The sequence below is a fragment of the Amaranthus tricolor genome, chromosome 11, assembly GCF_026212465.1.
Source record: "Amaranthus tricolor cultivar Red isolate AtriRed21 chromosome 11, ASM2621246v1, whole genome shotgun sequence".
In the NCBI taxonomy this organism is placed as follows: Eukaryota; Viridiplantae; Streptophyta; class Magnoliopsida; order Caryophyllales; family Amaranthaceae; genus Amaranthus; species Amaranthus tricolor.
Window position 1 is genome coordinate 16,636,108 of NC_080057.1, and position 72,089 is coordinate 16,708,196.

Below are 72,089 nucleotides of genomic sequence, written 5' to 3' on the forward strand. Positions count from 1 at the left end.
TCATTTGAATTTAAGCCCTTCAAACTCAAAATTAACGCAAAATAAGCATAAAGATAAGCCTTTAAACATAAGTTATAAAAAACTTTAAACATCCAAAAGAAAAAATTCCCTCGACAATTTATACAACCTTAGTTTTAAGAGTGGTGGGCATCCAACCCAAGTCGACTTTTGTTTAGTACGCAAGGGGGACCGGACCTCGTGCTTGAACTGTAAGGTGGTGCTGGGTACAGAGATGCCCACCCAACATAGGTTATTAGTACTAGTGTTTTAAATGAGGAAGAAAATTGTCGAGAAGATAGAGTTCAAGGGAAGGATCATGTGGGGGAGACTTAAAGGATATGTGGTCACAACCCTGTCAAGCAAGATAAATTCCTTGAACTACCCAAGACAGTCTAACTATGCAAATCAAATTGGGTGACAATGGCTAAAACCATACGGGAAATGGCAAAAGAGACCTTGGGGGTGGCAACATATTAAATAAAAATAAAATTACATTTAACAAAGTTTTATTTATTCTAATTATCCATGCCGAGCTTTCATTTTTTATTCCAAACGGCATATAATGTTATAATTTGACAAATTTTAAAATAAATCACTCTCAAAATAAGTTACAACATCATTTGAATTTAAGCCCTTCTAACTCAAAATTAAGACTAAATAAGCATAAAGATAAGCCTAAAAGACCCTTAGATTGACATTCTTTGCAAAACACTCTATCCTACTATCTCAAAGACCCTAAGTAATTGAACTCAACCCAAAAAGGGGAGCAACACTCTAAGATTCACAACTAGCCAAAACAGCTAGCAACGATCAAAGGCTTAACTTAAGAAAAAAAAGAGTATAAAAAGAAATAAAATAAAAATAAAAATAACACTAAAAACAATTAAAAAACAAATAACACAATATGATTCGTTTAGCACCAAATATATCAAAATCCTTCACTTATACATTTCATCGAACACTTGGTGCGCACCAATAGCACTGTTCAACCCTAACACAATATCTTCAAAGCAAACAAACTAATTACAACAATTATACAGATGACACACTTAAATCCCAAAATGATGATAAACCCAATCACAATTCCACGTAAAGCACACTATAACCACCTATGACATGTCCAACAGCTTAATGAATGAAATTCAAAACAACAAAAATAATAATAAAACTCGATCAAGATCAAAACTTGCAAACAATTAATTAAAAAAATAAAATTTCTATTCCAATTATAACCATATAATCCACATTCAACCCCCGAAAATATGGAATTCACAATTTTCAACACAAAATCAATCAACTCAGATCCACACACACCTCAAAAAAAAACACCAAACTCTCTTGAAAAGGCTTAATGCATGAAAAGCAAAGTAAACAAGACACAATAAACAATCAAAATTTACAGTTAAATGAAACCCTAGGTTGACGAAATGCAGCATTTAACAATGAAATTAACCGAAAATGACACAAAATTGTAGGAAAAAAAAAACAGGATAGAAAATCAATTACTTGAATGAAAACAATTAGAAAATTTGAATCTTACAGTGAAATGAGTAGAAAACTTCAGCTCCGAAGAAACAAAACCCTAACGACAAAATCTGAATAAAATGAAATCTCCATCAAAATCAAAAACTGAAATCAATAACAAAAACAAGAATATGAAACCAAGTATGAAAACAAGAATAAGAAATCAAAAATCAAAATAAAAAGTAACCAAAATAAAACCGAATGAAAGTCAAAAAAAAAAAAAAAAAGCACAAAAACGCTAATAAAAAGTAACAAGAACAAGAATGAAGAATGAAGAACTAAATTAAAACAAAAACGAAGAATGAAAGCCAGAAAGAAAGCACAAAAACAAGACAAGAATGAAGAACGAAGAACTAAATGAAAGTCAAAAAAAATCACAAGAACGCAAATAAAATCAAATGAAGAATGAAGAACAACAACTAACAACAAATCTAGAACAAAGAATGAAAAAAATAAAACGAATAAGATGAACAAAAAATCGATGAACTAAACACAGAAAAAAAAAAAAAAAAAAAAAGCACAGTGAAAATGAATAACAAGAAGAATGAAGAATATAAACCTGAGGAGATGACCGGAGATGAGTGCGATAAGAAGATGAAGTTAGGAAGGGAAGGAGAGAATGAGAATGAAATATGAAGAAAAATGAAAGTGAAAATGGAAGTTTTAAACTGCCTTTAGAAAACCCTAAAAACATATTGTTTCTTTTCTATGGGTCACCGCCTCACCGGATACCAACTTAATTTTAATTACGGCACATGACCCAACCTGGTTATAGCGATTTGGGTATCCGACTCGTATGTTATTATTTGTGGTTCTCATTTTATTGTAACCAGGAGGCATGTAATCAGGAATATTATTTGGGTTGTCAGATTTTCTTTTCTTGGCATATGAAGTTGGTGAAAGAGAAGTTTCAGAAGACAAAGATTGACTAGGAAGTGATGGTCTTTTTGGTTGTCTAGATTCTTTATATTGCTCAACTTGTCTTTCTAAATTTCTCATTTGCATTTTATCCTCATTTGTTACATTAGTACATTGACTAATTCCACCTTTTGCAACACCCATCAAATGTGCTCTAACTCTAGTATATGAACCACTCTTTATTTGTTTGCAAAAGTTGCATTGCCAAGTATAATTACCCCCACCTCCACTCATTTTGTCCCCTAAACAATATATTTCCACAAAGGATAAGAACCGAAATCACCCTCTTCATTTGTAGCATCACCACTAACATTGCATGAATCAGAGCCACTAGCCCCACTACTAGACATGACTGAACTCTTCAAATTCAAACAACCACAATTAAAGATTTAAAAATCAAGATTAACAAATAACACATTAACAATTTAACATTAACAAACACATTAAAAAAATGCTAAAAATGAAGATGCATATGAACAAACAATTGCTATGCATTTTTAGCTGCATAATCAGCAAGTACTAAATTCCAGATGCATATGATCAAAATCATAATATTGAATACAATCCTAAATTCCAGATTTCATGAGTGATAGAACAAAGCAAACCACATGATTTTTTCAACAAAGTCAAGTAACTTTTTGAATTGAAATCAAATATAGTGAATAATTTCTTGAATGCACAGATTTACAATCCAAGACTATCATTTATTGAATGCGTTTTCTTTGTACAGTTTCAAATTCAACCGTTTTGTTTGTTCATTGTAAGACATGAATATTGAATACAGTGCAGCAACCAGCAAACCACAAAAACTATACTTGAAAATCAAAAAGAACCCACAATCAAGATTTAAAAATAAATGTTAAAACAACAACTCAACAAGATTAAGAATTTAAGATTAACACTAAGATTAAAGATTAGAACAAGATTAATATTAGGATTAAGGATAAAGAGTGAAAATACCTTAAACAAAATCAAAAATTTCGATTTTTAGGGATTCTTTGATTGGATTCGAACAACCCAAAGCCCACAGGTAAGCAGCAGCCAGCAGTTGCAGCACCGAGTTCGAGTTCGAGCAGTTGCAGCGGTGGCGATGGCGTGGTAGAGGTGCAGGAAGAGGTGAGTTCGAGTTTTTAGGGTTAGAGGAGTGAGAGGTTGAGAGCAAGAGAGGGAATTGTGAGGGATATGGAAACATGGAATTCGAGTGTTCGACTAATCGCCTGCACTAACTCTGTTTTCAAATTTATTGTTTTTTTTTAATAAAAACAACACACGTGTCCTTGCCGTGTCCGTCGCGTGTCCTTGCCGTGTCCATGTGTCCGGAAAAATATTAAAATATTGGACACTTCATTTGGTGTGTCGGACACGGATTTTCGCGTGTCCGTGTCCAACACGCGACACGCCAGTTTAGTGCCGTGTCCGTGTTTCCTAGACATGATCCGACCTGGTTATAGCGGTTTGGGTATCCGACTCGTATGTTATTATTTTTTAAAAAATTGACTCGCCATTTATGTTGCGGGTTTGCGGATCAGATTTTTTAAACAACTCTAGTATCCGTGCAGTGCATATGGTGAGTTAGTCCACGGATTATATAATTTACATTTTAATTTTATTGATTGATACATTTAGTTGTTTATCAAATGCATTGTAGTATATTCATTGTCTAAACCTCTAGTTCCTTAGGTGTCTATTTTATGATTATACAGTACAATTTATTAGAATAATCTTCATGTGCAATAATATTATATTTATATTTATTAATTGATTGCACAAATTATAATAGTATAAACTTAATTACCATTTATATACTCATACAAAAAGATATTTATTGTTTAAGCAAAGCATATAAATATTTCTTTATCTTTTTAAATTCTTATTTATGTAAAAAATTAATGGAAATTTCAAGTGGTAATCCTAAAATATTAGATTTTCCACGTGATAGACATATTTCTCTAAAATCCACATAGTGACCTTAAGGCTCACCAAAACTTCGTAACCTTTTTTAATGAACAACGATTGGAAAACGTTAGTTCCTTCTATTGGGCTCTAGAGAACCCTAACTCACCCCTTTAATTTACTGGCAAGTACTCTTTAAAAAAATCACATCTTTCCCCCAAAACAAAAACTCTAATTTCCTCTTCTCGTTTTCTACTATCAAATTCGAATTGTTTTTTTTTAAATTCCTTCTGCTAGAGTTGGATTTTTTTTATCAGATTTATTCTTCAAATTCAATTGGAAGCAATAATGAAGTGGTATGGATTAGAGCAAGGGTTGGGAAAACTAGGGAAAATTAGGAAAATTATGGTTAAGGAAATTAAGTATTGTGAAATTTGAGAAATGTTCTTTTGGATTTTTCTTCAGCATTCAAACTCCCAAAAAAAAAAAAAAAAACTTGACTTCTTTACTTATTAACGGTTACCAACGTTTTTTTTACCAAAAATTATCTCGGAATTTAAATATGGAAAACCTCAGAGTTAGCATATGAATTTTCAGAAAAATTATTTTTATAAAATTTTTTAAGTACATAACCTAATCTAGCTTTAAATTAATTTAAGAAAATAATATGTCCTTTATTATATTGTATGATGATTGGCAAAAGTTTAACCTTTTGCCTTTTATTAATTTTTAATTCTTTTATTGTATTGTATGATTCTAACCTTAACTATTAAATTAATCTATCAGCAGGTCTCTTAAGAGACTGTCTCTTTAAGAGAAGGCTCCCAAAGCCGAGCTCAATTCACAAAAACACCTACAAAAACCACATACTTTAATTCCTCCTCAAACTTGGGTGTACTCACTGACATGTTTACAACACGACATTAGATCATACGATAATTCCTCCTCAAATAAAACTTCAACTTGATGACCTATATGATCTTAGTATGATTGTTTGGCACAAAACCCTTATAGGTCACTTTCTGGCCCTTAGGCCCTCGTATAAACACTTTCTTCAACCAATAATCGATGATCGCTTTATACTTTCTCAACCAATCCATACCCAAAATAACATCAACATTATCCAACGGAAACTCTATCCAATCTACAGGTAAGTTGATCCCCAAAACTTCTAGTGGTATATCCTTAAACACTCGTTGGCATAAAATCCTCTCACCTGACGGTTGTGCAAACTCATTATGAATCTCAAGCGAATCAGACAAAAACAACTTTGATATACATGCATATGCAACGAAAGGATGGAATGCTCCGGAATCAAACAAAACATGTGCAGGAATGGTGTTGACTATGAACGTACCAGTCACGACTCCCGGTGTAGCCTCAACTTCTTCTCTTTTAAGAACCAAATGTTTCCTTGTAGCCTTTGTGTCGCTAGCTAGTGTATTGACGGATGGTTTCAAAGAACCTCCCAAAGCGAAACCCAAACTCTACTGGATCTGCCCGAATGATGATTATGGTCGACTTAGCCATCTATCTTGAGCAACACTAGCTTGACTCATGGTCGGTCTTTGAGCTGAACCCTGAGGTGTCCCTATCAACCCTTGCTCTTGTAGATACTGAAAGCAGTTGGCCTTTTTGTGTCCCTTCTTTCCACAATAAAAACACTATGTGATCCTGCTGCCTTGAGGAGTGCTCAACGATGGTTTCTTAAAGCTGAATTTATGCTCTCGATGTCACTGAGTAAAAGCTGAAAACCTACGACCCCCTATGCTCTATGATAACTCATGAGAGTCTCCTCTTCATCGTTTTTGCCCCTTGGTAGCCTTCCGCTCATCCCATAAATGCTCAGCCTCATAAGCATTGTGGTACACTTCTCTAACATGCTCATGTCCCAAATTCCTCATACGCTCACGAATGTCAAGGTTCAACCCCGAAAAGAATCTTTAAGCCCTAAACCTCTCCCCTATCTTCATCCACGTACTTAACCAACTCCAAAAATCTTACATAATACTGAAGAACAATCTAATTACCCTGAGTAAGCCTAGAGTACTCATCAAACATCTTTGCTGAAGATGCACATGAAAGAACTTATCCCGAAGCGCTGATACAAAAGGACTCTATGAAGGAGAAAGAATTATAGTGGGATGTTCTAATGATAAAGCGGGGAGACTGGCAGAAGAGGATCTCTATAGGTGACCCACCAAGTATCGGCATCACCGGTCAAGTAGTGCAATGCTTAATCTACCCTCATAGCATCCTTAGGTGTCTTTATTATCGCAAATACTTTCTTCATCTCCCGAATCCAATCATCAAGTCTAGTGGGGTAACCTTTACCATCATACTTCTTAGGTGCTAACCTTGGAATACCCTCTGCATGTGATGCCCTTATGTCGTGCCCTGAACCACCCCTCGAAGTATTGGTGTTATGTGATTGGAGAACCCGCTGTTGCAGAAGTAAGTTTTGCTATTGCTGTGTGTAAAACATAGTCAACATGGTCTAAAACTTCTAACTAGATTTCACCTCCATTTCAACAAATTAACCATTATTAATTTATAAAAATTATTTTCAATTTGTTTGTAGTGGTTGATTTCACATTCTTTCGCAGAGGGATGCAAACTTTTCACCGAAAATATGGTATGATATTTTCTTTCAATCTATTTTTTCGAAGTTTTTATTGTCCAATTCCTTGCTACTTTTAGCATTTCACAAATATTTTGAAACATTGTTATTGTTGTTGGAGATTGATCATTCACAATTAATATTCACCAAAAATAAATTATGAGACAATTTAGTGTTTTGCCTATAAATTGGAACCAAAAAATCAAACTAAAATGCTCTTATTCTTTATTCGTTTTATCGAAAAAATTAAAATTAAATTGATTTGACGAAATTTTTTTCTCACTGACAATTTGCATCGAAATATATTAAAGACTCCAGTAATATTCGGTCCTTAAGCCCGTTCTACTAACTCCTATCAAAACATTAATCACAACAAACTTTATCTCAATAATTGTTCTATTTAAAAGATGTTTGATAAAACTATTTTCAACAAATGTAATCTAGACAAACCTTTTCTAAGGGGTTGCAACTGCTCAACTCTAATGTGGCTTCAAAGAGTCAGATATATTTATTGATGATTATTCTAATTATTTTATCCTAATTATTAATTTCATAATATAGAGGTAAAATGTGATTTGATTTTTTATATGGTGGGCACCCCACGACCTACTTTAATATAAAATGAATAGTGAGTTCATTATACAATTATTTTATTTTTCATTGATAGAAATCATCCTTTCATCTCATATTGTCAACTGCAAATGAGGAGCAGAAAATCAAGTTTATCCTCTTTTCTCTACCCAAATTCAAGAACACCGTGCTACCTCCTCTTGTATTTTGTCCGGGCTAAAGAGAATCAAAAGCTTTTGAAGACTCAACCTTCTTCATGTTGAGAAAGCGCTCAATAATCTTTCAATATTTCTAATTCTGTCTTTTAATTGCTCTTTTTATTTTTGTAATTTTGTGTAACAAAAAGATCAACTTTCTTCCATAATTAGGCAAACCAGAAAATAAACGTATCTGAAATCTAAAATTGGTTATACATATCCATGATAAATAGACAATGATAGACAATGATAGCAACTCGAGTCTCGTTGCAGGGCTTCTTTTTATGGCTCATTTATTTTAGGAAACTAAAAGGGATTGAGTTTTCTACGTGGTAATCAAAGTTTTCTAATAATGCACGTGATAATCCTAAAGTTTACCCAATTCATCCTTCGTAACCTTTATACCCATAAAACGTTTGAAAATATTAGTTTTGTAAGATTAAAGCATGCACATAGCTGAAGCAATCGAAAACTCCTTATTTCCCCATTTAACTCTCCAAACATCACATTTCCCCCATTTCACCCTAATCCCCCTAAATTCCTAATCCTAAATCTCCAAATTTCAAACACAAATTCAATGAAACCCTTCTCTAAAGATCACAAAATTGAGCTCTCAACTGATGGTGCATGAAAGTCGACATTTTCTGCCCCAATTTCGTGTCGTTTACCCTAGGTCATTAAAGGTGAGTAATTTTAATTCACAAGAATTTCAATAACTCTTGTTGTTTAATATTCGTGTTTTGTTTTTTCGGAATGTTTGAAGAAGTTCTTTTAAGGTTTTAATATTGGGTTAGAGATTTAGGGGAATTAGGGTGAAATAGGGGAAATGTAATGTTTGAAGAGTTCTTATAGATTGCTTTAGCTGTGTGCATGCTTCAATCTTACTAAACTAACATTAAGTTTTTTTTGGGTAAAAAGGTCACAGAGGATGAATTAGGTAAATTTCAGAGTTGCCACGTTGATTTTTGAAAAATTGGTTATCACGTGAAAAACCTAATACCTCGGGATTATCACGTGAAATTTTCCTTTATTTTATCTACCTCACACCTATCGCCATATTATCTCATAACTCTTAGTTTTCTAATTGGTTGTTTGTTTTAATTTTGTGAAAGCCTATGCTTTGGAATTATTTGACATCATTCTAGTCATGCTTATGTTGTATGATTACCTGGCAACATTCTACTATTCCAATGCTATTAAGTGGATAGGTTTGGTGGTCAGGTCTAAACTATATCTTTGTTAGTGATAGTCCTAACAAAGAGGTAGTTTTTCGTTGACCCTTGATAGCAAATATCATACGCAACTTCACATAAATAAAAAGTATATACGATTTAATATGCCATTTTACTATAATAGTCCATTATAATCCGAAACCAAATAACTATATTTCTTTGGCACCATCGAAACAAAAGACATAATGATTGTGCACATAAAATGCCCGTTATCAAGAGTTTGACAGAAACATTTGAATTAAGTTGAGCTCTCAGGAGCTGTAGAAAGAGCAAATAAATAGCCATATATTATTATAATGGAAAAGAGTCTTTCAGGAGGGGTTTATAAACAACCTTACTGAGCTTCAATATCTATTGAAAAGCTTATTTGGTACAATATATGTCACATATGTCTTAAGTGCAAGCAGGGGACACAGAGGACTGAAAAAAAGCTAGGCCATCAATGAGCAAGCAAAAACAAATCTCCAATATTTACATATTGTCTTAGGTCATACAGGCAGAATCAGTCAGTGTAATCACACACAGTAATCTGCATGTGTTGATCTTGATCTGGTGTATACTGCCTTATAAAAGCCCTTCTCCACCAAATCTCAAATGCCTTCTGAATATTGGGACAATCGTCTCCTTTAGCGAGAAACCTATCGAACCAATTCATTAAGATGTACTGCTGCTGAGAGATCGGCAGCGTAAGAATGGTTTGGCCAAGACCATCTTCAACAACTTTTTTGTCCACATATCTACTCGCGCTCTTCATCCATCTGAAGTCCTCGTATAGATGTTCCAACCATGTGGATAGAAGGCAATAACGGGTTTCTTTCGGCACCAAGATATGCCCCCTTCCAATGGCAATACATAGTCGGGCTGTTACCTTGCTAATTTCATGCCTGTACATAGTCGGGATCTTTGAATGAAGAGCAGCGAGTTCCTTTTGATCTGCCCACAACTTTACAAACTCGTCTCCTATCTTCTTGTCGATCAAGATATCTACAATCCATTGTATATTGTCAGCTTCACGAGCTATCTCCCTCATTATTGCACTGCGATCATGTTTATTTTCATCCATGCATGTTGCTTCAGACAGGCTAAGTATAAGTGCACTGAGACACCTTTGGCAGAGACTGTAAAGAGTATCTTTGGAAACATCAATTTTAGGTCCGTAGTTGCTGTAGTCTACAACATCTTCCCGAAGCAACCGAGAAATAAGAGACTTCATCTCTTTACGAGCTTTGTCGTCTTTAGCTTGGAGGACACCGGTGAGCATTTTCATGAACATATCATCGGCATGTGTAGATGTGGATGGTTCGGTTGATACTCTCTGAAGAACATCTTCACTAACTGAGTCGTGAAGCTGAAGTTGACTAAGACAGGAAATGATTTTCTGTTCTTCGTCTTCAGACCATGGAACAGCTTCCAAATACTCTAAGCACGACAAAATCCCTGCTTCAAACAAAATGGCAGCAGATACCTGATAGCCAACATCAAGAATACTATGAATGCATACCGATGATTGCAAGTTTAAGTCAAATTCCAAAGATTTACACAGTTTGATACCCTCGGAAATAGAACGAAAATTGAAGGTTACAATCACAACTTTGAGTAGAACCAGCAACAGTTCATACTGGACTGTCTTATGTTTAACAGAAGAAAGATCATTATGGAAAGTTAGTTTCAATCTAAAGGGCTATTTGGTTTAGTGATTTTGGCTCCTGCAAAAGGATACAAGAAGGTCGCATGCCTAAGTTGATATTAATAAGTGAATCCGTAACGGGAACACAAGGCTTTCCTTTTCATTTATAACATTAAAGGGAAATAATATCACACATTGCAAATCTATATCAGCACTCAATTTTGATATCCATACATTAAGATTTCCACTTGTTTGAAAAATGGCAGAGTATGGTGCTAATTGAAAATCTACATCAAACTCACTTTGATTTCCATGGAAGTAGAATTCCACTATAACATGTTCCAAAAATGGTCGACTATTGGCATCAATGAATATGCAAGTATAATGACGGCGAAGGAATCCAAACAGCTAGTCTCTTGAGGGACCGTCTCTTTGTGAGACGTATCTCAAGCCCAATCCATCAAAGATTAATGTCTATCTACCGTATTCTTAATGCCTACTTACATTATCTTTAATGCCTACTTACCGTATCCTTAATGCCTATTTTCAATATCTTAAATGTCTACTTATATTATTTTTAATGCCTACATACAACATTTTAAAAAACATATAATGAACCGGCCCAATTAGAAATGGTCTCTCACAAGAATTTGTGGAATTCAAATCAAAACTCACTTCTAATTTTCATGGAATAAAACTCCCACCAAAACTTGTTTCATAGATGGTAGATTACTAGCAACAAGGCCAACAATAATGATGATGAATTACTAAAATTGGGTTTGCACAAAGAAAGTTTTTAAAATTAGTCCTTCCGAGAATCTCTTAAACCAATTTCTATAAATTGGTTTGCTGAAAACCAATAATACTCATCCTCTCTTAAACCAAACAAGTGATAATCCTAAAACGAGTCATTACCATTTCCATTCAATTTTGTTTACATCTTTCATACCGAACAAACCCTAAGTTTATTTATTTTACGAGGACGCACCTAGAAACATTCATGCAAATACTTGCAAGTCCCAAACTGGCCATTTTCTGAAACTCAGCCATTTTTTTGCCAAATCTTAAATGTCTAATGCTCTACAACAGGCCACACCCAAGTATATAAGCATTACAGCGATTGATATAGGTATTTAAAAGTGAAATGATATATAATTGTTAATGCTTGCATGATCTCTGTTGAACAGGCACATTCAAATTTTGGTAAATCTTTGATCATTTTACCCAACAGATGGAAATTTCAATAGAGCAATTGATATCATTCCCAAAGCTATCGCTTTTTTCTTAAGTTTCCTTCTAGTGTCAATTCATCAAACATATTCAAGGATAATTAAAGTATAATTATCAACTTCAAATTCCCTATAATTTAACCTAAGCAAGCAGATTAACAAATAAAACAATTTAAATTTACCCAAATAAGAACAAGGAAAAGTCAAAAAGTGCAAGAATTGAAAGAGAAAATGAAAAAACAAGACAAACCTTAAGCAAGCCCAAAACTGTGGAAACATCTTCACCCATCAATTTCTTCTTCAAATCATCAGAATACATCAAAACAAGAGTTTCAACATAAATCTCAACATCATCACAATCACAGATTTCTACTGAATGAGTAATGTTACCATCACTCAATTTTTCAGCAAAGAACCTACTTTTTTCAGCTAGAACTTTCCTGTGAACATCCATTGAAATCTTAAATCCATCTCTTCCACTAATAGTAAGTTTTACATCACCATTACCAAAACCCCCCAAATTATTACTACTACTATCATTACTATCGATAAAATTAGGGTTCTTCGACAAAACCCTAGACAATTTACCCTGTAATCTTCTATAATTATTATCTTTTGACTGTTTAGACTCTCTAAGTTGTTCTTCAGACATCATTTCAAAAAGGGTAGGTCTAGAAAATGAAGGAGGAGGAGAAAAAGAAATGGGTTTAGAAGGGGAAGAAGAAATGGAATTTTCCGAGTTTGAAGTGGGTTTATTAATGGGGGAAAGAGAGATTGATGGGTCTGAAATAATACCATGTCTTATCATGGTAGAAACTTCTTTAGAAGAAGCCATTAAAAAGGGAGATTGAAGCTTAAAGTTCGGTGGGTTTTAATGAGGGGGAATCCAAAGAAGGAGAAAAGTAGCAGAATTGAGAGAAGGCAAAGATTAGTTTAGATCTAAGTGTATTGTGTGTGTGAATCTCTTTAAATTATGTGTAGTAGTACTGATTACAATTGAGATTTGAGTGACACTGTGACAGTGAAAGTGGGCTAACAGCAGAGTCAGTGAGCAGATAGTAAGGTTCTTAATTGTTTATTAATGGTGGAATTTGGTCATTTAATTTAACTCCCCCCATCCACTTAAAGTTCTCCCCATTGCTAATGAGAAAATATTATCCGTTCAGAAATACAGACTATACTAGAGATATTGATCCTATTTATTTTCCAATCTTATTTTGTATATTGCACTTAATAAAAAAAATTTACTATGTTGTCTGAATCGTCTAATTAAATACTTTTTCAAAAATCAAATTTTTATAATTTTGAATTAGGTATTGTTAGAGGTGTTCATTTAGGTGATCGGGTCGGTTTCAGAAGGTTTTCATTCGGTTCGGTTGTATTTCGGAACGGTTATATTCAGATGCGTGTTACGACGGGTCACCTAGGTTGCACTAAAACGGACACGAACACGGACACGACACGGGTACGGGAAAACGCTAACTTAAAAATGGCGGACACGGGGACACGAAAATGGTAATATAATAAATATATCAAATTAAAGATAATTTTACAATCTTTCATTTGATATATGTAAATAAACACTTTAAAAACATAAAACTCATATAAAATGCAAATAAGTACCAAATAAACAACATGAGTATTTAAAAATAGTCATACAAACCAAATCAAAGAAAACCAAATAAATAGGTAAATTTAAGATTTAAAAATCAAGATTAACAAATAACACATTAACAATTTAATATTAACAAATAACAATTAACAAATATTCAAAGAGGATATACAAAAAAATCAAGAACAACATTTCAACTTTTCAAAATTCTAATTACAAACACATTAACAATTTAACATTAACAAATAACAATTAATAAATATTCAAAGAGGATATACAAAAAAATCAAAAACAACATTTCAACTTTTCAAAATTCAAATTACAAACACTAAGATTAAGAATTTAAGATTAACAAATAACGCATTAACAATTTAACATTAACAAATAACAATTAATAATTATTCAAAGAGGATATAAAAAAAATCAAGAACGACATTTCAACTTTTATTTTTATTTTATTTTTTTTTAAAAAAACGTGTCCTTGACTGCTTGCCGTGTCCTTGCTGTGTCCGCGTGTCCGGAAAAATATTAAAATATTGGACACTTCATTTGGCGTGTCAGACACAGATTTTCGCGTGTCCGTCGCTTGTCCGTGTCCGACACGGGACACGCCAGTCCAGAGACGTGTCCGTGTATTCGAGCGGGTCACACTCGGGTCGGGTCGGTTAGTTACGGTTCGGTTGAAGATCGGTTATTTGAGCTATTGAGTTAGCATCAGTTCGGTGTCGGTTGAAGTTCGTATCGAGTTTCAATCGGTCTCGGGTTGTCATCGGTTAATAATTGGTTCGATTTTACCGAGTACAGATCGGATTCGGGTATTTTTCAAGTAGAATTCGGTTACGAATTACTAATTACTAATTACTATCGATCGAGTCAGTATCAGATTAAGTTGTTAGTCATTTTTTAATTGAAGATAAGGTTACCTTTTCTTAAAGCAAAATAGTTAAAATGCAAATCAATTAGTGATCATTATTACATTGTTACTTTTATTTGTTTGACCGAAAATTAAAATTATAAAGTTCTATCAACTTTCATCTAATTTGATCAAAAGTAGTTAAATAAACATTGATCATTGATTATTAACTCCAAATATATGAAACCATGTATTTATAAAATTTATTTTATTAAAATATTTTTTACTTTATTAGAATAACTAATAAGATGATTGAATATGAGTCGATCATATTTCTATGTAAAAATTTGGTTCAGGTTTACAGCAATTCGATCTAAACTTTGTTCGGGTTAAGTCGGTTTTAGTCGGATCGAGTTCGGTTTCGAGCATGATTCGGATATGACTCGGATCGGTGATTATTAGGTTCGGGTAATCTCAGTTAACGGTTACAAAAATCGGCTAGCTCAGGTTCAGTTTTTCCCATTTTCGGTTGTCAATCGGTTCGGGTATAACTTTGGGTCGGGTAATGTCGGTTCGATAAACGTAAAAAAGGAACACATTTTCGGGTCGGTTTACTTTCGGTTTCGGTTCGGGTTTTTGGGTCGGGTCAATTTTGAACACCTCTAGGCTTAGTTTAAGATATAAATGATCAAAATTGCGCATCATATTGCGTAAAAAAAATAAAACCTAGCAATTATATATATTTTTTAAGCATCCAAAAACCTTTCATTTCTACTTCATATATACCCACTTATGCTTCAATAAGACCATATATAGCCATATATCATATAGAGATTATGAGACACATTCCAACACTCATTCTAAAGAAAAAAAGCAGTGCTCATTTCAACTCTCTTTTTTTCGAAAGAAAGAGTGTAGACTATTTTCTTCACAATTTATCTCAAAAAAACAATTCGAGCATTCCACACAAAGCAGAGTTTAGGTGAGGGGTTTTCTTTTACCTAAAAGATGCGGAATAAAAAGAGATAGGCGCAGTCAACTTGTCCAAAAAATGTGACTACTATTTCGATGGATTGGGATGGTTCTAATGTAAGGCTTTGTCTCAAAGTTAAATTTCAATTCAATAAAATCAATTCAATTTAATTCACTTCAACTTCTATTAAATTTAATTAGTTTAGTTCACCATATTGCCTTTGATCTTAACATTTTTCAAGTTATGTTTATTTGATTTAGTTAAACTTAACTAGACTACATTCAATCTAAATTAATTTAACAACATTTAAATAAGCTTTAGCTCAACACATTTAGAATTAGAATAGTATATTACCAATTACAATTAAGTCATATGCATATACTACTATACAATAGAAACCCCTTTTGTCTTAGGACATATTGTTCATAGAAATCCTAAAGTCATGGCAATGGTGTGCTTACCTGTCACTTTCTAATTTATCCTTTTCATATTTGTGTCACAAATCTACAATAATTTGTTTTCCTATATTTACTATTTGGACCAAGTTTGCAGCGGAAGATGTCGTTTGATATTTTGATTACACGCACAATTGTACGGACAATCAAGAACAGACGTTTTCTTGATTAGATTGTCTGTTTGGGTTTGATTTCTAGTATTCTTGAATGACTACTTATCCTGGAAGAAGACACTGATTCCCCTAAGGAATACAAGGCCTTAATCCTCACAATTCTCTCAATGATCAACGTGATCTTGGAGAAGTATGAATCTCTCACGGATTGAATACACTCAACCTTTGCAAGACAGAAATAACAAAACAGAAACAAAACTTGTTCTTTGAATGCTCAATTAACTTTGATGAAAGTTCATGATTGATTAAAAAACTGAAAACTCTAATTACAAAGTGGAGGAGAGCCTTATTCATAGAATTGGCTTCCATTTCTAATGGCTATACAATCAAGAAAAGGGCGTCTATATTCTAACGGTCATAACAGACGCTTTAAAATAGAACGCGCTAGTTCTTCTGTCAGGATTTGGGAATACCAAGCTGTTCCTTATTACTATGTATGCGTATTTGAGAACACCAAGCTGTTCCTTATTATTTGGGAACACCGAGCTGTTCCTCATTCTTCCTCTTCCAGATATAGAACTAATATAGAACTATGCACGCTGAAGACCTGGTGGCTGTTCCCATAACTGTTCCACTATTTAATACAAATGTTAATACTTTATACAATCTATGTGGCAAATTTTTATTGGCTGTTAAGTTTATGCACCCAACCTATTATATGGATTGTCATTGTTACTTATATAGGTTATCTATTCACAATAATATTACATCCCTTTCACCTTATTCATTTCTGAGATTAGCTAATAGAAGTGCTGTAAGATACAAATAAAAGCATTAGATTAATTGCAAATTTTGAAATACATCAAAACTATTACAAATATATAACATAAATTGAATGAAAATATACAATTATAAAGAACATTTAAAATAGTCACCGACTCAAACATAAACCTGAACATAAATAAATAAACAAATCATACTTTAATTTCTTCCTAAAAGTAACTTATTTAACATAAAGAACATGACTTAAATGAGCATATCTCATCTCAATTTCTCCTTTTTTGATTCCTAAAAGTAAAATATTTAACATAAAGAACATGACTTAAATGAGCTCTTGTGATAAAGCTTCCTTGTCTTAGAAGACATTTGTTTGGAGATCTAGCATTCCAGGGTCAGTAATTTTGGCTTCCTTCTCTGGGTCAGTAGAGAATGGAACTTCAAGCTCAGGAGGATTCTAGAAAATTCCACACAAGATAAAAAGTTATACAACTAATACATGTCACAACAGCAATCTTTGTTGAACATCATGAATCATGAATATCCCAAGACTTTGTAAAACACAAAAGAACTCGATACATCATAAAAAAAAGTTAGATATAGTGAAATCGTGTTAAATAAAAGTGACGTGCTGAACCAAAATGAATTAAAATAATCGATCTGAACTGAACTAAACTGAGCTAATTTATAGTTAGGCATAACAGACCCTTAATGTATGCAGGCTTGTAGAGTTAATAGTAATTACCATGCAGCGAATCAGAGCCCAATTGACTCCACGAAAGAAAGGGTGTCGTTTAATTTCGTTGGCACCTTCATTCGCTCCCAATCTATTCTTCGGGTCTTTCTGTAACAATTGGTACATCAGCTGTTTCGCGTGCAGACTCACCTGAAACAAAATCAGCAATATTAGTCCAAATCTAATTCAATGTAACTCTTCCAAATTCTAATATATGCTATGTTCTGCAGAGTGCAGTGTGTAAAGGTATTTAAGGAAAGAGACACTATGCTTACTTGTTTACTAGATGGAAATTTGAGATTCTTTTGAAGTACATTGGTGAAAGTTCTTTGCCTAGTTTTACCACGAAAAGGCGTATATCCATAGAGCATCTCATACAAGAGAATTCCTGGGGAAAGAGATAAAACACCAAGGGTGTGATTTACACTAAACTGAAACACACAAATCAGAATGCTGACTGATAAAACGGAAATTTACCTAATGCCCACCAATCGACTGCGCTCGTATGGCCAGTCCCACCAATAATTTCCTGCAATCAACCAATTCACGAATAAAAGCTTAGGCACTCTTCACATTGACAAGGTTCAAAAACAATGAAACAGATTACCATTAATAATTTATATGTATTCTTAACATCTAAAAAGTTCGGTTTGATACAGTTCAACTCTAATCGGTTTGAGTTTAGTTCAACACATCGGTTTTAACTGTCACATGTCATCATTCATTCAGTTCAAGTCATCAGTGCGTTTCCATAAAAAGATACGAACACACATACAAATTTTATCTGATCAGAAAAGGATGCAAATCCGAGAGAAGAATTCAATGGCATCTTATGCCTGCTACTTTTTTAATTATGACAAGCTAGTTAGAGTCCACTTAACATTGTTTGAAATTGATGATTCAAGCAGTACAAGCGATAATTTGGTATCAGGAAATGACTTTGAATAAGATAAAATTAAAAAAAAGAGTAAGAACATGTACCGGAGCTATATATTCCTCTGTCCCAACAAAGGAATTTGACGCTCGCATAGGTTCAGCCAAAAATATTGGAGCTTTTTGAGACTTGTGTTGCCTTCTCTTTTCACGGATCTCTGGAACGAGCAGCTATATCCAAATGAATGTATCATCCTCAGTAAGTAAACCAACATATTAAGTAGTAATACAGCAAAAAACTTCATAAAACTTCACATATATACATATTTATGAGGATTTATACCTGAGGCATGCAAGATGTTAGACAAGATAGATCAAAATCTGTCAAAGTGATATGGCCATTGCTCTGAATTAGAATGTTCTCAGGCTTTAAGTCCCGATAGATTATACCTAAAACACAACAGATAAGATCACTATTATTTCTTACCAACCAATCAGTGACAGGATAATCAAAAAACATATAAATGTTCGTTCATAAATGAAAACTTGAAAATTTTAGGATTTTAATGTTATCAATACCACTGCAGCACCATCCGACATCCATAAACAAAAAACTAATGCATAACTAATCAACTATTTTGTCAATCAGAGAGAAACGTAACTCTACCTTGGCAATGAAGGTATTCCAATGCAACGATCACCTCCGCGGCATAAAATCTACAAACGTTGAACATAAAGCTTAGGGGGTGTTTGGCAAATTAGCTTATTGAGCAATTTTAGCTTATTCTGATACAAATCGAGGGTTGGGTGGTCAAACCAGCTAATGCTAGTGTTTGGTGAATTAACTGGTTGAAGCAGCTTATTGATACGAATAAATTGTTTTTAAACAAGCTGCTTATAGCAGTGGGTTCAAAACCAACCGGTCAAACCAGTTAATAAAATCAGCTAGTCAAATCAGCCACTATAATCAACTATCAGCTACCAGCTATCAACCATTTCCAAACACCTTAGTATAAAAATCTGACAAACTAGTGAGAAGCACTGCTGATCATCATTCTCTTTTGATACTACATCAGAGAATAATGAATTCAATAGACCTCTATTACTGTTTTTGGTATCATTGGTCGAAGCTTACACTATTGAAGAACTTATATTTGCCAAGATGAAATCTAGCTGTGCTTTAGTAAAATATTCCATTACCTCAGGTTCCCGCCTAGACTTTCACCTGGACAAGTTTAGTGAGTCGGATGTACAAACTTTATTCTTGTAGCAACAAAGAGGTTGTTTGCGATTAAGAACCAATGTTTTTGTGACAACTGATGGTATAAAGAAACAGAAGTTAAGAGCTGTACAGCCCCTCCATCCTACTATAATTGCAGCAGTTTTTCTCAAAATCTCTAACATTAGAATATTTAGTGTATTAATCTCAATGGGGCAGACAAAGTAAATAGGAAAATAGAGGATTTCTAAGATATTAGTTACTGTCCACCATAAAAATACAGAAGAAAGATCACTAGAAAATTACCTTGCCGCGTCTTCTTTCAAGACCTTAGTTGGTTGTCCATCCAAAAGTAGAAATAGCTCCCCACCAGGGCAGTAGTCAGTTATCAGACAAATATGAGTGGGTGTCTGAAAAAACCAACAAATATTAATGCCAAAAAGATCATTGGTTGATCATATATGTACCAAGTATAGGATTTTTGGAGCAATGTTGTGAAATCTTGCTTTGTCCGACCTGAAATGAAGCATATAATGCAGGGAGAAAAGGATGATCCAACATATCCAGAATTTCTCTTTCTGCACAAGCTCTATGGACCTACAATGAGTTTTCCAAATAAAATGGGTCAGGTTGAAGAATCCAACCACCTGGTTCTAATTCAGAATGCCAGGTTCCTTAAAGCGTCAGGGACAATAGCTGGCTTGGGAAAGTTCTTAAAGTAACATAATAAGCATCGTAAAAATAAGTACTGATCTATGACTGATATGATATGCAAATGAAAAAAGTAAGATTTAAGGTTTTTCATGTTTATCAGATGTCAATGGCTAATGGATACAGAAAAAAGTTTTTCTAGTACCTTGTTTCGGTTAAGCATAGCATTTTTATCCATTGCCTTCATGGCAAAATTTTCACCAGTTCCGATCAATTCCACCAGATGCACACTGCAATAGTGAACTGTCATGTAGAGCTATAAAGGTGCAAGATTCATAGTTTAAGTGTCAAAACCCAAGAAGCAAAAAGAGACCTTCCAGTGTCACCAGCTCCTAGAGGCCTTACTGGTTTAAAATGTTTAAGCCCTATTTGCTCTCCACTTTCCGTCAACTGCTTGGTGAAAAAATATGAAAATTTGTTTAGATTCGTACAATCAATCAATTTCGGAAACATATTACATATGAAATAAGTGCTCTTCACAAAAGTCCGTGTATACCATACTGCAGGAAGAGACACCCATATAAAAAGAAAAAAGCAAGACACAGAAAACAGATTGTTTTACGACAGACTATAGTTGTGTGTAGAAAGTTAGAAACACTGTCATCCCACCTTTCGAATAGCTTTCCATGTGGCACTGTCTTTCCTGTGGGGCTTTGGTTGTACAATTTTTGAATGATTAGCCCACAAGTCCTCGGGTTTCTGCAGATGCCATAGAAAACACCAACATGATATAGTCAAATTTACAGAGGTAGATGATCTATCTGATCATACACTATTTTCACTCACCTTGTTGGCATCTGGGAGTTCTCTAACTGCGACATCAACGTTTTGTGCAGTTTCTTTCACCTGATTTGCACAATGAAATGTCAGTCTATGATGATATATGTCAGTCAAAAAGGCACGAGTATGCATACACACACTACTCAAGTGGTAACAAATGGAAAACATTCCGTAAACAAAACTTAAACGAGGGCAAGAACGAAGGCCTTGATTGATTTGGATCAATCTTACCAGTTTCTCACTCTCTTCAACAGCAGCTACTGGAATGCTGTTTTGAAGTGGTTCAACATGTTGACTTCCATCTAACTGTACCCCAATGAAGTACTGAACTTCTCCCTACTCATAGATAAACACAAACATATGAAAGAACAGTCAAGGAGAAACCAAAGAATTATAATATTGGATTAGGTTTTAAAACTTTGTAATCAACAAGAGATGTTCACAAACCAACTCTTGGGTAGTAAACAATGTTATACCTTTTGGTCGCGCATGGGCTGTAGATGGAACACATTCCAGAATTTCTTCCCTGGATTAAAATATCAAAAAATTCTTTACCATAGATATTAAAAGTGAAGCATGTTTCATGGTTGATACATGTCAGATTGTGATCTCAATCCTTCTGAGTGACAGAAAAACAATGGAAGCTTGCATAATGGATTTTAGGCAATGACTTCATTACTATATATCTCCAGTTATCTTTTATAAAAGGAAGTCAGCCTTTTTCTCAAGGTATACTCTCTTTTTCCTCATATATTTCCTATTCATTATAATAAAGCAATCATTAAATAGTAAGGCTTTCACTGAGTAGCAGCATTTACCACAAAGTAATTAGCTATTTGAGGTCAATTTACATAAGATTACTGAATACCGTATCTATTGGAAAAAAACCACATGTATTCCCACATCGAAGAATTAGAGAGGTTGACTAACATATATACTTGATGGGCTACTCTTCCTAATCCCAACTGGTTTTAGGATGGAACCTTATTGGGTTTGTGTGCAGTCAATTCTGCTTTTATGTAGGTTTTGTTGTATACAAGCTCAATAACAAATTTACCAGTATCTTATAGCTTTATTGGAACGGACATGTTTCACTTTCCAGTCATCTGTACGTAGTACCTAGTATACAAGAGATTTATAGAAGGGAAAGACAATTTAAGTAGTCAAAAATGGTTCAGAAAATAGAAGATACCAGTTTTTGTGTAGTTAATTAGCTGAACTGTAACTTCTGTTTCAGTATCTATTGCATTTCTGATTTTACGCACTGTTTCAGGATCTGTTTCAGGCCCTTGCAGAAACCTGTAAAATTTTGCAATTTCAGAAAATCAGTAAGCATCATGTTTTCGAGATTGTGTGATATACCCTAATTGATTAAGTTAGTCAAAGGATAGTTACATTTACAAATATCCTGACCACCGTGCTGTAGTCATTACCTTATAGCAGTACATAGGAATGGTCATGGTCGGGTCTAGGACACAAACCCAGACCCATTAATTTTTGGCGTACCCATACTTGGACCCGGACTCTTTAAAGTCTGAAAATTTTAGACTCGAACTTAGACCCGCCAAGTCTGATGTGTCTAAGATCTCAAATGGGTCTTGATTTTATTATTTACACATAAACTTTTTACATTTTAAAAGTTTCATTAGTACGAAAATGGGTCTTTGAGTTGTATACAAGTCTAAATTGAGTCCTAATAAATGTAAAAATAGATTTAGAACGAACTTAAAATTATTTTGAGTCTTATAATAGGTCGGGACTCAGAACCTAAACCGGACTCAAATCCGCTAGGTCTCAAAAATTTGGACCCAGACCCTAAAAATAGGGGCGGATCCAGTAGGGTCTTGGACCCATGACCATCCCTAGCCAATACATGATAAAAAAAGACTTAATGTAAAAGCACAACATAGATTCTTAAGTAAAGCTTGGATAACCTGCAATTTCTTCCCAAAATCTCTTCACGACTGTACTCTGTCAGCTCTAAGAAGCTGTCAGACGCAAAAATCTGTAACAACCAACATCGTGATAATCAAGAGAGAAAATTTCTAATATTTTCCAAGTTTTTGTAACTGATGGAGGATTTAAGTGTTGTAGGAACTTACAATAGGATTATCAGGAAGCCTTGGATCAGTGATGACAAAATTCTTCTCTATACGCTCCAGTGTAGTTGCAAGGTCAATACCCTTTCTCATTTCCTTTTTCCTTACTTTGTCGTCTACACTATCAGGTCTTGCATCATCATAATCTAAATCAAAATCCTCATCCTCGGAGCTTCCATTATCATCAAAAGTTTCTTCATTGTTAATAAGCTCCTCGTTGGGCTTGCTTTTCTTTAGAATCCTAAAGCACAGTCCCACTAAAGTATAAGTAACAAGCCTTAGAGAATACAGTACAAAAAAATTCTACAATTTCTCTAAGAATATATATGATTAATAAAAGAATAATTTGCAAATTACAGCCTTAAAGTTTAGCACTTTTGCGAATTACAGCCTCAATATTTATTTTTTGTGAATTAAAGACACCTAAGTATCGAAGTTTACAAGTTCAGGCCAAAAACACAAAACTCCGACCACTTAACCTAAAATCCCGATCACCAAAATGGTTGGAATTCTGTGTTTTGGCTTAAACCTGCAAACTTTAATACTTTGGTGGCTATAATTCAAAAAAATAAACATTGAGACTATAATTTGCAAAAGTGCTAAATTTTAAGGCTGTAATTCACAAATTACTCTTAATTAAAATGATCAAGGAATAAAAAGCCAGTTGCAATGACAGTCATGGAATGAAAAGATTTGTACCCCATGAAGGAACGACGTCCAGTTTTTTTATGTTTCTTTTCAGGAATCTCACTGAGACTTTCCAATGATAAACGCCTAGCTGGAGGTACATGTTCTGATTTTCTCCTCATCTGAGACTGTGCTCTGTTCTTTTCATCTGCACCACCTGATTTTCTCCGGAAGGGTCGATTCCCAGATTCACTTAATGCCCTAGGCCTTTGCACTGCCTGTAACAGCTCATTGACTGAACTAGCAGCCATATCTTTCTGACGAGCTGCACATCATAATTTTTTGGAAAGCATCATGTTTTATCCATACTCAAATTTCGTTACATCCGAAAAGTTACCTTTTCAAAATTATAGCCTAGAAATATTATAGGATCAATCCCATTAGCATTAGCATCAGGACAAGATGATACTTAAAAGTTCATGATATGTCTTCAAAATTATTGTTTAGGGTCAGTGATAAGTAACCTCCACTATAGAGGTGTTCAACGGGGAGGGTCGACCCAACGGGTCAAGGATCGGGTCACATTTTAACAGGTCATTAGCGGGTCAGGTCAATAATGGGGTGGGTCAATAATGTGCCTTAGTGTAAAGGGTCGGGCCGGGTCGAGTTGGATAATTATAAAGAATTAATTGCAAAAAAAAATTTATCACCTTTTTTTAAATGATATTATTATATACATAAGTGGGTCGACCCAACGGGCCATAAAATATACTTGAATAACTATTATATGAAATTTTAAAAAACAGGTCAAAGTGGGTTGGATTCAAAAGGGCTTTGACCCGACCTGTTTAACTTCTAAGATGACCCACCCTAACCCGGCCCATTTAAATTTGGAACCGCCCCGCCCACTAGTCAATCTTAATTGAGTTAACAAAAGCATGAGCTCTAAGCCCGTAACCCAAAAAATTACATGTCCATTGATTCTATAGAATCACGTAAAAAAATGATTATTAAGAATCAAATCAACAAAACACTTGTATACCTTCTTATGATTTTCAATATATAGAAATGTATAAGGTCCAGGAAAATTCTAACTACAGAGCAACAATAAGCTTTCTGATCAAAATTCCACCATATTTTGAGAATCTAAATCATTGTGCTTTGATCAATCCACCTTGTGTCAAGTTAACTCTTCAAAGCATAGTTACATGGTACGTGGAACTTAGTCGCGTTCCGCGATCCGGGAACGTCCATCCCTAATCACGCGATATAAATCGCTTAAGGTGACCACCCGGTTAGAAAGTCCTTTTTTAAAAGGTATGTTGATCTTCATTTATAAATTACAGAAAAAAGAAGGTAGAAAAAAAGAGATGGAAAATCTAAAAAATTCCACATGGAAATAATTTCTTAAAGCAAAATTATCATTTTAATTTAATTTTGTTTTCAAATATATATTTTATACATAATGTATCTCGTACCCAATCGTTTCCGTGTCAATCTAGGTTGCATTTTGTGAACCTGTTCCCGTTCCCCGTTCCAAGTCGAATGTCATTTTAGGTAACAATGCTTCAAACCAAACAGAATTGCATGCAATAAATTCCATGACTTAATTAATAAGAAAAAAGAATGAAAAGTCTTATATGCCACTAAGTGACTTCACTCACTTAGCAATTGTGCCCTTTAATTAAGGGACTGGACCCAATTTGATACTATAGGCAAACGGACAAGATCAAACTGCTTAATAATTTTTGGTGGAAGGCATTACCTTTTCAAGGTTGGGCCTTTTAACCTGTTTATAAACTTGTCCATATTACTGAGTTGTATATGGTGTGGTTTTAGATGGTTAAAATAGCAAGAGAAAATTACATAATGATAATTAAGTCTATAAAACAAGGATTAAGCTTACCATCATATCGAATTAATGATTCAGGCAGTCCATTAGGACGAACCATCTTATCTTTGGAGCCTTCTGTGTGCTTGCTCACCTCCACTTGCATCCTGCCAACTCAGCATTTACAATACAATTTTAAGATAAGATCTTATGTACCATCACTTTCCTTCATCTACTAATCAGCTAGCACAGTCAAACTTAAAAGACTAATCAAAATTTTGATAAATCATACATTTGGAAAATTTAGCTTAGGAAAACGATGCCAACTGCCTTAATTAAGACTTAAAGAGTTTTATTGGGGGGTATTTTTTGATTAGTGATATGCTGTGTAATAGCTTAAGACTTAAGAATTAAGAGTTCTAATATCATGGGGAAAAAAGCCTTAAGAATCATTACTTTTTTATTTAAAGCTTTGTTTTTTATATCAACATATTCATAAGAATCATCCTTCATTCACCACATTACATTAAATTACTCCAATACCATTAAGTAGCGCCCACTTTGGCGTAGTTTGTTTAAAATTGGATATTTATATGAATAAGAAGAGCACTTGATTTAATGAGCCATTTTAATGAAGTCTATTGTAATCTTTCAGTCATCACATCGCGATAAAATTACAACTTCAACTCAGAAACACATCGCGATAAAGACATATAACTCACCCTATGTACTTAAGAACTTTTCCCGTTTCATCTTTGATGGGTGCAATTGTTAGAAGGTTCCAGAAAGGTGTGCCATCTTTCTTATAATTCAGTAACCTCCCACAGTAGCTGTTACCCTTCTGCAAAGATTCTCTAATTTTTTCCAACTCTTCTGAGTCTGTTTCTGCTCCCTGTAAAAACCGGCTGGCCCACCCCACGAAGACATTTTTGGATGCCATTATGACGGTTAGAATGGCAGAGAATAATTAAGAAAATAATTAAGTGAATTCTTGACTCACCAGTTTCTGCCAATAACTTCTCTAGAGTTGTATCCAGTCATCTTAAAGAAACCTTCACTTGCATAAAGAATGGGATGATCGGGTTTGGTAGCATCCGACACAACAAATGTTTGCTGAAATGTGGATAAAGCATCCTTCAAATCTTCAGAAACTCTTGGAATGTTCCTTGTGAACCCACCGTCAGACGAATCACCTGAACTCCGGACTGACCCACCCGATTCCCTTCTTGAGCTCTCGGGTTTAGGATTTGGTTCATCCCCACCCGAAGTCCTGACCTTCACACCTTGTGGCTTCCCAGTTTCATCATCAGTTTTAAGCACTAAACCCCACTCAGCTGCTCTCTGCTCAGCTTTAGCAGTACTAGAATCTTTAGACTTTTTTTGATGATCGTCCTCTTTTGAACTTGCTATTTTGTGGATTGCCGGGGTCGGGTCAGGTAGAGCCATCCATGAGGTGATTTCATCGGGTTTGGGCCGACTTGATATGGGTTGGAGTTTCGCATCCTCCTCCTTCACCTGCTCAAGCTTATTACTTTGCCAAGTAGACGAGGATTGGAAAACAGGGATGGTTGGTTTACTGAAAGAGTAAGCAGATGGATTGAATACTTCTAATGAGCCACGAGAGTCTCTTGGAAAGGGTGGAACGAGTGACGACTGCTTGCTCAAACGATCAGACTCCATTACCTGCTCAAGTATCAGAAAATATTACTGTCAACAAGTCATGGTGATTTTTGACATAATTCTTTTGACACCAATTTAAATAGCTTGTCTGCCTAAGTTTTGGGTCAATAGCAAAGAAGGAAAAAGGACTCAGCTGTGCAAGAGGCTCATAATGAAAGAACAAATAGAGTTACTAAAAATAATGCACTCAGAAATTGACAAGAGGGTGGTAGATATAAATCGCAATCCTCGACAAGAGCAGCAGGAGTTATAGTCTGTGGGGCTCCTAACAAAGATCAAATTGGTAAGGATATGGGTGACTTGATATGTACAAGACATTAGTGTACAAGGGGCCAATTAGTGGCCAAAATGTCATTTTATGCAGAGAAAACTTAATGGGGGTGTTTGGCAAATTAGCTTATTGAGTTATTTTAGCCTATTTTGAGGTAAATAGAGGGTTGGGTGGTCAAGTGTTTGGTGAACTAGCTGGTTGAAACAACTTATTAATATGAATAAGCTGTTTTTGAACAAACTGCTCATAGCAGCGGGTACAAAATCAGCTAGTCAAACAGTTCATAAAATCAGTTGGTCAAATCAACTACTATAATCAGCTACCAGCTACCAGCTATTAGCCGTTTGCCAAACACCCTCTATGTCATTTTATGCAGAGAAGTACTCTTAAAATTTGATTAATGTAATCAAGGTCAGATACTCAGATCATCAGTATGAACAGCATTAGCTTATAATAGAGTACATTAATTACACTGGATAAAACATTCAAGTTTAATGGCCAGAAACTGGAAATTTTCTGGGAATGAAAAGTATTTATGCAGATTTAATACATCTACCCCACATCATGGGCAATCCTTTTGCAGCCACTTTCTCAATGTTGGTAAGTGGCCTGGTCAGACAACTTAAATGATGACAAAGACAGACTGTTATATAGAAACTGATCTGGAAAGAAATGAGTACATTAAACTTTATTCCATGAATAACATGATCAACAGTCACATGTTATACAGATTTTGCAATTTGCAAAGAAAGAACATTACTAATCGAAAAAAATTGATAAAAACTTAGAGGGAAGTAAAGAAAGAAGTTGTAGTACCTTCAGACGTAAGACTGTGACTTATGAGAAATACTGCTCAGGTCCCTAACTGTGACTAGGAATGAACATTACTAATCAATATATAGAAGTCAATCAAAAAGAAGAAAAATGATTGCTCCAAACAACGAGGATGGTGCTTCAGTGGATTATCAGAAAAGGAGCATAAAAATGCCACACCACTCCCATGCTTAACAGAGCTAAGCCTCACATGGCACTGCTTTCTAGTTTCTACCCCATGCCCAGAAAATTTAACCAGATAAAATGATGCTTCAATTATGCCCAAGACAGCTAACTCTGGTCTAATTGGTTGTATTACTGTGATACATCAAGAAAAATTAGGAGGGGAGGAATTCACTAGTATAAGGACGGAAAATGGCAACGACAAGAATTGTAGTCTTTTCGAGCACGTTGGATTTCCAGTGTTTTACCTGCAGTTGGGTTGCATCAAAATGGCTCCCATCCTCTTAGCTTAGCTTATTGCTCAACATGACAAGTCAATCATGTTAGATATCGAGTACAAAACAAGACCATGTAGATTCTACACCACATGTAAGCTAGATATTTCTGTTTTTGCTGTGTTATTATTAACAAATGTAGCTTATTTGTGACCAAAATAGAGAGATACAAACACAATAAAAAAGTTACACACCAATTCACAAACAAGAAAAAAAAAACATTTCACTAATCACCTATTATTGATTATATTAATGCAAAAGATTAATGCAAATTAGTGTTTCATTTGTTTAACAAAATAATTAGAATTTATAGATCATAATATAAAACTCCCTGAAAGTCTAAATTCCCATGAGGTGTATGAGTATGTTTATCTATGGTCCTATATTACACAATTCCTCATCCTCAACTAAAATGTAGTTCAATTCCAAGGAAATTAGTATGAAAAATAAATTCTCATGAATTATGAATTCCCACAGGACTTTTATTTCAAAAACAATTCCCCGTATAAGTAACATGACAATAGAGAAAACTTAATCCAAATACTCACTAATAAGACGATAATTACTATTCTTCCATCCCACTAAACTTGCTACAATTACATTTGTTTTTTGATAGCAAGGTAGGCTGACTAAAGGAAATGGGTTGTATGAGAATCAAATTCATAATCTAACTAGAAAAAAACAATGCTTGTTTCAATTGAGACAAAACTCAATCCTCTAATTACAAATTTTGGTTATCCTATTTTTGCAACATTATTATAGTATTATTTATTTATTTATAATCCTTCAATCTCTTAACTCCATACTTATTGTCTGACTAACTAATTGGAGAACTCCCTCTATCATTTAATTTTGCTTTATTTTCTTTTTACCATCCCTTTAACTTTGGTACCCAACTACTTTCAACTGTGTTCTTAGTTCTTACCTTCTTCCATATAATCTTATTGACAAACTCAGCTGTCAATAGCATTTAATCCCATTCTCACATTATAGTACCTCTGTTCCACTATATTTGCTACATTTGACTTTTTTCGCAATCTGATTTATTATTTTGATCATTTATATATTGAACAATACACATCTAAAAATTATAAAAACTTAATATTATGAAAGTATGCGATTAGAATATTCAAATAAGATCAAACTTGACTATATTTTTTCTTACATATTAGGTGATAAATAGTGTCAAAAATTCTTATATAGCGAGTATTTCAGAACGAACGAAAGTATTATAGAGCAATAAAAAATGGGAAAAATTGATAACATAGTAATGGCCAAAAATATCCTTCAGAAAGGGCCCAGACCACATGCAATAAGCCAATAATAAGACAGCCAAATAGGCTTGCTCCAAAAAAATACAAAACCAAGAATGAAAGAAAAATGGCAGTGGATCTTATCTGCATCTCTCTATTGTCCACCGCCTTGTTGTTCCCATCACATAACATCATTGATATTAGCCACTCATCTCCCTTTTTGGATTCTACCTTCCTTCTTCAGTACTAGGCAGTTGGACCTTCTTTTTTGGGCCTCTACCCAAATTGGACCTCTCGATTTGCACATACACTTTGCATTTTGGCCAGTTAAGCTATCACCTGCAAAAATTATCAAATGGGAATATTTTATCAATGGAAAACCTAAATTGAAAGAACTATAAACTGTGATTTATGAGTAATTGATAATAGTATTCAGCGGCAATGAATTTGATGGAAATTTAGGGTTTACTCATCATCTGTTCAAATTTGATCATCCTGTGATTAGAATCTTTGAAGTTAACTAGCAGCTTTCAATTTAATTCAATTCAATTTAATTCCTACCGAGTATTTTTGATTCTGTTGAGAGGACATTATGTGCCCACGTCTATGTAGGTTGAATAGTTTCGGCAATCGGCATTACGACCGGGAAATATCGGCTCTTCCAAACAAAACGTTCAAGAGCATACACTTTTTTTTAAGAGCATGCATAATAATAATAATAATAATAATAATAATAATAACTCCTCTTATATGCAGGGTCGTCTCAAATATTTTAGAGGCTAAGCAGAAAAAAATATAAACCCCTTCAAAACAACTGTGTGCCCCATTAAGTAAATGAATAAAACTAATACTAATTAATAAATTAATAAAATAATTAAAGATTTTTTCACTTATATCCACGTACTTTTAAAAATTTTCAGCTGTACCTAATAAATTTACCAATTCTCAATTGTACTCAATAATTAGTATTAATTTAGCAACAATAACCATTTTTTAATGACAACTTAACAACAGTTAGTTAGATTTATTTAAGGCGTTAGTAATATTTTTTGAATTTTATTTAAAAAAAAAAGGAAAGTAAGGGAAAGCATGCTCTGAACACCATCACTCCTGATCTAATTGATAACATGATATCACAAGAACCTCAACCGAGTCAACTGGGAATTTTACCATAACTATAGTGTTTGATCTTTTTTTGCTACTCTGATCTTTATTTTAGGATATTGCTATGAATTACTCCTTGAACATTTTGTAAATGGTATTTATATGAAATTAATGACAAATCAGATGAATTTTTATACCAATGACTAAACAAAGCTTTTCATTACCAGTAGCATTATAATGTGGATATGGCTTATATCAACTCTTTTTTTTTAGAATTACTCTTTGAACAGTAATCATTTTAGAATTGCTCAGTGAAGAAGAAAATTGAAAATGATGAAGGAAGGTGGAAATGAAGGAAATTTCCCACCAAAATCCAAACATAATTGTTGTTAAGTTGTGGGTAAAAAATGGTTATTGTTGCTAAATTAACACTAATTATTGGGTACAATTAAGAATTGGTAAATTTATTGGATACAGTTGAGAATTTTTAAAAGTACGTGGGTATAAGTAAGAAAAACCCAATAATTAAATTTCATACATATATCAATATGTGTATCGCTTGAAATTTTGATACCCACATTTTCATCAACAAAAGAATCACTAAGATTTTTCATTTTTTTTATTTTGCAATTCTTAAAAGTTTTTCCAAGTGCTTCTATTATTAAATATTAATTAATCACGACACAACGATAAATTTTCAATCAAAAATCAAAGAGGAGCAATACAATTTGATTTGAAGCCAAATACATAAAATTTTTGACAATTGACAATTTAATCTTTCTCCTGAATTAAAATTGAAAACTAGAAAAATTTGTCAATAAAAAATTACTGTTTTTTTTCAATCTAATATTTTAATCTTTTACATTTTAATACAAGTGTGGCATATAGTGTTCATTTCCCTCATCAAAAAAACTGTATTCTTTCCCATCAAAGTTGTCATATGTCAAATTAAAAATTAATGTCTTTCTTATAAGCCCCAAATAATATATTAAAGAATTAATATATACACAAATTCTAATATTAGATGGTTTTACGGTGAGACCATTTTAACTAAATTAGTCCAATATACATTTATTTTTAAAGTAATGATTTTTTATAGTCTTAAAGTTATTTATAACCTTATTTTTAAAGTAATCACAAATCTCATTTGTTTTCCCAAACGATCTCTTTTCATTAGTCTAAAAGAATATATCTATATTCATTACTCATTTCATCCCTCATTAAAATTTCAATTATCAAAACCCACTAATTCCATATTCAAGAAGATTAATCTTTGGTTCTATATATATATATATATATATATATATATATATATATATATATATATATATATATATATATATATATATATATATATATATATATAAAATATATATATATATATTAAGATAGAGATAAGAGAATGAATGAACAATACTTACCTTCACTAGTTCATTTTTATTGACTATTTTATGATTTCTTCATTTCTTTGTAATTTTAGAGATTAGAGATATGAAATGTTAGAGAAGATGAGAAGGTGAATATTCAAGAGTTAAATTATGTATGGGAAAAAAACTTTAACTTTAGTTTGGGAAGTCCAAAAGTTATTTATGGGAATCCAAATTATCTATGGAAATTTATAGGTTATGTTCCTGTATCAGTTTATACGCTTTAATTTTCTCACAGATATCATTAATTACTTTTAATTTCTTAAAAATTGGGCCTCTAAAAAATCGGGTCCCTCAGCTATTGCTCATGGTGCTCCTGATATGGGCCGGTTCTAGGCAGACCTAGTTAAGGTATGTAACCCCATTAAAAAATTTTCAAAAAAGTTGTTAATACGGCTCAAACTCATGACTTTGTGCCAAATGTGAATAATAAATCTCACTTTAATACCACTAAGCTACAATCATTTACATTTAAAAATTTTTAACTAATATTATTTATACTTTGTGAGAGTAATTACAATTAATGGCCATTAAGTAAGACAATTAACGACTATTTATCTTTCTTAATTCTCCTATTTTTCAACTCTGTTTCCTAATTAAGTTTTGTATTGTGAATTTGAGTATGATTTATAATTTTAATTTGCTATAATTTATGTTAATTTCAATTTTATTTGTGTAATTTGTTCATGAATTAGAATTTTAATTTACTTTAAATTAGGATAATATCAATTTTCGTTGCTTTTAATTATGATAATTTTAATTTAGAATTAGAATTTGTATTTGTGTTTTTGTATGATTTCATTGATTGTTATTCAAGAGTAAAATTAAAATCATCAAAAAAAGCTATATTGTTAATTTTTGTAATGAGTTGAGTTTTATCTTCGTTTTATTTTATTTACGTTGTATTTTAAGCTATGCTTTACTTGTTAATGAAAATCAAGACGCTTTTATTAAGCTCGCAACCCCATATTTTAAATTATAGGTCCGCCACTACTTGTATGAAACCGTCTCATTGTAAAACGAGTTTATATAATTTGTAATGGAGATTGAAGATGACCAAAGACAGGGAGTCGATAAAAAAAAAAAAAAAAACATTTAATACAGATTTATTACTTACTAGTGTATACTCTACACTTATTCTCACCATATCCACTTTACTAATTTACATTTTTTACTATTTACTTTTCTTAGTCAAATTATTAAAATTATTTCATTAATTATTCCTACTTAGTGAGACTCAACCACTTTTTTAATGTCTTATTTCGTTAATTATTTATAGTTTCTAATTTTTACTTTGCTATTTTGTTAGTATTTTAAGGTTAGTGCACATTATTTTCAAATACATTAATTCCCCCTAAAAAGTTTCTAATTAAACTTTTTTTTTTACTTATTTACTTTTAATGTCTTATTTCTTTTTGAGTAAGATTTTCTTAGTCAAATTATTAAAAGTATTTCATTTCTTTCTCCTACTTAGTGAGACTCAACCACTTTTTTAATATTTTTTGAAATTAAAATGAGATTAATAAATTGATTAAAAGGGAATTATATAATCTACGATTTTATAATACACAACGTAGGATGAGCTATGCTAGGGTCTTAATTGAAGTAGATGTTTCTAAGCCGTTGCCTTAGGCTATTTTGGTGGAGGATGAAGAAGGTCATGTTCATGACCAGGATTTCTTTATTGAGTGGGTGCCTCACTTCTGTTAGAAATACCAATTTCTTGGGCATATGTGTGATGAGAGTAGTCAGGTGCCCAAGAACATACAAACTGTGAAGGCTGGTAAAAAGTATATCCCTACTTTATCTTTTGTACCTAAGTAGGGGACTGTTGAGTTGATAGTGAACACTAGAGTGGCTAGCAGGAAATCTTTGGCTGATACTTCTACTGAAGAGGAGAGGGAGCTAGTGGATCCATGTGACTAGCAAAAAGAAGGTTTGGTGATTTGAAGTTATGTACTAGCAAATCTCTTGGGCTTCTTCTTTTGGTTTCATAGGCTCTTAATGAGGCACGTGTGTTAGCCTTCCAAGGCTAAGGCTTTTGTGTTGGTTGACTTGGGGCGCTTCTCATGACTTGCCTCTATTGGTTCGCGTTGTTGCTTGGGGTTTGTCTTTCCTAGGCTAGGCTGTTGGTTTTTTTCTTCTCTTTTTTTGGGTTGCCTTTGGGTCGTTGGTAGTTTGGTTTGGTAGGATTTTATTTTATTTTGGCTTGTTTCAGCTTTTCCTTGGCTTATTTGGCCGCCCTTGTTAGCACTTTTGGTGTGGTTGGTGCCCCCCCTCTTGTGTTTAGTGTAGCACCCAGGCCCCTTGGATCGTCGATGATTACAAATGGAGATTGAAGACTTGCCTCACATACAACACAAGTCTTTTCAGCACACTTTGGCCTTACTCATGCGCGCTTAGGAAAACTTCCCAGGAGGTCACACATCCTAAGATTACTCCACAGTTAATTACTCCCCATCAAGCACACTTAACTGTGAAGTTCTTAGCAAATGGGATCCCTTGAAAAGAAGATGCACCTTGTTGATAAGAGTAGTCTATCAATCCTTTTTAAAGCTAAATCTAGGGTATCACACTCACCCCCACTTAGGAATACAACGTCCTTGTTGGACCATAGTTTAAGGATCTCTTCCCCCGCGTGCATTGAATGTATAATTAGCCATGGTCCGAAGGGCTTCACAACAAACTCATGATGACCATATATGGTGCAAAATGTTGTCTTAGGTATGTCATCTTTCTTAATCCTCAACTAGTGATATCTTGATCGTAAGTTGATTTTTGAGAAAACCTACTCCCCTTAATTGATCAAAAAGATCATCTATCCTTGGCAACGGATAACGATTTTTGATTGTGATCGTATTCAGCACTCTATCATCAATACAAAGTCTCATACTCCCATCCTTCTTCTTGACAAAAAGTACAGGAGCGCCCAATGGTGACACACTTGGGAGTATGTACCTCTTTTGTAACAATTATTCCAACTGTTCCTTTAACTCTTTTAATTCTGATTGACCCATACAATATGGGGATTTAGATATTGGAGCAGCACCTGACACTAAATCGATTGGGAAATCTAACTCTCTTTCGAGAGGCATCCCAAGTAGCTCATTTGGAAAACACCTGGACATTCATTGACTACAAGAATCTGCATCAACTCTGGCTCTAGAGCCTTCATCTTTATCACATTGCACAAGTATCCTTCTCTACTCCTTTCAAGATGTTTAACTACTTTCCTTGCTGAGATGATTTGGATGCCCGACTTTAGTTCAATTCCTCTATAAGAAACCCTTTGCTTTCTTGTGTTTCTAACTGTCACTTTTTGTTGGGTACAATCGAAACTAGCCTTATACCTCTTTAGCCAATCCATCCCCAAAATGATGTCAAATTCTCTAAGGTCCATCACAATAAGATCTGCGAAAAACTCTACACCACTAATAACAATGGGACAACCACGAAAGTGCGAGTTGTACCTAAATATATCTTCTCCGTGAAAGGTTATTGTTACTCCATACTCACTAATGGTTAAATATAATTTCAATTTCTTTGAAAATTCGCGAGACACAAAAGAATATGTCGCACCAATTTTGAACAACGTAAAAGCAGGCATTGACAAAACATTGAAATAACTAGTAATCACATTACCATTTTCTTCAGCTTGCGCCTCATTCATCAAATAAACCCGTCCTTTGCCTTGTGGTGGAGCTCGATTGTTCAAAATTCCTCCAATCTTGTTGTTTCCCTCTTGAGAACGAAACTGAGAGCTACTCATTTGATTCTTCTGCCCTCCACTACCAGTCTTCCTTTGTGAGAAATCCTAGTTGATATGGCCAGGTTTACCACAAAGATAACAAACTCCCTTTTTTAGCTTGCAGTACTAAATTGTACGCCCTTGCTTGCTACATTTCTTACACCAAAAATCCATGAAAGTTTTCTGTTTTATTTCACCTCCAATTTTGCTTTGTTGCTGCTGCTGACCTTGTTGATCAATTTACCTTTTATTTCCCACCATCTCATCTCTTCTCTTTTGCACTCTCTCAACTTATGTCGCCAAATGGTTTAGTATGGCGTAGCACAGGACCTATTGGGGTAGTATGGGGAAGATGGTAGAGTCTTAGACACCCATTCCGGACCATTTACACTCTCTTCTTCACCTTGGAATGAATAATTATCCTCAGAACCAATGTGATTCATTTTTGGAAACATAAAATTCTCTTTAACCATGGTATCAAAAGTATAACTCCAACGAATGTTCTTTCACTAATCAGTCGTTTTCTTCCAATTCAAATTTTTGAAATTATCATCGATTTCATCATAAAAATAATTTATGACCTCATCCCAAAACTCAGTTTTTGGCATACTCTCTAAAAGAATAAGGGCTTGGTAAGAAGGTTGTGCAAAGATTTCATCCCCATGATTTCCGTAAAACCTCAAACAATCTCTTAAGAAATTTATGTGGTCTTCGATCGATGTCTCCTGATTCATCTTGAATTTATGTGGGCTTGCGACCGAATAGAAAGTCACAATTCATCTACATTTGGAATAACACACATAAATTTCATGAATAAACAAATAAGATTACCATCCATTCCCCTTTAGACTGCTGGTGATTATCAATAGAGATTGTAGACTGGCCCTATAGACAAACATAAGCCTTTTCAGGGCACTTTGGCCTTACTCGTGCGCACCTAGAAAAACTTTCTAGAAGGTCACCCATCCTAAGATTATTCCTCATCAGGCAGGCTTAATTGTGAAGTTTTTAACAAGTGAGCTTCCTTGAAAAGAAAATGTACCTTGTTGATGTGAGTAGTCTATCAATTCTTTTTAAAGCTAAATCTAGGGTATCGAATTTAGGAAGAAGTTTTTTTCTTTTTATACCCTAGGTTGTATGAAGGATTTTTGGATTTAATATATTCCTTTATTTGCCAAAAACAAAGATTTAATACTACCATTATATATGTGCCATGTACGAGTCTATTGTAACTGACTCAAAATTCTTAATCTTAATCTTCCGATTAATTATTCCGAATTTTCAATTCAAATCTCTAATCCGTTGGTTATCCATTTCAAACCATCTTTAATTCCTAAACCTTTTCCGATTTTGTAATTTCTTTCAAAAATTAAACTTTAAAATATTATTTTGTTTAAAATCTTTTTATAAGCACTAAAATATTATTTTATAGTACGAAAAGTAAAATTTTATTATTATATTCACGGTTTTGTAAAACGTTACGTTTTAACTTTCTTCCTTAAACTAACATTACTACTTATTATTTTAACCTTATAACTTTGATTTAATTATTTTATACATAAAAATGAGTCGTATTTTTATTATTAACTTTATGCAAAATTTTCTAAGTAAACTACATATTTTCATGATCAAATTTATTCATTATTTTAAAGTATATTCACTTGTACATACTAGAACAACAATTTGATGAACCAAAATCCTTTCTATAGTAAATTATGATGTTCATCATTTACACAAATTATCACCATTTTCTTACACAAGCTAACCTTCTTCTAAACTCCAAACTCTTACACATTTACTTACACACTCCAACTCTTACACATTCACTTACACACTTTGAATCACTTACACAAGTTACCCTTCTTTTATACTCATAACACTCTTTTTCATACAATCTAATGAACTACAAAGTTGCCCAAACCCATTATAAATACCCCTTTAGCCATGAGATCACTTACACTACCATTATCAAATCTTTCTAACATTCTTTCTTATATTTTCACTTCATTAAAATCTTACTACCTCAATACATTTATTATTAGTTGAAGAAATTCAAGAAGATGGAGCTTTGAACACTCTTTATTTAGCTTAAATCATCATCATTATGGAGTATTATTGGATTATTACTTTGGGTACTTAATGTATCATTATTTTTGGAGCTTGGATTTAATGCTTTTGGGAGCTTAAAAGATCATCATTATTTTGGGAGTTTGGATTAATTAACTTTGGATCATTATTATCTTTATCTTGGAGGGCCTTATTTCTTATTATTTTCCTAATTATTACTTAGAACTAATCCTTGGTGTTAGTATGGTAAAACTTCTTACCCTACTCTTTTTGTAAAATTTTACATTATATTTACTTTATAATATGCAAGTATAAAATATGTTGATATGTTTTATTAGGAAGTTAGTTTAATGAAATTATGATCAAGATTATATTAAGTATATGTATGCTAAAAGTATTTTTAGTATGTTAATTTAATAATCTTTGAACAAGTTTAGGAAGTGGGTGCAAAATTATATTCTAGTGATATTAAGTATGGTTTATGTTATAAACTAATGCTAATATGTTTTTGAGTTATGTGTTACATTAGGAATGTTATTATATTTAAGAATTTTTTTATGTCAGAATTTTTATTAATATGTTTATGTTAGCCTTCAAACTAGTTTATAAGGTAGTAAGTTATTTTATGGACGTATTTTTTATTAAGTATGGTTTTATTAAGAATATTGTTATTATACTTTATTTTGAGATTTAAGTTTATCCTTAAAGTTATAGTAAATTTCTAAGTTATTGCGTAATTTTTTTTTTTACTTTTTATTTTTTTTATGTGGTTATGTTAATTATTTAAATCTAGGATTTAGTATGGTATATTAAATTAAGTCGTTCTATTTATGTGAAAAGGGCCCAAAACACTCATAGGTCATTCGACCACTATCATATAAATAAAAAGAGTTTGATTTACTATTAAATTATTACAACTATTTTTGTGCTGCTAATAAAATAACAATTTAAAAAGATATTTTTGAGAAATTTTTATAAGTTATTAAATATTAAAGTGTTTTTCTTGAATATAGGAGATTTCATAATTAAAGTAACTTTTAATCACTATTTAGTACAAAATATTTTATTTGCTAAATATTTGACCAAAATTTATGTAAAATGATGTAAAAATATTTTTAGTATATTTACCGCTCAAACTATGTGTGAAATATTGATTTTGTGGGATTACAAGTTTTACTTGTTTTATAATTAGAAATATTAAGTTTTGTGAAAATTATAAGTTTGACTTGTTTTAAAACTAGAAATATTGATTTTTGTGAAAATTATAAGTTTTATTTGTTTTATAACTAGAATGTTGATTTTTGCAAACCTAATAAGTTTACTTTTTTTCTAAACTACAAATATTGATTTTTGGTGAACTTGTTGAATTTTGGAAACTTATCTAAAGGATGCATTTTAACTTGAATTTTTAATTAGAATATTTGACTTTTTTTTAAGAGAATAAAGTTTTATTTATTGTAAATTGAAAATATTGATTTTGAGAACTTATTTAAAGAGAAATAGATTTTAGTAGCTACTTGTGAAAAATATTAATTTGGAGACTATTATAGAATATTAAGTTATAGTGTAAATTTAGCGAACTATTAAAATAAAGTTATAAATAAAATTTAATGTGTAAAAATTTAATAATGAATATATAAAGACATAAAGGTTAATTTTACGTTATGATTAAGAATTATATTAAATAAAAGAGGTTATTACTTAATTTGATCAAAGTCAAAATCAAAGTCAAGTTGTTGTAATAAAAATGTGATGTACTCATGTGAATGAATATTGATTGAATGACCCTAATAGTAAGGTAAATGTCGAACCATAAACCGGCATGTAAATCCCGGCGCCCGTGTTGGCTGGCACGTAAGATGCGATGTAAGACAGGGGGTTAGCTACATATCTTGTAGAGCTCGAGCATAAATTGTATTGGAGGGGTGACGACTCCCACCATAGTTAGGGTTTAGGACTACGGTCCTCACCTAATCAGACCCTTACATAGATCAGGTGTCATATTGATGTGCTTGTTGATCAGTGATAAACTTGATTAGTGTTGATGCTATGATGTATGGTTTGGTTATGAGTATTAACCAAATGAACTTACTCAAGTGTTAAAATTACTGAATTGTATAAGTGGCAGTAATGTACTTCTGTCAGGATCGAGAATGGTATCTTAATGACTTAAAAGTATGGAACAGAAAAATAATATGGTAAAAGTATACGGTGGTGTGAATTAATTATAAGTTTGTACTTAAATTATTATTTTGTAAATGTAGCATATCATTTCCGTATTTTGAGCTGGATAGGAAGTTATGCTCGGCGTTAAGCGCTAACCGATTCAATCGGCTTCATCCGTATCATAGATGGTAACATTTTGCAGGATTTAGTTCAGGCTCCGATCCAAGCCGCAACAATTACTATTTATTGGGAACTTAGCTGCTTTTTGTATCTTTATTGATGACTTGATGATGATGTATTTTTTTCTTTTTGAGCAAACAATATTTCTTATCAGATGTAATATTTTACTTTTGTTTTAAACAATTTCAGTTTCTATTATTTAAAATTTTTAACAGTTCGGCATTTTGAGACTTCCGCAATATTTTTGTATTAAACATTATTATTGAATGTTAATTATGTATCGAGATTTCCGCTCCTGTTGCCCGCTCGTTAGCCGACGTTTTCAAAAAAAAAGATGTTTTTTTTTCAAATGAGTTTTTTTTTCCAAATAACTTTTTTTCAATTTTTTTTTCTGTGCTTGTGTGAGCATGTGTAGATTACATGTTATAATTATGTGAATGTGATATGGATCACATGTTTAAATTTCATTTGAGATGACGAAAGATTATAATATTCCCTCACTCAGGAGTCTAGAATTGACAGTTGGAATAACAGTTAACGTGAATGAAGAGTTTGAAGGTAAAGTTATTTCTGATAATTTTCTCGTAGAAAATTTTTCCATTCATATTCTTTTTGATTATAAAGTCGATCGATTTTTTATCTCTACCTCTTTTCTTCAAAAATCCTCTGTCTTTCAACCTCAGAAATTCAATACCCAAATTTGTTTCAATATTTTTCAAGATTTTCCTTCTTTCATTTTACACCAAACACTCTCTTTCTTCTTCCTTCTCTCCAAAATTGAGAAAACAAAAAAAAACCCCATGTGTGACAGTGCTAAAACAAGTACAAAATTATACAATTTTGAGACCTAAATCAAAAGTAGTCGAAGAAATTTTCTTTGTTGAAATTGGTGAAAGCGGTGAAAAATCTTAAATAAAGATCTTAGTTGATGATATGGGTGAAGAGAGTCCTGCCTAAGGAAAGTCGTCATTAGTCATGACTCCTCAAGATTCCTATCATCTTGTGTGGTTCATTTCTTCTCATAATATTAATGTGTTCAATATAAATATATCCTTTCTATAAAAAGCTTAGCCTCAACATGTATTCTAAATCTGTCTTTTTTTGAAAACTCAAATTTCAAATGTTTTCAAAAATTAAAAGCTTCTTCTCTTTAGTATTTAATTAACATCAATAAAACTCTATATCTTTTATCGATGCAACTCTATTTTAATTTGAACTTAAATAAAGGATCAAAAGGAGTAAAATATTGAAAAACTAATGTTAAAGATATCTTTGTCAATTCGAATTGAAGATCTATGATCACATGACCCTTAAAGACAACAAAGAATGTGTTGGCTCATGCTAGGAAAGAATCTTTTATACTTGAACATCAAAACAAAAAGAATCCTACTCACACCTCTTCAATGTTGAAGGAAAAGTCCTTCACACCATCATCAATCAATGTCTTTTTCCCAAAGTCAATTTAAATGAAATGATAATTGATTTTAATAAGAAAATTATCGATAAAATAATAAATGGCCTTGCAATTGATTATTTTTTAGTATGAAGTTTATGAGAAGGTAGTTGTATATTTAAAAAAGGAAGATTCGGAGAAAATGAGTATTGAAAAAGATGAGAATGATGAATGGGTGGTGAGGATTATGATTACTACTCCTATAATAATTCTTAAAGCTTTTGGTTTTTTGGGTACAAAATTAAATTTAATGTCTGCAAATGTATTTAAAATCAAAAATTTTGTGTGTGTCAACAACAAAGAAATAAGGGAAAAGTTAAATCATTTTTGTGGGGTTGTAGATTTACCGTGAAAACAAGTTTGTGCTATAAATGAGAAGATTGACGCAGTTATTGCTAAAGATGTCAAAGGACCTGTTGTAAAAGCACAATAATGTGAAGATGTGATTATAGAGGATCCCACATTCTTCACCATTAAGGTAACTTATGTTTTTACACTTGAACTCATCTAATACTATTTACGCAATCATTTGGAGATTAACATCAACTCTTCTTGCATTTACTCTTGCATTGAAGAACTTTCTTTAAGACCTCACCCCATAAACACCTCCCTAATTAGTTTCTCTAAGCTCAGAGCCACATTGCACTTAGGCTTGGGCATTCTAGATACTTCCTTTGTATATGTATTAATTAACTTGAGTTTTAGAGCTAGTCTCTAAAGTCCCATGGGGCCCTCAAATGCTTGTTACTTATGCAGTTCCGATCATTTGAAGTGGTGTTACTAATAAGTGCAATATTTGCACTTATTGCGCTTATTTTATGCTCCTTTCTTGAAGTTTAGTGGTGGTTTAGGACTAATTTTAGCTCATTTACTCTAGTTATGATGATTTGATTATTTGTGAGTAATTGAGTTAATTTTGATGATTATTTAGCATGTTATGCGAGAATTGTGGCTTATACCATTGCAGGGCACCATGGGAAGGAGTAAAATGGTGCCTCATGAGTTGAAGAAGTGTAAAGAGCTACAAAAATATCCTAAGTATGAGGAATGAATGCTTATGTAACAGCCCAAGCTCTCAAAGAAGCCCCAAGCACAACTCGCCGCCAAGAAAGCAGCAAGGAGCCAAGACAGAAGAAAGCGACGAGTCGTCACTTTTACCTGACCTAGAGGCGACGACTCATCACTAGTCATTGAACTGAGCATATTCAAGACAAAAGTTAGCGGCAACTCGCGCTTTTGCACCTCTTATGGGCGACTACTCGTCACCAAGTTCTGAAAGGCCCCTGTTCTGCAATTTTGAAAAGCGAGGGAGCTGTCTTTATAGGCGACGACTCGTCGCCATCTTCTGGCAGTTACATTCTATGTTTTATTTTAGTAAAATTTCAGTTAGTTTTTAGGTTTTAGTATAAATAGTGGAAGTTACTTTTTTTTTTTTTTAATTAAGAATCCTTTAGCTTTAATTTCTTAGCTTTTAGAGTTTCCTTTAGAAGTTAAAACTCCATTTTTATGATTTCTTCATTGCGATTTATACTTTATGCATGTTTTCATTAGTAAGTATTCTTATTTTGCTCTTTAATTACTTATCTTTTTGTCTTTAATTACTCATTATTATCATGTTTAGAATCTTAATTAGGTTTTCATTCATTATCAATTTCATGTTCATAAATATGTCTAGTGAGTAGATTTCTCTTCTAGGATTAAGGAATTGACCCTAATTTGAAGCATGGAATGATTTTTGATTGATTAATTGTGTGGAATTTAGGTCTATTATTAAACCTATGCTTAACGAACCTTAGTTTAAATATCTGTATTAACCTTTTCAATAAAACATAAATTTGAGATTAATATTAATTTAGGATTGAGGTATATTTAAGTTAAATTCATATTAGTTTAATCAATAAAACGGAAGTTTGAGGATTAATACTAGTAAGGTCTTAAACCGAAATTGATCAATAACGCGGAAGTTTGAGATTAATTAGAACACATTTAATCATACTAAAGGTTCAATTTCATAATTATGAGATTAATTGACTTCCATGTCAGAATTAGGCGATGCCCGACATCCTAGATTTTGTTTTATTATCATTATCTTCATATCAATTACTGTCTTTACTTTATTCATTAGCTTTAGCTAAATCATTTTACATTATTGTCATAGTAATGTTAGATCTTCAACCCAGCTATTTTGTGTGTTCGTATCTTGTGATCATAAACTGAACGAATATATTAACTCGCTTCCCTGAGTTCGACCCGTATCACTACACGTACCCCGTGCGCTTGCAGTTAATTAAAAGGTGCACACTAGTTACTATAAGAAAGAAAAGATATCAAAGATAAGGATCTCACCAACATATTTCCTCAAACACTCTCTTAATCCCTAGTAGTAACCGATTTAATGTTAACCTAACCGTGTCAATCCTTGACAGGTACAATAGGCATTCTCAGCGGTAATATTCCATTCAAAATGAGAAATGATGAGATTTAAATTCCTTATCATTATGTAGGATTTGTTTTCATGTCAAATAATCAACTCAATTAGAAGCCTAGCTTACGATTGTAGAGTCATGAAATTTATATACTCTATCAATATTATTGATCAATATATTTCATAATATATCTTCATTATTTTTTTTGTTTAAACCTGTATTGTTATATGATTAAATATAATTATGGCCAAAGTGTTTTCTTTATTAAAGAGTACATGATTCAAAATTCCAATGATAAAAAACTATTAGAGGAAGTATGTGCTTCTGTATGTACTATATATGCTAAATTATTACCTAATAGTAATCTTATTTTCTAGCCTAAATAAAAGCATTCCCATGAAAAAAATCCTACATTTTTTAGTATTAATTAATATAATACTTTATATACAATAGATATGCATATTTGTAATGAGATTTTGTGGTCAAAATTAAATATTCATACAAATAAAAACCTAAAATTAATCAAAACATATTGAAGAATGTAATATTTTACATTGGCATAGGCAATAAATTAGTTTTTATAGATAATACATAATAGGTGATTAATTCCTTTAAATATACAAGTCATAGAAAAATTATTCATAAATTTAAATCCTTTTCCTACCATATATTTGTTTGTAATAAGAAACAACATCAACTAAAATTAGTAAACATAAACATCCTCCCTAGCGTTTTTAGTGTTTATTTTTCAATTTTAAAATTTATTTCCTTCCTGTAATCTTCATCTTCTCTTTTCTCCCATAATTTTTCTAGTTAATAATTCTTCCTTCATCTATAAAGACGAAGGAAGAATTATAAAAAATTAAATGCAAAATTCATTTGAGAGATTTACAATTTTATTGTATTAATTGCACCACCTTGAATTAATATTCAAGGTGTGTGGGAGAGAGAGAGGAAATATTTTACAAGGAAAACAATAATACCCAACCTTAAAACTTAAGGTACAATCATAGGATAGGGATCAAAATGATATAAGGTTTGAATAATTAATGTAAATATAATAAATAATTTTGAAAAATGAGTATAACACATAATCATTATTATTTAAACTCAACAATAACACAACAAGTTTGCATAAGAAAACCAGCATGGTACCCTAAACAACACTTGGTGGAATTTCCATCTCTTGTATTACAACTTCAATTAATTGTTGTTTATTGTCTAACTCAAGCCCTACATCATACTTTGTTCAAGCATTTTGGCCTTCCTCCTCTTGCTTCCCAATTAACGGTAATTTCTCTTCTTTTTTCCCTATTAATCTTCCACACCCCCTTTTTATATTAAAAATTAAAAATGCATATTCATTTTGGTCTTGTTAATGTGTTAATATATACCTATGTATTTTAGTATATATTTGATATCTAATTTGCTAATTATATATGCCCAAGAATGAGTTTTTGTTGTCTTAATTAATGATGATTATCGAGTTTGTTTCCGATCACCTTATATAGTAAAAAAAATTGTTTTCTGTGCTTGGTGAACGTAGTTATCACATTGATAATGAACCACGTTAGTTTTTGATGTTTTATTGTTTTTAGTTGAATAATTAATATGGTTCATTATCAATGTGATGGCTACGTGATTTATTGTTTTCTTGTTAACCACACGTTGATTAGAAAACAATTAAGGTTTTATTATTTTCTTAGCGGGTGTGTTTTATTGTTTTTTGATTGATGATTAACCACGTTAATTCTTAGTGTGTTTTATTGTTTTCTTGATTGATAATGAACCACGTTGATTCTTGGTGTGTTTTATTTGTTTTATTGTTTCTTGATTGCTTTTGCTTGAATGCCTTTGCTATCCGCACAACAAAGTTATATTGACCTATAATCTGACATCATAATAATCTTAAATAGCTAGTCAAAGGAGAATATCAAAGCAAAAGATTTTCCATTTAAATGCACAGGTCTAGTTGCGACTTCGTAATCACTCTCCAAAATTGATTAGTTGCTCTTGCATTTGTTGGGTCATTGAGTAAAATGTATGAAGGAATGTAAGGTGTGTAGAAAATTTTTGAGCTGTGCTTGCTGACTTATTGTGTTGCTGCTTAGATGGACATGTATGGTGCTCGGATGAGCCCTACTGTCAAGTGAGCATCTCAACCAAAAGCTGAAGTTAGATGATTGAAGCTCTGTATGTTATTATACAATCTCACACCCCCTCATACGAATATCGCACTTCATACCTAGCGATGAATATTGCACTTTATACCAGAAGTGTGAATATTGCACAAACCCTCTTCATGCCTAGCAATGAGTATACCACTTAAAATGAGGGGCAAATGAGATTCAAACATCTGACCTCTCGTTTCATTGGGTTCTGATGCCATTTAAAGTAACCCTCTTAATCACAAGCTTAAGCTTATGATTTCAAACTTAGGATATGTTATCGAAAGTAAAATTCCCGTCAAACAAAGGTTTGAAATGACCTAATTAAGACTACCTACATCAACAAGATGCACAATGACATGATGCGATTACCACTCGAAAAAATGACGATAATTTATAATTTTATGAACATATTGATAGGCAGGTGTCATCCTCTCACCAGAATTATACAATGGAAAAATGAAGGTACTAAAGAGGGCACATGAATCAATATTTCCTGAAATGAGTAGTGATGTATGGAAAGGTGTAGCAATGTTGGGATTCTCTCTATCAATATTTATAATCTCAGTTAAAACAGATTTCAACCTGATCAAAAGAACTGGTAAAAAACCAATTGTAATTGGACTTTTAGTTCTCATTCTCACAACATTTTGGAATACAACAGTAGCTCTTATATATGGCAAATTAACTAATTTAGATAAAGATCAGAAGCAAATGCGTGAGCTTACAGCTAGCGCATCCGTCTTGGCATTGTCTACATTTCCGGTTATTGCTGTTCTTCTCAGTGACTTAAAGCTTCTTAACTCAGAGCTCGGAAGGCTAGCATTATCTTGTGGGATTATTGGTGAGGTAGTTGGCGTTTCTAATACACTCGTAACAAAAAGCATTCATCATACTATAACACTTCTCAAACAACACAAGAAAAGGCAAGTTATACTGCAGGTAGGAAATCGTGTAGTTGGCCTTATCGCCTTTCTGTTGTGTGTCATTTACATTGTCCGTCCATGGATGACCAAAATTATAAAACACACCCCAAAAGGAAGACCTGTCAAAGATACTTACTTCATTTTTGTCATATTATTGATGTTGGTTGGCGGTATCATAACTGATATAAATGGGGAGTTTGTAATCGTGGGTTGTTTTGTAATGGGGGCAGCAGTACCTGCTGGACCGCCACTAGGATCTGCTATCGTTAATAAATTTGATACTTTCATCTTGGGTATTCTTCAGCCTTTCTTGATTACGATGTCTGCCATGAGGGCGAATGTGCTCCAAATTAATTTTCAGGACAAGCTTATTCGCGGTGAATTACTCGTCACTCTGTCTGCTTTTGCTGCTAAAACTATTATTTGCCTTGGGTGTGGATGGCATTACGACATGGCTACTTCCGATGCCTTGGCACTCGCTGCCATCGTATCCTCCAAAGGGATTGTCGATATTGGTATATACAACATGTTTATTGATTCTCAGGTAACATCCTATTTAGTATCACCCCGTTAATTCATTGACATTGTATCAGAGCCCTATGTTATTCTAGATCATAACGTGAATTTCTTTCTTGGTTTGGCAGATGATTGGAGACTCAACATATGCGTATTTGATTCTTGTAACAACTGTTGGTGCAATCATAATACCAATTACAATAACATACCTTTACCATCCTTTAAGGAAGTATGCAGGATATGAGAACAGAGATATTGTGACCATAAACTCAGAAGCTCATCTAAGAATTATTGCCTGTATTTCTAGACCAGATCATGTATTTGCATTTGCCCACCTACTTGCTCTTTCAAATCCATCGAAAAATAGCATGATAGTCGATGTACTCCACCTCATAAAGCTTGCAGGAAGAGCGCAACCCATATTCATAGCCCATGACTTGCAGGAAGGAAATGCTTCCGAAAACATGTCTTATTCTGAAGATGTAATCTCGGCTTTTAGCTCAATACTTAAGAGAGCCAATATGGAGTCCCTTTTTACACACTTTTACACAACAGTCTCACAACCTAAGGCAATGCATGGTGATATATGCACTCTTGCCCTTGACAATTTAGCATCACTTATTGTCTTACCATACCACCGAAAACTTAGTACACTTGATGGTTCGATTGAGTCTGAGGATCCTGCGCTAAGAGCCCTCAACAACAACATCCTTGAACGAGCCCCTTGCTCTGTCGGTATCTTCATTAACCGAGGTACCATCAAGCTTCCTACCTTTGAAACTTCTAACTTGACATCAATATCAGTCGAGTCACAATCTACCGAGAAAAATGAGTTCTCGGCTGCAGTGATTTTCATAGGAGGAACGGATGATCAAGAGGCGGTATCCTATGCTAAGAGGATGTCGTTAGGATCAAAAGTATGGGTACTTGTCATTCGCATTGTTGCTTTTGGTGATGATAGTGAGCTAGATTTACATGATTTCAAAACATTATCGGAGATTCGAGAGTACAAAACTAATAATCCTCAATTCAACTACTCGGAACAAGTTGTTCGCGATGGTTCACAAACTGCGAAAATGTTGAGGTCTATAACAGAAGAATTTGATCTAATCATTGTAGGAAGAAGACATAAAATGGATTGTCCTCAAACTTCTGGGTTACAACAATGGAGTGAAGTAAATGAACTTGGAATCCTTGGTGATATTCTTGCTTCACCTGATTTTCCTGGTAATAAGACTTCTATTTTGGTGATTCAACACCAAAAACAATGGACATTTAAAGGCTATAAATAGAATGATTACTGATAAATTGTTTGTAATCTCTTAGATAATTGTATAGGAGTATAGTACAAAGTTTTGTCGTATATCAAAATGAGCTAACCATATAAATCAATCACAATTCTCAAATTCTCATTCACCCTAACATACTTTTTACTGGGATAGATAGCCAATTAAATTAAAATACTTAATATTAGTTATTTAATAGTTGACATGCCATTTTAATGGATAAAATTGACATTGGATATTAAAACACTCACTTTGATTGTTTAAAAAAATCACTTAAAACTTGTTTCACCGTGATTGTGAGACAATACAAGAGTTGCTCTAAATCTATGGTCCTTCGATAACTGACTTGATTTGCGTATTCACTTTTACAAATTTTTGTATGAGACGATCTCACCATGAGACACGCCTCATATATAGATTAAAGAGGATGGGGCCTCTAGGTTGTCGAACAAGATCAACTCGAGGCATATGATAGACTAACTGATGACGCATATTGAATGTGTGAAACTATGGCTACAATTTGATAGGTCACAAAAGAGACACTACGAGAGTCGAAAGGAAAAATTATTGTTTATAAGGGGTTATGGTGGTGGAATGAGGAGGTGTAGAAGATAAAAGATAAAAACAAGTGATATAACGAGCTTATAACATGCACAAATAGGGAGGGGCATGGCTCATGGACCTTAAGGGTCTAGATTCGATTCAACTCTAATTTAATGGTCTAGATTCGCCTATTTTTGAATTGTATTTCGTTTTAAGAACTTTAATGTTGGAAAGCTTCATAATATTAGAAGATCTTATTAGTTGAAAATATTTAAATAATTTTAAATGAATGTACGCAAATTATATAATATATATTTAAAAAAATCTTCAAATAATGGCACTTAGATACGGCCCAGAGTCTTATGGGAAGCAACAGTGGGGAATTTACTACAATGGGTAAAAGCCTGATGAAGCAATGTAGTGTGGAGGTTGAAGGCCCACGGTTGGTGAACTTCTTTTTTAGCTTGGAGAAGAAGCAATGGTAGTATTTGGGTAATAATCATCGGCTAACTCTGTGCTAGCAGTCGTGGTAAGATAGAGGATGCAAGCGTTATCTAAAATAATTAGGCGTAAAGCGTTTGTAAGTAGCTTTTTAAGCCCGCCGTCAATCCTCAAGGCTCAAGCTTATCAATCAATATATATAACTGAGCAAATTGACCAACAATCAATTGTCAAATATCCATTTGAAATGAATCTTTATAACATGGCTAGAATAGAAAAATCCTTCAAAAATTTACACGTGTATAGGTAAATGTGTATGAACATACATTGTATTAACATTTATTTAGTCGATGTTAAGAAGTAGGGAGAATAAAAGGAGAAGAGTAGTAGAAGAACTTGATATCAGATTGTTGAACTAGTATATATCCTTGTACATAGCAATGCAAACAAATATGCATGAAAGTTGATAGGAGGTCGAATACTCTATCTTCTGGAATAGAGAGTATGCCTGTTTAAAATTTTTGTCTGGAAGCTTAGCTCAAGAGCTTGGGTGACCTTTCAAAGCTGTTTTCTGGAACAATTTTAAGTCTATCAATAAAATTATAATGTATGTGCGAAAATAAACTTAAACAATAATACACGATATGTTAACGAGGTTCGGTTCTAAACAGCCTATTCCCCGTCTATGGGTTCTCTTCCAGCCCGTAGGATTCATCGCCTTTTATTAATAGACTTTAAGACAACCTAGAAGATCTCTCTATCTTCTCTCATCACCACGTTACGTTCTTCCCCTTGAAGAACGTCTTACAAGTCCCTTAATAAAAGCAAATCCCAATCTCACAACAGAGATTACAAGTTAAATACTTTAAAAAGTATTCTAAGGTTAGGCGTATAAATCATGAAAATTCTAACTCTTTTCAACATGTAATCCTATTACAAATTGTAAGAGCTAGATGAACTAAAAATTACAACTATTTTTGAACGTTTAGAGAATACTAGATCTTAAGTTAACAAGAGAGAAAATTGTAAGAAGAGGTGCAAAACTTAATCCTTGATATAGTTTTATATTCATGTATAAAGCAAAAGCAAGCATAATACGGATAGATTCTAACCTTGCACCTGGAGCAAAAGACTCGTCATAATCTATACCTTCTTTTTGATTATAATCTTGAGCTACCAGCCTTACTTTATTCCTTATAATGTCTCCATCCTCATTGAGCTTATTGCGAAAGACCCATCTAGTTCCAATGATAATACGATCTGGTGGCCTTTCAACTAGATCCCAAACTTTGTTTCTTTCAAATTCATTTAATTCATTTTGCATTGCAATGATCCACTCTGGTTCTTGTATTGCTTCTTTAACGTCCTTAGGTTCTACAAGAGAAACAAAAGCAGAAAATGCACATAAATTTTTAAGACAGGATCGAGTTTGGGTACCTTTGTTTGGATCACTTATGATGTTTCCTGGAGGATGTTGAGATTACATTCTAAGTCTTCTATGTAATATGGATGGTGTGTAATCATTCAAAGAACTTGTTCCTACTTCATTTAAGGAATTTCTAATGGGTGTATCTAAATCAGTACGTTCAGGAGCTGTTTCTAGGTCTTGAAATTGGATCTCAAGATCAAGTTGTGAGTCTTCAATGTTTATAACCTGTTTTTCTTCAACCTCATCAAGACTTTGTATAGTATCCTGCATGTTTTTCTTTTTAACTTCACTAAGACCTTTGGCATCCAGTTCATCATCACTTATATCATCAAAATGTATATTAAGGTTTAACTCTTTAAATCCTTCACTTAGTATTCCATTATCGGATTCATCAAATAGTACTTGTATACTTTCCGCAACCATACTTGTACACTTATTTAGTACTCTATAAGCTTTACTATTCAATGAGTAACCAAGAACTATACCTTCATCACTTCTGGCATCAAATTTACCTAAATTATCCTTACCATTATTATGGATAAAACATTTGCAACCAAATGGTCTAAGGTAGGTTATGTTTGGTTTTCTTCCTTTAAATAACTCGTAGGGGGTTTTCTTAAGTATGGGTCTAATGAGACACCTATTTAAGACATAATTTGTTGTGTTAACAGCCTCGGCCCAATAATGTTTGGTGATAGGTCGTTTATGTACTACCAAACAATTCCTAATATGCAACTAGTATAGTAGCAGTTAGGGTCGAATTCACAGGGAACAATGTAGTAAGTAACTATTTTCCGGCTACCAATTGATCCTAAGTAACACACGATTTTAGAGAATATATGTCTAAACTAACTAAATGACTAGAGTACAAACAATTAAATTAGAAAGGTAAATCAATGATACTAAAACATCTAGGGATAAATTTCCCCACTAGCATGATATAATGACAATGAGATCCTACTACCCTTACATTAATCATAACCAAGTTCAATGGGACGAATACACCATTAAAGATACTAATAACTCCTTTTAAAGACTATTAGCTTCACTACCATACTATCAAACCTATTTTCATGGAATCATGTATAGCAATGACATTGAACATAGTATTCAATAAAATCCAATAATCAAATCAATCTATTTTCATGAAGATTATCAAGCCCTTGATCTAAAAGGCAATTCATTCAACTCTAACTATTGCTAACGATTGAATGAATTGTTAACCACAATTTCCAAAATTTCAATTGAAAAAAACATGAGTTAACTAGCATAAGAAACCAAGCATGAACAAGGAACTACTCACACATATCAAATGCAACAAAACAAGAATTAATTAAAGAAAACATGATAAAAGGTAATAACAAGGAAAAGATAAAGAAATAATACTTGAAGTTGAATACCAAAGGATGAACGAAAGTAATTGAAAGTTACAAAGTTTTCTCTCCCAAAGTGAAGAATTCAAAAAATCTCTCAAAACGTCCTCTCTTATTACATTCCCTAATGATAAAATATAAACTGTGCAGAAAACGGTTATTGAAGCAGGACCGGACCGGGTTTTAGGCAAGACCGGACTAGGTCCGTATGTTTAGAGTTTCCAGAGAGTAGAAATCGCAGGACTCGACCGGCTTTAAGCAAGACCGGACCGGGTCCGTAAGCCGAACACTTATGCAAGTGATTATTGACAGACCCGACCGGGTTTAGAGTATACCCGACTGGGTCCTGGGCTTGGAGGCTTACATTCCTGTTTCTTGCTTGAAATCGCCCGGGTATGATAAATACCCGCCAAGGGCCCATCATCTTGTGCTTACTTTTCTTCATTAGAACGCGGCAAAAGTACATGCGAGACCCAACGGGACTGAAAGCATATCCGAATGGACCCGTGAGCTCACAAAAGTGCCGTAGTACGGTCTCGAACTCTGCCAAATCTCGAAGCATGCATCCTAATGCTCAGAAGTGATCCGCTTCCAATACAAGAGTGGAGTAAAATGGCCTGAAATAGTCAAAGACACACAAAAACTCCAACCAAGCATAAAACCACATGGAAAAAGCAAAATGACACATCAAAATGCCATAAAATGCAAGTGAAAGGAGCATAAAAACATAGTATAAAGTGCATACATCAAACTCCCCCAAGCCAAACCGTTGCTTGTCCTCAAGGAAATGGACCATCAAAAAAAAGTGGAGATCATATAGGTCAACAAAGTTCTTCCCCAAAAGTTTTCGAAATTCATTTAAAAGCAACTTCAAACGACTCGACATTTAGGCGCACTCAACATCAACCCGGAATATCATAGCGCAATCAGGCTTTCACGATTCATCCAAAAGGTAACCAGTTAAGGCCATCGTAAACACATCATAAATCAAATGAGGAGGTACTCACGGGGCAACTCACCACTCCATTGTTGATGAGTTTAGGACTCATTACACACACCGAAGTAGTAAAAATGACTACTTCCATTCCCCAGCAGTGTTTCCCTCCCAACTCTCACACTCACGTGTTTAGAAGGACAAAAGGATCTCTCCAATGCAAACAACATTCTAAAGACTTTCACTTTAACCTTGCTATCCTTCTCCTTCGAAATAGACTTCAACTACTAAGAGAATCAAATCAGGCTAATAATGGGAGTAACGTTGGCTAAGGTTATTGGTCGTTCTAAAAATATGAGACCTAGTAGGGACAATAGGGAGTGAAGACTCTTTTCCCGCAACTACACATACTTCGAGCATGAACATCGTACAGTCAATCGTAAATGAACTTAACCAATGAAATTTCGAGCTTCTAGAAGAATAAGATATAACCCCTTTTATTTGAATTTATAACTACAAACAAAAATCACATTCTTTTTGTTTTGGTTTTCTTTTTTTTTTTCTTTTTAGAAATAATACTTGGGGGTATCTATATACAAAGGAATTTAAAAGAAACTCGAGATTTTACAATTATGGACCGGTAACCACACCAACAACCAACATCAAACTCAAATAACCAATTCACTCCCTAAGGTGTAGAGGGGGAAATTTTGGGATTGTGGAGCTTTAGTAATGCGGGTTGAAAGAAAATAGGCTCAAGCTCAAGAGGGCAAAAACCTAAAGTCAAGTAGTGCAAGGTGGCTTTGTATTCCATGTGGTTTCAAGTAACATCTAAGCCTGAAATTCATTTTCAACAAGGTACATCTAGTCAAATTCTAGGAGGAGTAAAGCAAAGTCAAGATCAGTCTAGCCCCTAATGGGCATCCTAGTAGATAATGCACACACATTTGATTAGGCCTACTCACCAGCTAACCTACTCATGCTCATGAGGCAATTAAATGCCACTTAACTGGTTCTCAAATTAGGAGTGTCTCCGGTTTGCCTCTGACATCCAAATAACAGTATCACATGCCAAAATACCAGTCAAAACATTTTGCAAAATTCATTTTAGGGGAAAGGATAGTGTTACTCATATACAGGAGATTCCAACAGTTCTCATCAAGCCATAACACTTTTTTTTTTGCATGCATGCATGCGAGAAATAAAACCTAACTCTATATGCTAAAAATGATAAAACTGTACAGATGCATGAGTGAGTGAGAGAATGATAAATGATTAACCCCCGAAGCCAGTCCAAGCACGGTCCTCAGTGTTTAACACAAGATCAAATAAATGGTCACTGGCCCGAACCACCACCTCCAGAACCAGAAGGACCGCCCCATCTGGTGGGGTCAAACCAAGAAGGGTGTTCAGAAAACCCTTGAGGAAATACACCGGTTTGATAGAATTGGCCGTAAATAGGCTCAAGAGCTCGACGCTGGTTAAGCTCTAATCAGGAAATACCCCATCTGCTTTCCGGTTATTTTTCTCCAAATTACATAAGCAAATTTACCCGAAACACCCTTCAAAAGTCCCCAATCAGGATCTAGCCTAAAGAGTTGTGATTTTTAAAGGATTTAAGAACAAGTTTGGGAAAGTTTGTGTATAAACTTTTTTTAACAAAAAAAAAATCCCAAAGAGAAGTTCTTAAATCTTGAAAAATGATGTCAAAATGATAAATTTGAGTATGGAATAATTTATTACATGTAATATTATTGTGGGCATCATGCATGTTGATTTTATAAATTATTGTATGTTTAAAGGCATGTTTAACACTACTTTGTGAAAGTTATTGTGATGGAAATGATTATATGAATTTGAAAATATTTGAAATTCATTTTAAAAGAAATTTCCAGTAGCTATATGTTAAGAAAATTTCTTGGATACTTTTTGTTGAGATTATTCGTTAAATTGATATTTTAATAGATTTTAAGGTGTTAAATACTTTTATTATAAAATATGGTATTAGATGAACTCTTCATCATCAAAAATAATTAATAAAAACATATTATAATGTCTCCAACAAGATTTGGCCAAAATATATTTAGTTTCGAATTTTTTTATTATTTTTGAATAATCGTTAAATTGTTTAACGGTAAATTGTAAAATGGTAAAATATAAAATAATTACCAATCAAAGACATATGGACTTGAACTTTTTATCACATACTCATATGGACAGTAGGTAAATTTGGTAAAAGTTTTAGAAGGTTTCGTTGACATTTAAGGACCTTAATAATTTTTACTCGGTTATTAATAATCGGTAACTTTGAAAACGGTAAAATATAAAATAAATACTAAATGACGTCTTTTAGACATGAAAATTTTATGAGACACTTAAATAAACAGTTGATACATGTTCAAAAATTTATATGGATTTTCGTGACCATATATGGACTTAAATAAATTATATTCGGTTTATTGGTAAAATAACGATATTAATTATTAAAAATACCCCACATGATTTTTAATGGTTATTTAAAATTTTATACCCCTTAAAATAGCTTCTGGAATATCATATAATTTTTATAATGTTTTATTCGGACTCAAATAATTTTAAACCTATTTTAATCTATATATCGATAAAATAGCTATACAAAATAATAAAACATCATACATGAGTTTTATAAGTTCAAATAGCCTAATAAACATATTATATGACTTCTGGAACTTTGGTATAATTTTATAAAATAAATTATTAATTATTTACTAATTTATCAAATTAATAGACAATGTTTATTTATTAAAAAGTGTAATATTGTTAATTAAATTTGGGTAAAAATAGACCTATATAAAAAATTTATAATTATATTAATATCCTACTTCCTCATAGTATAAATTAAGTTTAAATTAGATGGTTTATAAATTTTACGGATTTAAGACACCATTTAAATAACGGTAAATACCCAAATTGTCGAAAGTAATTGTAAGATCGTTATAAATTCGCATAACCAATTATAATCTGATGGGACAACCTTAAATTCATTTTAAATAAGGTATTATAATGACTTGATTAATTTGGGCCTTGTTGGAGAATTAATATGTACTTTGTAAGTCAATTATCGATTTTATTACCGGTAAAACTATCTCGTATTTGAGAAAATAGTGTTTTATGAAATCTTCTGTCGTAATGATTTTATAGACTTATGAATCATATTCTAGTTGTTTTGAATACAAATCAAAACCCTTTCAAGTTATATTTACTTTAAGAAGGATTCAAACGAAACATTTTAGTGATTTCCTTAAAAAAAATCGTATTGAACTTTAATTAATTTTTGTTACGATGCATTTCCATACATGGTAGTGATGCCCCAATATAATACAAAGGTTATGTTTAATGATATGATTATGCTAAGCATGTTTTACCCATGTGGGAAATATTATGATTTGATTTTGCTAAGTCGCAAATAAAGTATGTTTTGCTATGTGCAAATAAAAGATGTTTATCATATTGAAAAAGTTAATACTTTTGACTTTCAAATGCTATTAAAATTACAAGATATATATTATGTACAAAAAAATGTTATTAGCCTAAATGGCGGGTACATATGCCACAACAAATGTTGTGTGCATGATTAAACGGCTCACCAATGCTGAGCGCGTATTGTTCACAATACCATTGTGTTACACTTGCCGGACATGTCGCGGACGGTAGACCGACTACCAAACGTGTCACAGGATGACTCACAGAGTACCCATGTAAACTTATGATATGAGTTTGAAAATGATTTGGATCTATTGAGATCTTATGATTTATGATGAAAAATGAGAATTTGAATTGACTATAGAGCCATTGAACTGGATTTGAATCATAATATGATTTATCAAATAAAAAAGCATATTTCAAAATGAATTTACGCAAAAAAAAAAGATCCTAATAACTTGTTTGACGGACACCAGTGTGTTTATACTCAGCCTTTTTGCTGATACTATGCTTTGTATGTTTTTCCAATGGTTTTGTTTTTAGAGTAAACCCCTATGGCACCTCGACGGAGAATGGATATGCGAGCGGAAGTTGAACCCGAGTTGGAGTATGACTCCCCTTTTGTTTAGATCTCTTTATTGTATTTGAGAGACTATTAGTTTAGCTTTAGACTAATTTAAGGATGTAATTTGAACTTTGGACTTATTTCGATTTGGTTGTAAGTTTCCTATATTTTGGACAGTTAAGACTTTCGTTATATTGCTTGGATATTGGTTTGACCTTTAAGTAACCCCTTAATTGTGTTGGCAAAAGTAAGCTTCCGCTTGATTAATACTAAATTCCAGTTAGTGTTTGACTTCATAATTCGAGGCGGTTACAACGGTGCTTTGCCAAGTGAGATGGCAAAGAGATGATCATCAGGAAATGAGTCATCTATCGCAGGACCGTCATCAACATTGTCAAGAAGAAGGCGAGACAAATGATCAGCTACTACGTTTTCGGCCCCCTTTTTATCCTTAACTTCCAAATCGAACTCTTGAAGTAGTAATATCGAACGAATCAGTTGAGGTTTGGCGTCTTTCTTAGTCATCAAATACCTCAATGCTGCATGATCCGTATGCACAATCACTTTCGACCCAAGAAGGTAGGATCGAAATTTCTCCACCGCAAACACTACCGCCAACAACTCTTTTTCAGTGGTAGCATAATTGAGTTGGGCGGCATCAAGTGTCTTACTGGCATAGTAAATGGCATGGAGTTTGCCATCTTTCCTTTGGCCTAACACTGCCCCAACTGCAAAATCACTTGCATCACACATTATCTCGAACGATAGGTTCCAATCCGGTGGTTGGATGATTGGTGCATAAATCAAAACTTGTTTTAACCTGTTAAAAGCTTCAACACAAGCATCAGAAAACACAAAGGGAGTATCTTTGGCCAAGAGCTCAGTTAATGGACGAGCAATTTGAGAAAAATTCTTTATGAAGCGGCGGTAAAAACCCGCATGCCCAAGGAAGCTACGAACCCCTTTAACAGAAGTAGGGGGTGGTAATCGCTCAATCACATCAATTTTTGCTTTATCGACCTCAATACCCCTATTGGAAATAACATGACCCAAAACAATTCCTTGTTGGACCATAAAATGACATTTTTCCCAGTTCAATATCAGATGGATTTCCTCACATCTACTTAACAACTTTTTCAAATTTCGCAAACATAAATCAAAAGATGTTCCGTAAATCGAGAAATCATCCATAAACACTTCCATGATATTTTCAATGAAATCTGAGAAAATTGCCATCAAGCATCGTTGGAATGTGGCAGGTGCATTATAAAGACCAAATGGCATTCTGCGATACGCAAAGGTGCCATAAGGACAAGTGAATGTCGTCTTTTCCTGATCACTTGGATGGATGAAAATTTGAAAGAAACCTGAATATCCATGTAAGTAACACAAAAAGGAATACTTAGCCATTCTTTCCAACATCTGATCAATGAAAAGGAGAGGAAAATGGTCTTTTCGGGTGGCTTTATTCAGCTTGCGATAGTCAATACACATTCGCCACCCTGTGACAGTTCTAGTGGAAATCAATTCTCCTTTGTCATTCTTGACAACGGTCATACCTCCTTTTTTGGGAACTACTTGAACAGGACTCACCCACTTGCTATCTGAAATGGGGAATATTATTCCTGCTTCAAGTAGTTTAAGAACCTCTTTCTTGACTACCTCCTTCATATTAGGATTAAGTCTTCGTTGTGGTTCTATAGAAGAGGTATGATCATCTTCAAGAAAAATCTTATGAGTGCAGAATGAGTGATTAATACCCTTGATGTCATCAATAGTGTACCCAATAACACTCTTATACTTTTTCAAAACTGTGAGAAATCGCTCAATTTGAGTGCCATTGAGTTCAGCATTGACAATAACAGGGTAAGTGTCATTATCCTCTACAAAGACATACTTCAAAGAAGGGGGAAGAGGTTTTAATTCTACCTGAGGAGGCGTAGTACACTCCTTTTATTCCTCAATGGTGAACACCTTCCAAGGTGGGATGTCCTCAAACTTAGCTTTTGCAGGAACAAATGTACGTGCAGCATCTAAAACTTAGACCATCTCAATCACATCGGTCCTATCCTCCTCATAGTTGCCCTCAATAGCTGCATAAAGTGGATCAACAATGGAGGGTGTGGACTCCCTCTCTATAGTAGCATTAACTATCGCATCCACCCGATAAACAGACTCCCCAATGGCAGGATGTGCCATGGATGAAGGGAGATGGAAATGCAGTTGTTCTCCCAAAATCTCAAGTGATAACTTCCCATTCTTCACATCAAAAATGGCTGTTGTAGTCTTTAAAAAATCACGACCCAAAATTACCGGAATGCGGGCATCCTCTTCCATATCCATGATGACGAAATCGCAGGGTATGAAGTAATTACCAACTTGGATGGGGAAATCCTCAAGAATAACAACTGGGTATCTCACAGATCGATCGGCTAATTGTATGGACATCTGAGTGGCTTTCATCTCGCCATTAATCTTTTTGCATAATGTCAAAGGCATCACACTCACACTAGCCCCTAAATCAGCAAGGGCTACGGCAGACACATCTTTCCCCAACTTCAGTGGGATAGTAAAACTACAAGGATCAGCTTGTTTCTTAGGAACCTTGCATCCCAAAATAGCGCTACATTGCCCATTCAAAGTTTCCACAACACTCTTCTCTAGCTTGCGTCTATTAGAAATGATGTCCTTGAGGAATTTAGCATAAGAGGGCATTTCCTTAATGGCTTCTAAGAAGGGGATGTTGATCTGTAGCTTGCTCAAAACTTGAAGAAATTTTTCATATTTATGCTCAAGCTTCGCCTGTGCCAATTTAGAAGGAAATGGCACTGGTGGTGTGTAAGTTCGACCGGCAATTGCGGGCTTGTCTGAATTGACGGGCTCATCCTTCTTTTCTTCAGAAACATCATCATTAGTTCTTGAATCTGGAATAACCATAGGTGAAGTCTTTACCTTAGGGGCTGGATCATGAGGTGTCCTACCGCTCCTCGTAGTTACTGCATTGAGTTGCTGATAGGGAGATGTGGTTGGGTTCTTTTCTGTGTTTCCCGAAAGTTGCCCCTTTTGCATGGACAAGTTACTCAATTGCTGTGCCATTTGAGCCATCTGAGTATCGATCATTTTGTTGTGAGCCAAAATCTGATTAATGGAGGTGCTAAAGTGTTCATTTTGCTTGCTTTGGGTAACAATGAAGTTCTCCATCAAGCTCTAAAGGTTGGACTTCGGTGGATGTTGTTGTTGAGGTGGGAAGGGAGGTCTTTGTTGGAAACCCGATGGTATGTTGTACAAGGATGAGGGATTCTGGGCATTGTTATTTCTGTAGGAAAAATTTGGATGATCCCTCCATCCTGGGTTGAAGGTGTTGGAATTGGGGTTGTATTGTTGCCTGGCATTCTGATTTTGGATGGCGTTGACTTGTTCCACAGCAGCAACCCCTTCGGCTTGAAGTTGGCAATCAACAATAGAATGTCCATTTAAGCCACAAGCACCACAAACTTTATTTACTGCAGCCACATCCAATTGCTAAACCTTCCTTGTCAAAGCCTGCACATTATTAGTCAAAGCAGCAATAGCATCCACTTCATACCTACCACCTCGCCTTGGAGTTGATTAATCTCGCCAGTGGTAATTTGAGGCCATATCATTAAGAATTTTCTTGGCCTGGGTCAGTGTTTTCATCATAAAGTTACCCCCAGCAGCAGCATCCAAATAAGTCTGGATCTCATGCCTCAAAGCGTTGTAGACTGTCTCAATAATCATCCAATCTGGTAATCCGTGATGTGGGCACTTTCTGATTAGACTTTTAAATTTCTCCCATGCATCATAGAGTGACTCCCCATCTTTTTGTTTGAAAGTAGAGATTTCATTTCGGTACTTTGAAGTTTTTCCGGGTGGGTAGTATCGGTGCAAGAATGCCTTTTTCAGAGCCTCCCAAGTAGCAATGGAATTGGGTTATTCCTCACGAAGCCACTGCTTAGCTGCCCCCGCAAGAGAAAAAGAGAAAGCTATCAACATTAATTGATCGGAAGTGATGTTGTTGTACTTGTGTGTCATGCACTTGTCGATGAATAAATTAATGTGGTCGGTTGGGCTCTCATTCTCAATACCATGAAATTGGTCCTGAGCGATCTAGTTGAAGAATGCTAATCGGATCTCATACTGGTTCCCGAAAATCTCTGGCCTCACAATGCTAGCAGTGACAATGCTAGCATCGGGAGTGATGTAATCCAGGAGGCGTTTCTCTGGTGTTTCAGCCATGGTTAAATCTTCCCTTCTCTTGTTTCTTCGCCTTCTTTGCCTAGAGTTGAGTCTTCTTGCTGTTGCTTCGATTTCAGGGTAAAAAGCAAAGGGTTAAATAGATAGGGGAGGGGGGACATAACCGAAGCGAAATCAGAGAAAAAGAATCAATTTAAACTCAGAAAATAAACACTAAACTAATCCGTTGTTCCTCGGCAACGGCGCCAAAATTTGATAGGTCGTTTATGTACTACCAAACAATTCCTAATATGCAAATAGTATAGTAGCAGTTAGGGTCGAATCCACAGGGAACAATGTAGTAAGTAACTATTTTCCGGCTGCCAATTGATCCTAAGTAACACACGATTTTAGAGAATATATGTCTAAACTAACTAAATGACTAGAGTACAAACAATTAAATTTGAAAGGTAAATAAATGATACTAAAACATCTAGGTATAAATTTCCCCAGTAGCAAGATATAATGACAATTAGATCCTACTACCCTTACAACAATCATAACCAAGTTCAATGGGACAAATACACCATTAAAGATACTAATAACTCCTTTCAAAGACTATTAGCTTCACTACCATATTATCAAACCCATTTTCATGGAATCAAGTATAGCAATGACATTGAACATAGTATTCAATAAAATCCAACAATCAAATCAATCTATTATCATGAAGATTATCAAGCCCTTGATCTAAAAGGCAATTCATTCAACTCTAACTTTCGCTAACGATTGAATGAATTGTTAACCACAATTTCCAAAATTTCTATTGAAAAAAACATGAGTTAACTAGCATAAGAAACCAAGCATGAACAAGGATTATGCATAACAAAAAAGGGATTGGGATTCAATAATTCATCACCAACATCATGGCTAGGGTTCCATCTAACCCTAGATTAAGAAATTACTCACACATATCAAATGCAACAAAACAAGAATTAATTAAAGAAAACATGATAAAAGGTAATAACAAGGAAAAGATAAAGAAATAATACTTGAAGTTGAATACCAAAGGATGAATGAAAGTAATTCAAAGTTACAAAGTTTTCTCTCCCAAAGTGAAGAATTTAAAAAATCTCTCAAAACGTCCTCTCTTATTACATTCCCTAATGATAAATATAAACTGTGCGGAAAACGGTTATTAAAGCAGGACCGGACCGGGTTTTAGGCAAGACCGGACCGGGTCCGTATGTTTAGAGTTTCCAGAGAGCAGAAATCGCAGGACCCGACCGGGTTTCAGCAAGACCGGACCGGGTCCGTAAGCCGAACACTTATGCAAGTGATTATTGACAAACCCGACCGGTTTTAGAGTATACCCGACCGTGTCCTGGGCTTGGAGGCTTACATTCCTGTTTCTTGCTTGAAATCGCCCGGGTATGAAAAATACCCGCCCGGGCCCATCATCTTGTGCTTACTTTTCTTCATTAGAAAGCGACAAAAGTACAAGCGAGACCCAACGGGACTGAAAGCATATCCGAATGGACCCGTGAGCTCACAAAAGTGCCGAAGTACGGTCTCGAACTCTGCCAAATCTCGAAGCACGCATCCTAATGCTCAGAAGTGATCCGCTTCCAATACAAGAGTGGAGTAAAATGGCCTGAAATAGTCAAAGACACAGAAAAACTCCAACGAAGCATAAAACCACATGGAAAAAGCAAAATCACACATCAAAATGCCATAAAATGCAAGGAAAAGGAGCATAAAAATATAGTATAAAGTGCATACATCATTTGGCTAATCCATTTTCTATAAGCAATGTCCTAGCCATTTCTTTTAAAGTTTGATTTTTCCTTTCAACTACGCCGTTTTGTTGGGGTGTCCTAGGAGCTGAAAAGTTATGGGTTACACCGTATTTTTCACAAAAGGAATTAATGCCTAGTTGATCAAACTCTCTCCCATGATCACTTCTAATCGAGACTATTGGAAGATTCAGCTGAGTTTGCATTTATTTACAACGTCTTGAGAACGGTTTCAAGGCTTCACTTTTATCCTTCAAAAAATCAACGCACTTAAATCTAGAATAATCAACTGTAACTAGAATGTAAGATTTACCTCGTATGCTCTGTACACACATTGGACCACATAGATCAATGTGCAAAAGTTCACATGGTCTTGAAGTACTTACCATTTTCTTCGGTTCAAATGAACTTCTTACTTGTTTTCCTCTAATGCATGCGTCACATGTAGGACTGTGTTTGTAGTCAAGGGCTGGAAGTCCCTTAACTAGATCTTTACTTACTAATTCATGCATGTTATGCGTATTGATGTGACCAAGACGTCTATGCCATAGTTTTGGATCATCTGTCATAGCCTTCAAGCACTTGAAATTTTGAGCTACAATTTCGTTAGTATTCAAATCATAAACATTATCATGTCTAATGGCGGTAATAAATGTATCTTTGGAGTTAGGGTTTTTGACAACACATTTTTATTTATCAAAGATTACTTGATTACCTTTATCACATAGTTGGGACACACTTAGCAAATTAAATTTTAGACCTTCAACTAAATAGACATTATCAATAGTTTTAGAAGGATTCTTACCAACTTTGCCAACACCTAAAATTTTGCATTTACCTTTGTCACCTAGGGTGATCGAGTCATTGCATCTTTCTTTAATTTCAGAAAATAAAGAAATTTACTACTCATATGTCTCGAGCATCCACTATCTAAGATCCACTTTTTATTTTTCTACAAAACAAAAAAAAAACCTTTCTCAACTTTACTTAGCTAACCAAGTGACAAATTTGGGACCATATTCGGAGTAGACCATGTTAGGTGGTCTTGTCCCTTTGGGAACCCATATTTTCTTTATCTGCTCACGTAATTTAAGAGAAAAGGAATTCTTAATGATATAATTGTCCTTACGTCTGTGGGGACATGCAAACTTAATATGTCCTTTTTTGCGGCAAAAGGAGCAAGTAGGTATGCGTCTATATTTGTATGCACTCTTAAAAAATGTGGTTTTACTCTTATAGTTATGTGTGACATTATTATAACCATTACCACGTTTGTCATTAGATCCTTTTTGACGTGTAAGCATTTTTGTAAATTTAGATTCGGAGTCATTTAGCTTTGTTAAGGCTTGTAAAGTTTTCTCAGAGTCTTGAGCTTAGATTCAAGATCATCATTTTTATTCTGAAGATCAATGAGCTTTTTCATCTGGCTGATATTCTGTTCTTTCAAGACTTTCACAGTTTTACTATTTCAGCCTTTAGCGATTCATTTTTCTTTATAAGGTCCTCACAACCTTCGGCATAGTGACAAATTCTATTTTCTAAAATAATTTTCTCATCTTTTAAGATCTTTTCAATTTGAAACATGTCAAAGAGAGCTTTAACTAATTCGTCTTTAGAGCAAGAGGTAAGAAAGTCAAGTACTTCCTTATGATTTTGATCTAGATCATCATCTTTGTCATCATTAGCCATAAGACATAAGTGAGCTTGACCATCTTCACTTTCATATTCGATTGATCCTTCAGAATCACTCCATGTAGCAATCATTGTTTGTTTCTTCTTGTTTTTCTTGTGAGATTCCCTTTTCTTCTTAGGGCGTTCCTTTATAAGATGTTCTGTAGATCCACACTCAAAGCAAGCAAGTTTGTTAGTTCTAGAATTAGAGTTAGAGTTCAAAGATTTACCTTTGTTTCTAGATTTAAATTTTTTAAATCTTTTGCGCATCTTCATGATTCCTTCTAGACCTCTTGTGTCAAGAAAAATGGATCTTTCTCATCATCGCTTGAGGATTCATGATGTTTCTTTGCCTTTAGAGCAAGATTCTTCATGGAAGGAGTTACATCACTTTATCCATCATCATATAGGGTAAGTTTATGAGTTGTGAGTTTTCAAAGAAGATCTTCAAGTGATAGAACTCTCAAGTCTTGAGCTTCTTCAATGGCGGTGACTTTTGGACCCCATTTGGATCTGGGAAGACACCTCAAGACCTTCTGTACTTTTCTGCATTAGTAAAAGTTTTACCAAGAGAAATCAAACTGTTAGTAATTAGTGTAAAGCGAGTAAACATATCATTAATATTCTCATCCTTTTTCATCTTAAACATTTCGTATTGATGCATGAGAATGTTGATCTTTGTCTCCTTTACTTGACTTGTTCCTTCATATGTCACAACTAACTTGTCCCATATTTCCGTAGCGCTTGTGCATGATGAATAGAGAGTATGCCCGTTTAAAATTTTTGTCTAGAAGGTTAGCTCAACAACTTGGGTGACCTTTCAAAACTGTTTTCTGGAATAGTTTTAGGTCGATTAATAAAACTATAACATATGTGCGAAAATAAACTTAAACAATAATACACGATATGTTAACGAGGTTAGGTTCCAAACAACCTACTCCCCGCCTATGGGTTCTCTTCCAACACGTAGGATTCAATGCCTTACAAGTCCCTTAATAAAAGCAAATCCAATCTCACAACAGAGATTACAAGTTAAATACTTTAAAAAGTATTCTAAGGTTAGGCGTATCAATCAATGAAAATTCTAACTCTTTTCAATACTTAATCCTATTACAAATTGTAAGAGCTAGATGAACTAAGAATTACAACTCTTTTTGAACGTTTAGAGAATACTAGATCTTAAGTCAACAAGAGAGAAAATTGTAAGAAGAGGTGCAAAACTTAATCCTTGAACGAAGCCTTGTATTTATATATGTCACGCCTCAACATATCCTTGTAGAGCAAGAAAGCTTCATCCGTCAATTTCGTTGATCTGGTTAATTTGTGCCAGTCTTCAAGATCTTGAACTTTAACTCAAACTAACGTTGCACTGACAGCTCATATAATTACTTCATTGTTTGGTGTAATTTGTTATTATCAACCATTATTGTATTGCCACGTTCGAACTCATACAAGATATTGAATACTTAGCAAAAACCAGATAAAATAACGTGTAAAATTTTATTCAAAATTGATTCCTATTTTTAGCATTAATTTAAATTGTCTTTTCCTATTTTTAGTGTCAATTTAAACTATCATCTTATTTATAGAAAAGTCTTTAATTTGTATAGCTTAATTTCAAAACAACTAATTTAAATTCACATATTCAAATACAAACCGTGTAATATCATTTAAATTACAAACAACTTATTTATTCAAAATTTAAACTCAAACGTGTAATTTAAACAACTATTTAAATATCTTGAGCACACGTTTAACTTAAATATTATTCAATTATTTCAACGTTTTGAACATACATTTATTTAGTTCAAATTCAAATATGATTTTATCCAAAAACTTAAATTCAAAATTTAAATATGACTTTATCTAAATTATCTTAAGTCATTTAATTTAATCTCAAACAAATATATTTCGGACTTAAATAATTTGACAATTAATCAATTAATATTAAATATGATTTTGGACTTACGTAAACAACTAAATATAATTGCTTAATTTATCGTTTAATTTAATATATGTTTTGATTTATTATCATTTAAGAGAATTGAATCTTCAATGCATATTTATAGTACAATATGGTACTATTTCATCACTATTTACAATTATTTCTAGAGATATTATTTACTCTTTTCAATGCATTCATCCATTCTAACACTTGAATTTTTTTTGGAATAAAAACTTTCACACAACAATATTGTTATTATTTTAGGACCAATCATAAAAAAAATCTAGCTATGTAAATTTTGTGAGATTAATCATAAACCGCACTTAATGTCTATGTTAAATTGTTAATGCCAATTCCATGTTGACTAATAAAAACAAATACAGAGAAATAATTTTAAAAAGAAAAAAGCTTTTAAATGTTCAGTTACAATGTATTATTGTCACCACCGAAGTATATATAAATTAATGCAAATATTAGCTGTCCATTTTGTCTCATATTGGAACATCCAAATTCCAATCATGGGTTGAAGAAATACATGAAATTATTGAAAAGAAAAATATGAAAAGATTAAATAAATGAATATGTGATCAGGAAGACATTGAACCTAGATTCAAAACATAAAGCTAAGATCCAAACTTGGCACTTTGTTTCTAGATGTAGACTTGTATATTAATTTTCATGTTTTTAGTTAAAATAATTCTCACATGGGTGTTCAAATCATCATTTAATGCTTATGTTAGGTAAATTAGTTGGTCGAAATAATTTATTTTTATTAGTTAATTATTTATTTACAATTAGCTAATCTTACTAGCTTATTTAAAATCACTTAGGGATCTTTGACAATCGGTTGATAGCTAATAGACAATAGCTGAATATAACGACTAATTTGACCAACTTATTTCATTAGCTGGTTTGGCCAGCTGAGTTTGAACTTGCTGCTATGAGCAGCTTATTTTTAACAATAAACTGTTTCAACTAACTAACTTACCAAACATTAGCATTGTTGGTTTGACCATCCAACCCTCTAATTATGTCAAAATAAGCTAAAATTACCAGTTATTTTGCCAAACACCCCTTAATCAAATTAATCTCTTAAATAAGCTATTAGCGGATTAAAAGGTAAAAAATTAATTGTATGACAATTAGTATTTTTCAAGTTTAAGTGTAATCAGACCTAAATTTTTGACATAAAACACGAATCTTAGATTATGCTTCATCTATTTCATTATACTTCAACGACTAGTGATATTTCCCACACAACATAATATCACAATTAATTGCAAGTATTTCAGAATAGATGTAATATACAATAAAAAAAAATGATGAAAGTAGTTGTAATAAAATTAAAACTTTTTATGTATATCTCAACTTTTTAATACACTCCAATGTATCTCAACTTGGAGAAAAATAAAATTGAAATGTATTCACAATAAATTAACTTCTCCAACACCTTAACAATTTGACAAGGGAAAAAAGGATTCTATTTGCAATTAACATACTTTCTATAAAATTGCAAATCTCCCAGGAGTTGGAAAAATAAAAATTCCAAAAAAATAGAATATAAAAATAAAAATAAAAAATCATAAATCTTCAGTAATACTCTCCAAATGAGGATGCCAAATACCACTTTTACCCCTGCTGCTTCTTCTTCTTTGATGCTTTCCTGATTTAGATTTAGATTTTAATTTTGTTTCAAAAACAACATTATTTTCCTTATTATCCATTGTAGACAAATCTAAACTCAAAAACTTACTATTTTTAGTAATATTATTATTATTATTATTATCACTCTGATCATTATCTGGTACATCACAAACTTTAGACTTACCAATACCATGATTATCATAAATTTTCCGATCGTTGATTTTATTTTTACTAGAAGACTTTCTAGATTTAGAATGATCAGACGGTAATGATGAATCAGGGATCAAGAAATATATAGTACCACGTTTAAGCTTTGATTCAGAGGATAAAATCATGATTTTTCCAACCATATTATTACCGTTGGAACAAGGTTTAGTTAAGACATGGTTTGGATATGATTGGAGAATTTCCCCAGCTGTTACTGGTCTTGTAATTTCTTCTACATAACCATTTAGATGAACTATGCGGATTAAATCTAATGCTCCGCATGGAAGTACACATGCCAAACAGCACCTTAAGCTATTTCCCATAATGAATTTTATTTTTTTAATTAAAAGAAATAAATATTTGAAGAATTTTATTTCTATTTTTGATTGTTGTAATGGAAGAAATTAAAATTGGAATATGGTGATGAAGGGAGGTCTAAAGATGGGAGTTGAGAGGTTGTTATATAAGAGGACCAAGCTTGAATAAAAATAATTATGGTGTAACTGTATGGTATTAATTTAATGTTTTAGTACATTTGCTTTAATTAACTCTGAACTTAATCATGATTTGGATTATTAGATTGGCCTTTTTTATAAGCATTTAATAACTCAACCCATTTTTAGTGACCGTCTTTTTCAGATACGTCTCTTAAGCTCAGACTGCTCAGTCTATTAAAGTTTAATATTTATTATTATTTTATAATTTTTTATATAGGCCGACCTAATTAGAGATAGTCTTTCAAAGAAACCACCCTCACAAGAATTTGTATCAATAATTAGCCAACTGTTTGTAACTTGTAAAAGACCTTTCTTAATGGGTAATACACTAATAGTAGCTGGCCTCTAATTTTCATGCTTCAAATTTGTAAATTAGGAGTACTATTTTCTCTTTTAGTAGTGGATTAGTGTTCCCACTTATTATTGTCTTATTTATGTATTTTTATACTTTCACTATTTTATTATATTTACTATTTTCACTGTTTCATTATATTTACTATTGACAATGATATTTTTCAAAATAATATGTCACAATTAAATATAAATGTGAGTATTTCGAAATATATTCTCATCCATTCATCACACTACTCTACTTATTATTTGTCTTCATCAATTACCAATTACTCTTTTTTATTCACCTTAAGTGTCCCCTTTAATTTTTAGATATTATTTATCTATTACTCTTAAATTATATTTTATTATTAATATAATTTAAAATATATTTAAGTAGATTTTTATTTGATTCGTCATGATTTAAAAGTTTATTAATATAAACTTTTAATAATTTTTAGTTATATATAAATAATTAAATATATTAAGAATTAAATAAGTGTATTAAATAAAATGTATAAAGTAAATGAGATAGATAATTAAGGGGAATAGAGGGGAGTAATATACACACCTCCATAAAAGTGGTGAAAATCTAATGAGATGGGGAGTGATAATATTTCTACTTCTTGACTTTTTAGGTGTGTTAATTGCTTAAATGACTTTTAGATGAATATACACTTGTATATATTAAAAGATATACATATTATTTCCGATTAGAATAACGGTGAAAACTGATAAATCGGCAAGTTGTATCAATCTTATTAAGATTTACTTACAATAAAAGAAATCTATTTTCACGATCTGTTGTTTATTATATTTTTAATTAACATAGTATAATAATTTACGGAAGAAAAAAAACAAAGTAAAATACATTAAAAAAAAAAAAACAAAGCTCAACCCTTTAAACAAGTTTTCTAACTTACATATGGGATGGTATTAACTAAGAAAAAAACCTAAAATTAGAACGTTTTAATCTAACTGTATAATAATAATAATATAAAAGTCTTAATTAAAAGTTTAGATTAATAATTGAATATGTTATTCATAGCAGTCTTACCGAAAATGATAGTATATGGCAACTCCTTTTCTTAAGCTGCGTTCCGAATCAAATCTTACACTATTTCCTAAACAAGGTTGCTTAATGAAAAGTACAGTTTAGATCAGTGGAACACATGTGGTTGACTAGATAAGACAAACCTTGGTATTGGAAACACACAATTAGTGAGCTTTTTAATTAGGTTAAACTTCAACCAATCTCCAATCCCATAGTTTTATTAGCACACTCATGATCATTGAAGTATGAGCTTAACTATATTTACGTGTGCTCAGTAGTTTACCCATGTGAGATGCCAATGTATAGATGATTAGTTAGTATTTGAGTATATTCCATATATATGGGGTCTTAAACATTAACTTAAAGGCTTTGGTTGAGTTGATTGCTTGACATGATATTAAAAGGCAACGTTATAAAAGGTTATAGGTTCGAATCTAAATCAGAGGGTCTGTGTTACATTCACATTTCTAGTTCAAAGGGCTCTTATATGAAGAGACGTGTTTAAGTATATATAACATATCATGGGCCTCATCCATCAACTTAAGTTTTTGATTAAATTGATTTATTGACAATTAATTGATAAATAGTTAAAT

The 72,089-nt window shown here is 33.2% G+C and overlaps 4 protein-coding genes and 1 non-coding gene across 7 annotated transcripts; 2 read left to right on the forward strand and 3 right to left on the reverse strand.

Moving 5' to 3' along the window:
* Window positions 1–9,165: 9,165 nt before the first annotated feature.
* On the reverse strand, window positions 9,166–12,966 carry LOC130827259 (BTB/POZ domain-containing protein At5g60050). The gene is made up of 2 exons (XM_057692927.1): window positions 12,061–12,966; window positions 9,166–10,419 (listed from the first exon to the last, which is right to left on the reverse strand). The coding sequence occupies exons 1-2, from the start codon at window positions 12,643–12,645 to the stop codon at window positions 9,457–9,459; spliced, it is 1,548 nt and encodes a 515-aa protein (XP_057548910.1). The 5' UTR covers window positions 12,646–12,966; the 3' UTR covers window positions 9,166–9,456.
* Window positions 12,967–16,631: 3,665 nt separating this feature from the next.
* On the reverse strand, window positions 16,632–30,602 carry LOC130827258 (phototropin-1). 2 transcript variants are annotated; one of them, XM_057692925.1, is made up of 24 exons: window positions 30,414–30,602; window positions 28,237–30,283; window positions 26,470–27,152; window positions 26,192–26,374; window positions 25,545–25,636; window positions 23,711–23,963; window positions 23,015–23,252; window positions 22,847–22,917; window positions 22,105–22,211; window positions 21,389–21,438; window positions 21,144–21,248; window positions 20,919–20,978; window positions 20,742–20,831; window positions 20,446–20,522; window positions 20,278–20,362; window positions 19,938–20,018; window positions 19,728–19,831; window positions 18,870–18,919; window positions 18,546–18,652; window positions 18,311–18,433; window positions 17,807–17,858; window positions 17,605–17,717; window positions 17,339–17,479; window positions 16,632–17,050 (listed from the first exon to the last, which is right to left on the reverse strand). In XM_057692925.1, exons 3-24 carry the CDS (start codon window positions 27,147–27,149, stop codon window positions 16,952–16,954), a joined length of 2,961 nt encoding a protein of 986 aa, XP_057548908.1. In that variant the 5' UTR covers window positions 27,150–27,152; window positions 28,237–30,283; window positions 30,414–30,602; the 3' UTR covers window positions 16,632–16,951. The 2 variants fall into 2 exon arrangements, with proteins under 2 accessions (XP_057548908.1, XP_057548909.1); XM_057692926.1 differs by lacking the exons at window positions 28,237–30,283; window positions 30,414–30,602 and adding an exon at window positions 27,284–27,421.
* A 14,698-nt stretch (window positions 30,603–45,300) lies between these two features.
* On the forward strand, window positions 45,301–49,538 carry LOC130827143 (cation/H(+) antiporter 11-like). 2 transcript variants are annotated; one of them, XM_057692785.1, is made up of 4 exons: window positions 45,301–45,805; window positions 47,104–47,284; window positions 47,381–48,153; window positions 48,254–49,538. In XM_057692785.1, the coding sequence occupies exons 1-4, from the start codon at window positions 45,593–45,595 to the stop codon at window positions 49,415–49,417; spliced, it is 2,331 nt and encodes a 776-aa protein (XP_057548768.1). In that variant the 5' UTR covers window positions 45,301–45,592; the 3' UTR covers window positions 49,418–49,538. The 2 variants fall into 2 exon arrangements, with proteins under 2 accessions (XP_057548768.1, XP_057548767.1); XM_057692784.1 differs by having other exon boundaries at window positions 47,104–48,153.
* A 12,389-nt stretch (window positions 49,539–61,927) lies between these two features.
* LOC130827975 (small nucleolar RNA R71) lies at window positions 61,928–62,033 on the forward strand. Its single transcript, XR_009047288.1, has one exon. It is a non-coding gene; the product is annotated as a small nucleolar RNA R71 (small nucleolar RNA).
* Window positions 62,034–68,886: 6,853 nt separating this feature from the next.
* LOC130827154 (uncharacterized) lies at window positions 68,887–70,079 on the reverse strand. The gene has a single exon (XM_057692800.1). The coding sequence runs from the start codon at window positions 69,936–69,938 to the stop codon at window positions 69,345–69,347; it is 594 nt and encodes a 197-aa protein (XP_057548783.1). The 5' UTR covers window positions 69,939–70,079; the 3' UTR covers window positions 68,887–69,344.
* Window positions 70,080–72,089: the final 2,010 nt, after the last annotated feature.

Bases quoted from the DNA above. Each gene is read 5' to 3' on its own strand.
- LOC130827259 (XM_057692927.1), bottom strand. From the start codon at position 12,645: ATGGCTTCTTCTAAAGAAGTTTCTACCATGATAAGACATGGTATTATT. The intron at 10,420-12,060 runs GTTTGTCTTGTT...GTTGGCTATCAG, and splicing joins CAGTTTTGGGCTTGCTTAAG to GTATCTGCTGCCATTTTGTT.
- LOC130827143 (XM_057692784.1), top strand. From the start codon at position 45,593: ATGAGTATAACACATAATCATTATTATTTAAACTCAACAATAACACAA. The intron at 45,806-47,103 runs GTAATTTCTCTT...ACATATTGATAG, and splicing joins CTCTTGCTTCCCAATTAACG to GCAGGTGTCATCCTCTCACC. The intron at 48,154-48,253 runs GTAACATCCTAT...TTGGTTTGGCAG, and splicing joins ACATGTTTATTGATTCTCAG to ATGATTGGAGACTCAACATA.
- LOC130827258 (XM_057692925.1), bottom strand. From the start codon at position 27,149: ATGGAGTCTGATCGTTTGAGCAAGCAGTCGTCACTCGTTCCACCCTTT. The intron at 23,253-23,710 runs GTACAAATCTTT...ACTGTGCTTTAG, and splicing joins GGACGTCGTTCCTTCATGGG to GATTCTAAAGAAAAGCAAGC. The intron at 17,480-17,604 runs GTAAGCATAGTG...ATTTTGTTTCAG, and splicing joins AATTTCCATCTAGTAAACAA to GTGAGTCTGCACGCGAAACA.
- LOC130827154 (XM_057692800.1), bottom strand. From the start codon at position 69,938: ATGGGAAATAGCTTAAGGTGCTGTTTGGCATGTGTACTTCCATGCGGA.